Here is a 62,273-nt window from a genome sequence, read left to right as displayed (position 1 = left end):
GCTTCTGAAAGTACCTGTATGTTCACAAATGTCACACTGGAGACTTCAGCACCAGAGAAATGCAGAAACGCAGAGGCATTTTTCAACAGCTATTGAATTACAAGTGCATTTGAGGCAAAAAGCAATTTGAAAAGCAACAATGTGCCACACCTTATTTCCAGCAGAATTAGGACAACATGAAGAGAAATAGGATCTCCAGTTCAAATTACAGAGAAATGGCTTGCAGACTCCAATAAAAGATACCAGGATATAATGAAAAATTGCTGGTTCATTAAGTACATCAAAGAACAGCAGCTCTATTTTGGCAAAGAAGCCAACAGCTAATAACTTGAGCAATCTTTCTTTGAAGAAGTGGTTGAATCAGAAGTCACTTATCAAATATCGTAGCATTCTAGAATTCTCCAAGATACTATGTCTCTGCGTGTGTCCATTAAGAGTTCCACATACTGGGGTCCCCTACTTCCTGAACTTCGGCAAACCAACCAAGCAAGCAGCCCTGTGGCCTTCAAAGTTGCAGGCTTTAGTTCCCCCTACTGATTTTCTATTGAAACTGCAGCCAGTTCATCCATGAGCCCAATCACCGGAAGTACTCAGTTCATATCAATTATTTAAACATTAAAAATTAATGTTATCAGGCATATCCTAGGGGCCAGCATGAGTACTGCTCTCCAATTCCTTTTCCTTTGTGGAAAACTCTGCCTCTGAAGCATCTCATGTTTGAAATTTGGAGCAAGGGAAGACTCTTATCCCTCCCCATTCCTAACACTGGCTGCTAACTTGGATTGATTTCCCCCCCCCCTTTAGCTTGGCTGACTACCTAGGTTAGCTAAGAGATATTTGTTGTGTTGTGCACCATTTCCATTCCCCACGGAAGTGAGTTAATGGTTCCACAAGCAGTAGGAGAGGGAACATATTAGAAATGCCCTCAATACCTTTCAGCTCTTATGATTCTAAACCAGCATTTTCACAAGTGTGGACTTCAACTTCCAGAATTCCTAGCAATGACCATATTGGCCAGGGAATTCTGGGAGTTGAAGTCCATTCATCTCAAAGTTGCCCAGGTTGGGAAACACTGTTCTAAACAGAAGAGCATGCAGTTCTTTGATGTCAAAAGCAAAATGGGGAACACCTGGGGAGATGCACACAGCATCTGTCTGCAAATCTGTCTGGTGTATAGTAAACAGATTTCAGGAAAAGACATAGCAGCTGCTTTAAGGAAGTAAAAGCAGGTGCTACTCAAGTATCCTGCCTAGCCTTGAATTTGAAATATGGCACACATCTAATAAAGAACAGTGTTTTAATTGAATGATAATTGATATGTGAAAAAGTATAAACGGCTTCTTTTTCTTTTCTGTTAGTGTACCAAGAGAATGGAAACAACCCAAGAACATCTGTGGAGCTGGATATTAACTGTTAAAACAGCCCACTGAGCAAACCCAAAGGGTTGGCCTCCAATTTTCATATAAGAGAAAGAATAAGCTAACAAAGGGTTCCCAGAGATGAGACTGTTTTTCTTCACAAGGCATCATCATTTATCAAGCCTAAGAAAGGAAGGCAAAGCTTCAGCCCCTTCAGCAGCCAGTAGAGCTAACACAGCATGGATGTTTTATTGGCAAAAGCAAGAATTAACGCCAGTCCAGACTCTAGCTGTAGGGATAGGCTGGGAGAATCAGAAGCAAGGGTTTAGGCAGGCCCAGTCCCTTGCTGCATCCGCTTCATCAGCTCTTCATCCTGCATTGAAAGTTCTGTCAGTTTCTTGCCCATGCGCTCATGAATGTCCAAGTACTTGGAGACACAACGATCCAGGCACACAGATTCCCCCTTTGACAGTTCAGCTTCCTTGTAGTGAGGGGGAACACATTTACGATGGCAGGCATTGGTCATTCTGTGATTGTGCAAGAAGAAAAGAGTTTGAGAAAACAGTCATTTTTCAGAGTTCTACATCTGCTTTATGTTCAGATGACGTAAAACACCTAAAGACCCTCATGGCCACAACTCTAATGGTAACTAAAACATGATGTTTCCTCCAAGATTTTGACAACCTCTGGTGCAATTACCCTACAGCTTTGCTTTCTTTAGGACCAAAAGTACAGAATGGGCCCTTTAAGTCACTTCTTGAACTACAAATCGTCTAGGCTATACTTCTGGAGAGAAACTATCACTTCATATTGAACTGTGTATATTGGACGCTGCAGACTCAAAGCAGTAACTTAGTTTACCACATCTTAATGCTCTAATCCAGATGACACTGTGATGGAATGAGCAGCAGCATTTCGTTCAGAAATCCATATTTTGCCTTAGTAGCTGAATCCAGGCAGGCTACTTGTTCTATTAACAACTCTTCAGATGTTTCTCTGCCATCACTACCATTTTCTTTTAGCTGCCCTTCAGATGAAAAAGCGCAATCTGGTCCGTCAGACACTTCCAGCTGCAGGTTGTGGAACAGACCAAGAATTACTGCTATCCAAATGGGTTAAACTTAGAAAATCAAAGAAAATAGGCATTTCAGCAAAATATGACCTGGAGGCTATACGGTCAAGAGACAAGGTCAGTGCATGGTACAGATTTAGTACACTTAAATTATGCAAATTTAAACCTGACAAGGTATGGTAAGAAGTGACCCTATGGAAACCAAAGCAAAGACAAGCAAGCAAGCAAACCAAAAACCTCAACATTTACCCAGCAAAAGATCCAAGCGACTTTCAGAACTAGCTGTCATGATAGCCAGAGAAAGGTCAAAGAAGGGAAATAAGGATGTATGATGACTGGACCCAGACTTTCAATATCAAGCCAAAAACGACAAGGAAAGCTAAGCATGTCAACAAAGAGAGGAAAATATCAAGAAAAAGAAAATTAGCAACAAAAAGAGCTGAGAAATCAAGGGAAATTTTTCAGCTAAAGTAGAAATACTTAACAGAAATTACAGAAAATATCTGAATAGGCCAATGAGATTCAAGGAAGATGAAAAGACTACACTGGAATCCTTTACAAAAGGGACTGTAGATTGGCAAAGACATTTGAAGGGACAGAGAATATATCCAGGAACTAGCTCAACAAGAAAGTGATGCAACAGAACAGCTTCAAGCAGGAATACATCAAATGCAGATGAAATGCCCACTGAACCGTTTAAAGCTGCAGGAAAAGAGGTAGTTAGCGCTAACAGCTCCACATGAGGCTTAGACATTTGAAAACAAAGTGTTTCTACCTATACAGTACTGTACTGCAAACAGGGACATATAAAAGTCTGCAGAAATTACCAAACTCCCACAAGCAAATATTTACTTAACTTATACAAAAAATAGGGCCATACATGTAAAGAGAAATGCCAAATGAACAGGGATGTTTTTTTAAAAAATAGGGGAGTGCAAAACATTTCATTTTTAAGCATTTCAAGCATGAAATTTCATGAAACATCCAGCTTCAAGGGCAAAATTACTGTTTTGGATTTGAAATATTTCCAAAATGCTTGAACACTCCATTTTGTGCTCAAGACAGGGAGTACTGTAAAGTTTCAAGCATGAAAAAATTCAAAATGAAGTATTTTGCACATCCCTACAAAGACAGCAGAGGAAACAAGACCAGATAGCTAGCATAAGAAGGATAATGGAGATTATCATGCCAGAATGTGGAATATATTAATGAGTGAATCAGAATGCTTGATTATTCAGTTCAGTAATCTTTACAATGAATGAGAAGCTATTATAAGAATGTTTAAAATAGGAGAAGTGAGACAAGGAAGCATATTGTCCTCATATCTGTTTACCTTGTACTGTACAACAAATATATCACACAAACAGCAGAAATGGAAGAAATAACAGCTGAAATTAAAATTGGTGACCAAACAATAATAATTGGAAATATGCAGGTGTGCTTTGCTTTGGATTCTAAAGCAAAAAGGCGCTTTGGAACATGCAGCAACAGAAATATGCCTTTCTTTAATTCCTTAAATGCGGTGCCAAGGAAAAGCATCTTTTTGCTTTCAGATCCAAAGTGATGCACAGCCCTAACATAAGACAATGTCACTTTATTAGCTACAAGTAAGTGAGACTTAAATAGTTGGAAAACGCAAAATGAAAACTCTGGATGAATGTTGAGGGGGCCTAAATGCTTATAAAATTGGCAGAGGCACAAAAAGGGGAAGTTAGAAACCAAATAACTTTTTTTTTTTTTACTTTTTCTTTTTGCTGCTGTAGTTAATTTTGTTTTGTCTTTTTTTCTTTAGTACAAACAGCAATAAAAAACAGTACAGTGGAGCCCTTGGTATTAAATACTGTATTAAGCTTAAGACAGAAACCTTTATCATGTAACAAATAGTTTGATGTATTTTGCAGTTATTTATTAATGCCACATTTAGCTTTGGATGCAAAATTTAAACAACTTTATGCTTATCAATATTGACATTTTAGAAATCATAGTTAATATTGATATAAACTTCTTTTTTGTTATCTTTAAAGGTTTAAATTCTCTAACATTAGAGTGTTAATCTCTTGTCAATATTGTATAAATACCACCATACTCAAATAATATAACGTACTACTTATGTTTTACAATAATACAGTAAAAAAAATTATAAAAGAAAAAAAATTAAAATAAAAGTAATGCCAATCTTATGTTTAGTGAACCTACAGCTTGCAGCAAAAACGTGAATGCAATAGATGGTTTCATTTTTGGGGGGCTTGAGAACAGATAATGATGGATCGTGCACTCAAGAAGTATAAAATGAGATTAATCTTAGAAGGAAACAACAAACTTAGAAACCATCATGGAGGATTAAGGTATGTCAATAACAACAAATGTCAGCATAGTTCAAGCAATGATATTTCCAGTGATAGGGTACAGCTGTGAAAACTGGACATTAAGAAAAAATGAGAGAAAGAAGATAGATACCTTCAGATTATGGCTTTGAAGATGGTTACTAAAAACACCATGGCATGCAAGAATCACCAGTCAGTTGGTCCTGGACCAAATAATGGTTGGCTGTTCTTCTGAGTGATCAGCAGCAAGAGATATGGACGGCCCCAGTCCTACCAGTCTTTCAAAAAGCTGTGAAGACCTGGCTCTTGGGCCAGGCACTGGGGCCAAACTGTAGTTGCTGAAGCTCTGGCCTGAATGTTTGGCAAGGGTGTCTTCTGACAGCTTTAATGAGGGGCCTCAACTTGGAGTTTTTTATAATTGTTGATATTTTCTATTTTTTGATTGTTGCCCAGAGTTTCAATGGATAAATGGGTGGCCTTAGAAATTTGATTAATAAATAAAAATAAAGGAATAAATAAACAGATACATATTTTGGGTATATGATGCAAGTAGATGATAGATAATAAAAGTGAGTGTGTTTGGCAAGTTGAGGGAAAAAGACGTAATATAGATGGATGGGATTGAGGAGAGCCAGTATACCTCTCAGTGTTACCCCCAGACTTAGACTCCTCAATCATCCTTCCTTATCTGTTGCTTTACTGTGTAACTGTTACTACTAGTGTGTGCCAGTTACTGCCAGCACACATGGAATCATGAAAGACTGCTTCTTTTATTTTTATGTTTCCACAGGTTCATGAATGGCAACATAGTGCTTAGTCTGCAGATATAAATATACGTTTATACATTTCTCAGCAAATAAGAAGCCTATGTCAGCATATAAAAAGCCTATGCATATGAAAGGTCAAGGAAACCAGGAAATGAGAAATATGCAAGGACAAGCAAAACAGGAAAATCTCAAATGTCTTGCATTTTTATAGTTACTAACCAACGATAATACCTAGAGATAAGTTGTTCTGATTTTTTTAATTTAATGACCAATGGTATGAATAAAATTCAGGATCATGCCTTCTTTGGAGTACCAGAATGCGCTATCAAAAGGAAATGTCCTATGTCTGTTGATTCGATAAAATATACTTTGGGACACCCTCCTCAAGGGTGGCATGCCAGCTGTTGATTGCCCCCACAATTTTAATGGTATAGTTTGAAGGATGTGAAAAGTTGGTGAGCCTTCATGAATAACTAGACATTGGTGACGTTGGCTGCTTTTTTGCAACACTGTCTGCTCTACAGGGGTGTTCAACCCTTTCAGATCTGAAATAACCCACTCAAGTATGATAAAGGGAAGAAGGCCTCTGCAACAGAAGTCCCACAGGCACAGACTAGTTGACCAGATACAGATAAGTGTATCCATATTTGTTCCCTTATCCCATAGATGGGCGGTGACAAATTTAAAACATAAATAAATAAATAAATAAATAAATAAATAAATAAATAAATAAATTCTAGGTTGCCACACCAACAGTAGGGGAAACTGAGGTATATGTGAATGTTTGTGGCTGGGACAAGGATATACCAACCCAAGTGGAGATGGCTGACCCCCTATTGCAGTAGTAGGGAGGCTCTGTGTAAGGAGTCTGCCTGAGCTCAAGATGCTAACAGGCTGCAAGCAAGATGACAGCCATTACAGTATAATCCTATATGTTCTGAATGTAAAGTGTGGCTCGGACAGCAATGTTTCAATGAGAAAGGGTGACTTTGGCAGATTTGCTAGGCAGGTAAATCAGTTGGTCAAAGTATTCCTTAACCCTCTTCAGCAATGAAACAGATAGGATAGGACAAGATCAAAACGCTCTAAAGAAAATAGAACAATTACCAAAACCAACTCCAGTTAGGGTAATGTTAGAAAATCGGTCTCCAATAGTATTAAGAACATACCAAATTGGCATAAAATTGCAAAAGAAAACGCAGTGTCAATTTCCCTATTAGGTACTTTTGATGAAGCTTGTTTTGAAAACCTGCAGGAAAGGTTAAAGGACAATGCTAAGTTGAGATAAGGTTTTATGATGTGGCAGAAGGAAGCAAAGAGTAGAAACGATAAATCAAAGATTACCAGCTCAATTAATTCATTAGAGAAACTGAAGATGAAGGTAAATGAAGAAGAAAGACGTAAATTGTGCAAGGAGCCAGTTATTCCAAGGGAAGCCTAATAATAACGCACGAGCCTGTTCTACTGTAGAACAAGATGATTTATTGAATGACATTTTAGGTCATCTGCCTCTTTACAATCCACAGGCCATACCACCACTGAGTCCTCAACCAGCAGTATTGCAACTGGATCTTCCAAGGGGTTCATGCCCATTGCTCATTTTGCCCCAAAGGGCACAGCCTGACCCAGCCTGACTATAAAACTGCAGCTAGACTACAATTAGCCAACTGACCAAGATCCATCAATAACCACTCTACCAAGTACCAGACTCTAGGAGACAAGGTCTTATGATGGATATTCATGTCCCCTGGAGTTATACAGATCTACTTGGAAAAGAAGAACTTGGTCTCTTCTTTTCCTAAAAATCACCAAGACTTAGCCAAGTTTAAGAAACAGTTGACTCTTGTTTTTACCACATTTCAACCTACTTATGGAGACTTCCAGCAGATTTTAGGATTATTCATGCGACCAAATCAGCAAGCATGGTGGCTTAGGGCAGCTGAACAGCCTGCTACTTCACCACTGACTCCATTGGGATAGGAAGACTATGCTGCAGTAACCATTCTCAGAGCTATTCTAATGCTCTACCCTATCCAGGCAGATTACTTAAATGTAATCTGGCTCCACTGTTGTTAATATCTGTCACTCTCTCCTTGCCTTTTTTAATTGTAATATAAATTTTTCTAATTGCTGGTTGTTTTTTATATTATTTTTAATCTTTTATTGTGTGCCACCCAGAGTCACATGTTGTGAGATGGGCAGCTACTGTATATAAATAGATGAATAAATAAATAAATGTCCTTGGAAAAGCTGCAGGTTATAGCTCCTGGATGAGGATCTATGGTGGACTAGATGCCCCTGAAGGAGCTGGGACAGCATTGTGGTGCAGGTTGGCGACCAGACGGCGAATTCTGGCTGGTGCTTTCTTTCCAAACAAAGGAGATATTGTGAGATTGCCACTTGCATGCCAGAGAGCTGCTTCTTGTGAGTAGCCTGCAGGAACTGAGGTTTTTGCAGTCGACTCGTGAGTTCAGCAGCTGGGAATTGAGGGATTTCAACCAAGCTCATAGCCATAATGCAGCCTATATGGACACAAGGTTTGCATATGCCTCACTTTCTTAAATGCTTTCGGATATAATTAATTTACCGCTAAAGAGAGATTTTCTGAGCGGCAGGATAACAGAATTCCACTTGGTGAGTCAATATTCTTTCTGGACTAAAAAGAAAAAAAGGATTTTAAAGATTTTAAAACTTTTGGTAAAAAGCTTAACAAGGAGTGGATGTAAGGAAGTTTAAAACAGATAAAGGGGATAGTTATTTTGAAAGATTATTTTTTGGTGAAAGTGCTTTTGAATATATTGAAATTAAAATAGATAAATGAACCAGACCTTCCAATGGAGATATTTTTTTGGTTTACTATTAAAGAGTGCAGACAATTGGTGGATTTTACAAAACAAAAGATAAAGGTAATAAAAGCTAGAAAATTTTGGATTCAAATACATACACTGATTCAGAGGATTTTAAAGATTAATATACAATTGAGACTAGGGGCCTTTCTTTTGGGACTGATGGACAAGCAGTTGGAAAAAAGACATGGAACTTTGTTTTTGTATATGATAACTACAGCAAGATTATTGTATGCACAAGGATGGAAAGATTCGGCAATACCTACAATGGAGGGATGGTTGGTGAAGATAATGGAACTTGTTGAGATGGCCAAATTGACTTCTTTGTTTAGAGAAAAGATAGAATCTATATTTATTGCTGACTAGAAACCCCTTATGGACTTTTTGAGGAAAATAAAAAAATGAACTTTGATTTATGGTTTTGATGATTAGATAGGATAGATTATAGAAAAAAGGGAGACATGTTGTAACTTTAGAGAAAGAAGGAAATTTATAATTGTACTTATAACTGCTGTACAGAAGATTGGAAGCCACTTCTTTGTATCTTTCTTTCTTTTCTATTTTTCTTTTACTGTTTTTTTCCTTACTTGCACTTTTAGCTTTCTCTTTGTTTTCCTTCTTTTTCTTTCTTTTTCTTACTTTATATTAGTTTGCACTAGTTTTTATCTTCTTTTTTAAAACTTTTAATAAAGTTATATTTAAAACAAGAAAAAGGTACAAGTTACTATTAAGAGACAGGTTGAGACAGTGAAATTTTGCCCATTCATTCACCAGGAGTCAAATCCAACTTACGATGCTACCTTAGTATGCCATTTCAAATTCATCATGTCTATATCTCTCATCTAAGACTGAAGAACCCTAAACGTCCTGTTACTTCTTATTTAGATTATTTAAATGTTAGATGTTAAAAATTTGCTTTGACCATATTATTTTAAATTTTAAATATTTTAAATACAAGAAAAAGAACAAGTAAAAATACAGAACATCCAGCATTAACACACTCCTAAAGCTGCAATTCTACGTATGTATAATCTATTTAAGTATGTAATCTGACCTAGTTTAGAGGGGGTAGAGAGGTGTTAACCAACAGTCAACTCTCCCTTTTAGCCTCCAGCTATAAACCTACACTAGCATCTCCACCAATCTGTTCAGTTTTGCACCCCCAGCGGACTACAAAGTGGCTAGGGTCTTCCCCCAACCCCTGGATGTTGGCTATGACCCTAAGAAGGAACTATGTACCTATTTATGTTTGTTTTTCATCATAAAAACTAATGTAATGGCTAGGGACTCAAAACTGCTCCCACCAAACAGTTAATATGTCTGGGTTGTAGTGTGTAACTCTCTTACCCATATTATTGCTAAGCATAGCATAGCTTAGCATTTAATATGCCTATATTACTTACTACTAAACTGGTCTGTTAATCTCTCTCAGAAAAAAACACATTTTGGATTAAAACAGACATAGGCCATCTTTTCAGGCTGGCGCCATTCTGGCATTTCTAATTTATGAGATTTATCTCCACCTTAATCCTTAATGGACTCCAGGAGGTTGACAGATACTAGTACTAAATAAAACAATGATAATAAATAATACACAATTATACTAATACAAAAAATACTTTAAATCACATGTTATTTATCCCAGATTAAATTACCCGTTAAAACTGATCCATTCATTATTCAACTATCTTCACGAATTACAGGTTCAATTTTTAGCTGTTTATATAATTTTACCTCTAACCGTTTGAGCCTTAATAGCATTCTGTTAGAAATACCTAATCAATAGTTCCCAAACTGTGGGCCACAGACCATTGGGAAACGGCAGAGTCATTGCAAGGGGCCTACAATACACATCAAACATAAAAAAGCCCACTCACACGGCTCTGTGGCTGGGACAGGTACTGACCAAAAAGAAGTGCTTCACTGCCTGGGTTGAAGCAGAAGGGAGCAAGATACTGGGCTGGCCTAGGAGGAGACTAAAATAAATAGTAGCAGTCGGTTTGTCTGGTCCCTCCTTCTTTTCTCCTGGATGGTGCCAGTATTTCTCTTACTCCCAGCATACAAGTCTTCCTGCCATTGCCACACTCAGTGCATCATGCCTGGAAATTGCTCGTAAATGCTCTTGCCCCATACTAGCAGTATCACTGTACATATACTCCTCCTCTGCTTTCCTTGCCTCCCAGAGCTACCCAGCTATCTCAGCAGGGCTTCCTGTGTATTCCACCTGCCCCAGCTCCTTTTTATATTTTCCTTCTCTCATAAACTGACACTCCTTAGCCTCATTCTCTGGTCCTATGCCAACAGCTTCCCTCATTTGACTTACTAGCAGGGCTGCAGAAGTAGGGGAGCCCACGCCTTCTCAGTCATATCACAGCATCTCCACAGCTAAGAGCTCCTAAGCCTATCCACTCACCTGAGTGGCCAGCATGGAGGCTTCACTGAGCTCCAGCATTACCTGCACTGACCACCATCCCCTGGCAGCGAAACAGCTTCTTTTAGCCAATAAAAAGTAGCTTCTTTTATTTTTCCTTTTTGTCCTCATCCATTTGGACCATTTTAGCAGGTTGCCAAAATATTTCCAGAGACTGATAAATGCTCACACATATATGTAATATTATTTTTTTCAACTGTATATATAGTAGATGTTATTGTAATTTATAAAATACATATTCATTTAAAAGCATTACACATGATTTACTGAATGTACAGCTTTTTATCATGGTTTTATTTCAGTCAACAGATACTAAAAGTATAAATACTAATAATGTGGGGAACTGCAAAAAACTAAAACAAACAAAAAAACCATTAAAATGGATTCTCATACTCAAACAGTTTGTAAGCCACTACTTTAAGTCACTGATCTTTCTATTTTGAGATGGGAAACCTGTGGCTACAATCACAACTCCCATCAGCTTAGCTTCCATGATTAAAGATCAAAGATAATTGGAGTTTCCTTATGAGAATCTAAAATAAGTTTTGCCATTTTGGCATCAACTTGGCTAGCTGCAGATACCTATGATTATATTCCAATGGTGTTATGAGGAAAATATATCTTTGGGTGAATCTTTGGGTAAAAGAAGCAAGTTTTTAGAGGCCTCAGATGCATGGGATCGCCTTAATAAAATTGAAACATAAAGGAATGTGCAGCACCCTTGAAGCTGGTATGAACTAGGCTGATTGTAAACCCTTTATCACAAACATCCCCATAGCAACATAAGGGAGAATGCCTTCTTCCTGGCAGTTGGCATCTTGAACCAATTTGTTTCTTCCTCTCTGACACTACTGCTTTCCTTATAGATAGCAGTTGTTCTGTCCTTGGAGATAGCTGACAAGAACAGGGACAGACAGTAACTTGAGAAGTATTGCACATTTACGTATGCCTGCATCATCATATGAATATGTATACATATGCGTTCTTTTCCCGTCCTCTTTCTCGTAGAACTGTATAAATATCAGGGCATCCATTTTGCCTTCAGGGGAGTGTCTCCCACTAACCTTTGGTGGGGTCCCCCTCCAGTACGTACTGCCTAATAAACACTGCAGTGAAGCCTTGATTATTTTGCCTTTGTGTCCTGCATTTTGATTTCACAGTGTGATCCAAAATGAATGAGACAATAATGTTAGCTTTTTTATGTTTTTGCTGCTAAAAAGCTAACATAGCTATGCCTTAAAAATTTTGTACTTATAGGTGTTAATACCTGTTGTACATATCAGCCATCATTTCCACTTCCAGCTCAGCTGCCAGCTGCTGAGCCCGCAGAGGATCCATCACACCTTCAAGTAATTGACTTTTTTATAGCTGGAGAACACAAATATTGGAAGCCAGTAACTCCACCAACATAGAAACACATACATGCAAATTCACTATCAATAAAATTGTACATGGTATTTTAGAAGCCTGTTTTTGAAACCTAATCCTATTTGCAATTCAGCTAATAAAAGGTGAGAATGCATAAATCACTCCAAGCCCCATCTCCCACTCTAACCAATCAGTGTCATGGCAAGATAAAGCCACCGTATCAACCCTGAAGTAGAAAGAGATGGGGATTAAAAAGGGTCAAAAAGGAAGGGGAAAGAATAAGATGGCAATTACTCAATAGAAAGGAGGTCATAATTCTGTTTTCTTTCTTTTTCCATTTATTTTCTTTTTTCTTATTTTCGATATTTTTTTCTTTCTTAATCTTTTAAATTTTGTATACTTTTATTGTATAAAAAATTAATTAAAATTTAAAATTAAAAAAAAAAAACCCTGAAGTAGAAAGGGGGATGCCTGATCTCTAGACCTTCAACTTCAGAATGATCATCGTTTTGCGGCTGATGTTGGCGATGGTGGAGGGAATACGGAAAAGAGATCGGGAAGGGCCCTGAGTTATGGTCGTGTGCGCGTCTTTCTACCTGCTTCCATAATGAAAGTGAGCAAACCTATTGGTGTTGTCCATCCTATTTCCCCCCTTTTTCTGCGTGCAGCCTCGCCTCGGGATTAGATCCACGCAGAAAGCCCCCGCTCCATCCTTTTCTGCAGGCTGCCCTCTCGATAAACTCCCAGAAACACCTCAACAGCCTTCTCACTTCATCGCTACCAAAACTCACCTTCAACCCAGGTACCAACCGGAAGCACGAGGAAGCAGCACTTCCGCCAGCGTGCCTTTGGTTTCACTCCCTTCTTGGATACCATAGAGACTTCCTGGACGGAATCGTGCCTTCTCTAGGCAGCCGGAGCTCTCGAATTACCGCAGCCCAATAAGGCTCTTGATATCACGTGCTAGGCGCAGGGCTACTGCGTAGCTGCAGCGTGACGGGAGCGGGTATTTCTATTTCAAACCATAGAGAGGAGGGAGCCGTGGGGAGAAGTCTGAGACTTGGGGGCTAGAGCGCTGGATCGTGGCTGTCTGAATTCGCAGCCGGCATGGCAGCTGGCTGGGGAATTCTGGGGGTTGTAGTCCAAGAGGTCGAAGACGGCTGTCCTGATGTTCCGGAGGATCATGGAGAAGAGAGGAAGGCAGGAGCGAGCGAGTGCTTTTTACTGGGAGAAGGGCAAGTTGAGGCGGTGTTGCTGTTGTATCAGTGAACCTTTGCACGAGACTTGGGATGAGTTGTTGATCTTGTGGACGTATTTCCAGCAGGCACTGATGGTTCACCGCACCTAAGGCTTTCTCAACACCAGTTTTCTGAGCTTGAGCGACAAACGGAACTATAACTAACCAACCTGGGTCCGCACAGCATGTAGAGTAAAATGTAGTTTCCAATCACAGGAAATAATGATTGCACTTTATTCTGCTTTGATCAATTAACAAGCCTTGCTAAAGGAAAATAAGCATGTATTCTACAAAGATAAATTATTATTATTATTTTATCCCACCTTTTTATATAAATATATATTAAAGAGGTCAACTCAAGGTGGCAAATACCTTCTAGCATTTTTGGAGCATGTCGACAGGTACATATATGGATGAAGATGAGGCTGTCAACATCCTCAAAAGCTTTTTGAAAATCCCAATGTATCCAAATCCCTCAAGGCTCTTGAGTAAATTTAGAGGTCATGGGGTAAGAGGAGTTACCTCTTTACAGATTACTAACTGTATAAAAACAGAAAGCAATGTGTAAAAAATAAATGGGCAGTTCACTCAATGGAGAGAAATAAGAACTGGAGTCCATCAAGAATATATTTTGAGATCAGTGTTGTTTTTAACATAAATCACCTTGACTTAAGGATAAGCAGCAAGCTGGCCAAGTTTACAGTTGATACCAGTTGGTAGTTATTCAGGGAGATGTTTTCAAGCAGAGGTAAGACCACTATCTATCAGGGCTGCTTTAATTTGGATTCCTGTATCATCCAGATATTTGTAGTCCAGGCTGGGTAACTCTAAAAAAATCTTAGTTGTTACAGTAATAATGTTAGAAGTGCAGATGAATTCTTAACAATTGTTATTTTCTAAAAAGGAACTATACATTAGCTTACCTGAATATGGCAAAGCAACAAACTTTTTCTATTCCATGGGCTTTAAAAACTGTAGTTGAAAGAACTATTCAGCTTAATGGGACTTCCCTCTATGTAAACATGCACAGAATACCAGATTTCAATCTTCATATTTTTCACATATAGCTTTTGTTACTCTCTTCTCCTTGGGCAAGTTTGTTATCCAAAGATAACTGAATATTTAATATGATCAGAGACTGACAGTTGCACTGGATATATTTGTTGGTTTATAGAAAAAAACACATAAGCTGACAACTTTGGAAACTGAGAATCATCTAAAGCCTTTCCATCTGTCTCACCAAGTATAAAGCCAACATTTTGGTCTCCTACAGATTCTTGGCAGCATGCCCATCATTATGCCTGCCTAACAAAACCCCATGGTGCATGTATGTGATAGTCCCCTGAGAAGATATTTTACAGGAGAATGGCAGGTATTAGTAATTGAATATACAGTGAAATATAATCAAACGTTTGCTGGTATTGGGCCAAAAAGATTGAGATCCAGCACAGTCAGCAACCCTTCTTTGTCAAAATGTTACATATTTGCACTCACTACTGTTGAGACCTTGGTGGCATCCATTACACTACCCCTAAATCTTTTTTTAATACCTTCTCTGGTCCTCATAGAAGGGCATTCTCAGTGGCAAGATTTTGGAGGAAAAATTAAGAACATCCCTTACTAGGAATGCACATACAGGTAGCAGCCTGTGTTTTATGAAGTTACCCTTTATAACTTACCTGCATGCAAAACTAATTTCTCCCTTTTTATCAAATATGTGGGATGACCCCAATCAGAGATTTTAAATGGTTTACTGAAGGATCTATCTAGCAAAATCTCGGGGAAAATTGCGAAATTTTCCCTGTTGCAATCATTATTAGAAAGCATTAGTTCTGTGTATTGTCGAAGGCTTTCACGGCCAGCATACGATGGCTGGTGTGGGTCTTCCAGGCTGTGTGGCCGTGTTCTGGAAGTTTTGTTTCCTAACGTTTCGCCAGCACCTGGGCACAGAGAGAACTGCTCCTGTCTGTGCTCCTGCACTCTGAAGATGCCGGTCACAGGTGCTGGCGAAACGTTAGGAAACAAAACTTCCAGAACACGGCCACACAGCCCGGAAGACCCACACCAGCCATTAGTTCTGTGTTAAGCACAGCCAAGAGAAGCTTTTGATAAAAACATGCTACTTTTATTTTATGATTTTTGCCCTTGATAAATTGCTTTCAGGTACCTTGTTCTAATATTTATGTTAAATTGGTCTGTGACCATACAGCAAACAAACAAACAAATTGTACTGATATATTTAAAAAAAAGAGATGCAGGAAATTGTGTTCCTGTTGCTCTAATACACTACCTGCATTGACTATCCTGTCCAAATCCTCTCTTTGATTGACTTTTTCCTTAGGTCTAGTCTCAGCATAATGACTTCCCTGAATAAAAATGGAATCCAGGGTTTTAAGCCATAATGCCAGGGAAGGGTGGTTCCATTAGTTTTGGGACTTAAACCTGCACCCTAAACTTTTGTCTTTGTAAATTACACCCTGAGACAAGAATGAGCTGTGGCTTATTTTGTGAAGGGCTATCTCTGTCCCTTTTTTCTTTTTGATTGTGCAAGGAAGCAGCCTAGAGGGACAGATTGTCTGCATGATTATTTTCTGAGACTAGATGATTTTCTTCCTTCTGAGTTTACTGTAGGCCAATACTGAATGAAATTTGATTTGCCTTGTGCTTGATTAGCTTCTGTAGTGGGAACTGATGTAAGCAGACTCTGCATTGGTACTGTTCAAGATACAGAATCTTTAAAACATCAAATAGTCTCTTTTACCATGCCATAAGAAGTTTGGAGACAAAAACAATCAATTGGTCAGATAATTGATCATTCAGGTTGCCAATGTGGGCTGAGCCTGGGCAACCCTTAGGACTCGTTCTCTTTCTGTATTCTGTATTTTGGTTGGCACAAACAATGATACCGTAACAGGCAGGGCAGTAAGGGATGGAGCCATAGCTCCCTCCATAGCTCAAGAGAGGACCTGTTTTGCAGGGAGAAGATTCTAAGTTCAATTCCTGACACTGACAGTGAAAATGATCTTTAGGAACAGGTGTTGGTTAATGGCCCTTGGGCAGAGATGCTGCCATTTCTTGGCTGAGCTAGATTAACAACAAGTAGCCTGACCGGACATAAACATCTTATGTTTCTGTGAGTTGCAGCTGGATTTTAAGTTTCTTAAATCCAAATGAGTAAACCTACAAATAAGCATGTGCTAGTTTATTATGCTGGGAATATGCAATTATTTCCCATATTATAACATGTATTATATCTTAATTAGCACAGCAAGACGAAGATTACTATTATAGCCAAACTCTGCTTGTCTGTCTGTTTGTCAGTCAGTCAGATTTAGATCCTACTTTTCCTCCATGAGCTCAAAGCTTTTTACAGGGGGATCTCCCTCAATGTTATGCCTAAACCAGCAACCCTTGGAGGTGGGCTGAGAGAATGTAGGCCAGTCCAAAGTAATCCAGTAAATTTCCATGGCTGAGGGTGGATTTGAACTTGGATCTTCCTACCCTTGGTATGCCACCTTATCATTACATCATACCAACTCTTGGTATTGTGGTCACTGAGAGCAATTGCACATTTTCATACTTCAGTTGAGTATATTTAGCTCCTTTTTTCATTCTTCTCCTTTATATCCATTGTTTAGGAATGTATTTATCATCTGCTAATTGATAATAAACTGTAATGCATCTAACAAAGGGGACTCTAGTTTTGATGCTCATTCACTATAAAATTTGGAGTCTCTAATATTCTACAAGAATTATTTCTGGTTTTTGTCTTTCTCCTGAAGATTGAAATATTTTTCTATAGGACCTCTGCACATATACGCTTCCAAAACAGTGGGATCAACAACTTCGCTACATCTGAACACCAGGTAGGGTGGAGCGACCCTAAGAAACAGGGCAATTATTCCAAGGTTCAGATTTAAATTGTCTTGTTACCTATTTAATTTGAAATGTTACCATTTCATAAACCTACATGCTCAGCATGTAACAAAATATTGCAGCAATTGCTTTCATGGGAATATGTTTGCATCATAGGCATAAAATGGTTTAATTGTTGTTTATTTTGCCCATGGACAAACACATGAACTGTTTACACAGTTGTAGAACAGGAACTTGATTCACTGGACTGGACTGGTTGCTACAGGCCTTCTGGAGTCATTTTTTGCTGTGTTACAAGTAGTACCAATTCATAAAATCAAATGGCTCGCAAAGGGTCTTGACTAAGCATGGGTGCTAGCAAAAATTAATCATATGAAGCATGTCATTCAAACTATTTTATTCAAGGCTAAATTTGGACACCCAAGTGACAAATTGGCTCTGTTTTTTGCCCAGCTAAATGCAGTCGGTCTGCCTGTGGATCACTCAGCAACCTGAAAGAGAAATCAATGTTTCCTGAGTTTGACCACAACTTTGGGTGGAACTGACTCTTCACCATGTGCTTGTATTAGGAGAGTTAGAAAATACTTTTATCATGCAGCAGCTTTTACTGGCTGACTGTGCTTTTATATTTAGTAAGTAACATGAGCCCATCTTTGTCTATCTTGTTATATAAAGAACAATAAAGCCATTTCTCTCTGCTGCTCATGAATCAACACGGGTGTGATGAGAAGAAGCTCATCCCAAATAAACATGGTTTGTTTATTTCAGACAAAAACCTGCAGTGCAATGAAAAAAGAGGCTTCCCCTTGATCATACAAGTCAGATAGGATGTTGAAAACATGCCACTTCTCTAATTAGTGGAACATTGTGCCACTAGTTTTTTTAGATTTTTATTTACTAGGCTTATATGTCACTCCAGCCAACAACTGATTCTGAGTGGATGACAATCCTACCATAAGTAAACAAAATTAAAATATCAAAAATAGCCCAAAATAATAATAATAAAATAGTACATAATACACTATTCCTACGCTAAGGAATCATAAACCTGTAGAATCATATAGAAGGAATTCCTCTCGAATCATCTCCCCCTCAAAGGCCTTTTAAAAGAATCAGGTTTTAATTGGTTCTATAAATCCTAATAATGTTGGGGCAAGTCAACATGTCTGGAAGGCATCTGTAAGAAGAACAAAAGAAGTAGTAAATCAGTGCTTAGCAAGAAGATTATCAGAACCCCCTGCATGGTTTCAACTTCCAGGAAGTATAATTTTCCTTTGGAGACAAAGTACTAACTACAAGTGAGCCTTCTTCTGCTTGTAGATTGCTGATGTAATAAACACTCCCTATACGTCTGGGCACGGCTTCATAATGTATTACATATCTTTCTTCCAATTTTATTCTGGTGAGGAAGCTCATGTGTAATAAAGGTAAGATGGAATCTTGCCTCTGGATCACAATGCAATTCTTGCTATTATTCTCCATTCCTATATCTTGTCCTATATCATAGTCTCATTCTGGGAACTCAGTCCTGTTTGGCCACAAGGCGTCAGAGTGGCTTCAGAAATGAAAAGGTGGGGAAAACCGACTGGACTTGTGTGGGTGTCATACTGAAGAGGTTAATCCCATAGTTTTCACCAAGTTTTCACTGTCACCCCAGGAGCACATTGTAAACTAAGTCTACCAGAGTCCTTGGCAAATCGTTTATTCAAGCCATGAGTTCCTTCCAGCAGAGAGCTATCTCAGTTTTGTTCCCATAGCAGTGTTTACAGCAAATACTCTCAGCCAGGCTGTGAAAGATGCAAAAAAGAGTGTTGGCAATATTTGTGCAACTTGTGTTGCCAGCACAACATAACTCTATCATGGAAGATTTTTTTTACAAGGAAATGTGATTGAAGTGGTGCTGTTAGATAAGGTATTTGCCCAAATATGGATATGAACATGTTTTTTGACATTTGAACTTGTGCGTCTTTGGCAATTGCTATCTAAATACTAAAATATGATCTGCATAGTTAGCATGTCCCTTGGAATAAGGGTACAGATCTAACCATTCCTAATAGACATTAAGTTCCACTGAATCCAGTGGGAGTCTACGCTGGAGGGAGGTGGAATGAAGGGTTAGTCTCAGCCACAACATGCTTTTTTCTCACACTTCCTAGAATATGTTTCAAAATCCCCACATATCCTGGTTTTTTAACAGTTGATATGTAAGCTGAAATATTAAATTAAAATATTGTGACAGCCTAATTTTGCACCTATTCAGGCCTCATCCTGAGGACCAGCAAAGCCCTCTTTGCTTTATCTAGGATGGGTAAGATGCAGTTGTCTCATATTCAACGTCATTATGACTGATAAAATCTCAATATTCCTCCAGACATTCCCTATTTCTGTAGAAATGATTGCCTTTCAAGAATGGAGAGAGTCCCAGGGCTTCTGTGGGACTAAGACCATACCAAAGAGAGTACAGAAATGAAGTACAGTGAAGTCAGGTTCCAGACATTTGCCCAACTTTCTGCACTATATCATCCCTAATCCTAGACGGGGGGAAAAAAAGCAGTAGAGCCTGGTTTCCTGCTTTTATTTATTTAGACTTTGTTTCCCTTTTACTGAAACTCAAAACAGCTCTTGCATTAAATAACAGAAAGGAAGTAAATGGCAATTCTGCTCTAAACGGGGACATTTCATATACTTCTGTAGCTCTGTCAATCCTCTTAAGAATATGGTTTCTTTTTAAGGTTTTCTGGCAGCTTCTCTTGCTTTTTGTATAAGTGTTCTTTGAATCCCTGTAGGCAATCTTTCAAATTTCCTCTGAATGTCTCTTGTTTATCAGAAGTGACAAAAGGCTATGGAAACTGTCTATTATTAATAACTCTGGAATATTCTCCCATACAGCTAATGCCTCAAGAGACCAATTCACAGGCCAAGAAGTCTCTTACAGCCAGCTCACTAGACATCACTTTCCCCCTAAAGGGGAAAAATAGTTGTTTCCTATGATTCTCTTAAATATAGAGCAGAACTGCTGAGAGGCTGCTAGAAGCAATCTCTCTTTACCTTGTCCTGGCTCCATCTGGCCCTTCTGAGAAGTAGGGGCTATGATTGAAAGAGGCACCTGCTGGTTTCCTGATAAAAATAGGAGCGTTTAGTTATCTATCACAGAATGGAGGGTGTTTGTATCAACAGAGTAGTAAACAATGAGAGAAATGCTGCAGACAGGCATAGCGATAGGAGTGGGGATCAAGATACTGGCAGAAGAAGCCAGGGGAAAGAAGAGACGAAGAAAGTGAGCTACTCCCAGGGAAAGACCAGCCATTAGGTAGGTGAAGTCTGATTTCTTTCCCAGTGGTCCCCGGTGGGCTTTGGGCTCACTAAAGAACTGTTCCTAGGTGTGGCTCCAGGTAAGTGTTTATTCCCAAGGTATAAGGGGGTGGCCAATTGATGGCTCCTGAACCACGTTCAGGTCCCAGGGAGCTCAAGTAGAATTCCTGAACTCTGGTAAGAGAAATAGAGGTGGGAGGAAAACCTCACAGTGAAGTTATACTTAGAATATACCATGTTCTCCTATCTCCCAAGAAAATTTAGGAGACATAAGAAGAATGCTTATGTAGGGGAGTCAACCCTGATCAGCTATTCTTTAAAGTATCCCCTGAAGAACACTGAAAGCTAGAAAAGAAGAGAGGTAATGAAGTGTGTGATGCTAAAAGTTCTTCAGAAGAGCAAGGTTGGCCCACATCTCACTGTGGCAAGTAATGGCCAGGAATAGAGCCTTCTCATTGGTGGCACACTGGATGGGGAATTATTTCCTTAAAAAGGCACAACTAGCATTTATGCTGATGTGATTTCAGCACCAGGCACAGAGCTTTTGATTTCACCAGCTCTTTAAACCAAATATATATTATCCAATCTATTTTATCCCTGTTTATTTTCATACTGCTTTTCGTTTTAACTGCTGATTACTTTTATATTGCCCTTTTATATGTTTTATGCAATCCTTGTTCATACTTTCTTAAAAAGTGTTTTTACTATACATTTGAGGTTATTTTGGAATATTGAGCCTACATGTTCATTGAGGGCTAAGTTAGGCAACCCTTCTCCCAAATTAAAAATAAATGTGTTGTCTCTATTTCATTGAACCTATAACTTCCTGGTAGATTTTCAGCCGGTAAAATTGTTATTGGCAAAGCTGTATTTTGGAAGGTACACCACTTGAATTTCTGTTTATTGTGTAATGGTCAAAGGCCAAGAATCTGAATCCATTTTACAACGGTGACAACTCTGGGAAAATAGCAAATGCTCTATGATGGAGCTCTCAAGGAGCTTTGGTATGTATCTTTGATTTAAACATATTATTCTTAAAGCTCTAAATCATTTTAAATTTAAAATGCATGCAAATCAGCAAGGCATAGAATTTCTGCTACCCCTTTCTCTTTTTGGGGGGAGAGAAATAAGATACCAAAGTTGGTACAAATCTCATACAAATCAATTTCAGGAAAGTTACACAGGGCTACAGCCTGTAGGATCTGCCCATAGCTGCAGACTTCAGTCAGTTTGGTTTCAAGGAGTTTATGGCATTTCTGCATATTCAAAGACTGAAAAAGCATCAGCTGGCCTTGAGAGGGAAAAATTAAGGCAGGTGGTAATACTCAATCATCCCAGAGTTCACCACAATATCCAGCATCTAGCTCAAATAATGCCCCATATTCTGTGTGACTGGTACTTAACAGGTTTTAAGGATTTCTTTTTTCAATTAAATGTTGTTTTTAATCAAATTGCTTCTATCACTCAGTGAACGAACTTATAGCTACAACAGAGAAGTGACATTTGCATAATTATCACAGCAGATATACTCTGATACTTCCTTTGAATCGGATTCAATTCTTGGTGACCTCACGGAGGCCTCCGTGTAGTTTTTTATCAACAGTACAAGCATGATTTGCCATTGCCCTCCCAGGATGTTTTCTCAACTTCCCAGTCTAGGCTACAGCCCTGACTTTTCCCATCCTGATCTAATGAGCCCCATCTCTGTTTAGCTTTCTTAAATGAACTGAGGCCAGCTAGGTGCTACCTCTTAGCTGAACTAAAAACTCTATTTCTCCTAGATATGTTAGGGATATTCTCATACCTGAGTAGAGTCCTGTACCGAAGGGGCACCTAAGGATTTCTACAGATGCTGTAGTGTGAGGATTTACCATGCCACTGAATTATGATTACGCCACTGGAAATCCAAGGCGGAAATGTGGGGATGAAAGAGAAGATCATTAGCACAGTTCAGAAGGAATGACCCCTGAGTGGGGATTGACCGAAAACAGAGTGAAAAAAAATGTGCTTAGGACTAGTCAATGGACATATACAGTTGCCTGTCAATAATTGTTTGGATGATTTCATAGCATTCCCATCTTTAGACAAATTACACCCAGTTATCATTGTTCAGTGAGGGCCCGTTCTTCTCATTCTCTCTCTCGCTTTTTCAGGAAACAGTTTTCTTTCCTGGAAACAACAGGAAGCTTCCTTTACGATTCATACATGTATTGAGCAAACAGGATAGCAGAAGCATGAACATAAAGAAGAGAAAAACGGTGTGGGTTTTTTAATGGAAAGAGCAGTTTTACTGACAGTCCGATCCTATGTGTGTACTAATTAAAAACAAACAAACCCACTGCTTTCCATAGGATTTATTCCCAGGCAAGTGGATGTGGGACTGGAGCCCACAGAAGAATGGCAGGGTACCAAGTGAAAAGAGCTAAGAGCGTTCTGGGCATCCTGACCTCTCGACTGTATTTGCAAATGTCAGGAGAGTATTTTTAGCAGGTGTTACGGCAGCTCACCTGCCCCCTCTCCCCACAACTGCCTCTTGCACTTTCTGCATCTGAGTCACTGGCTGTTCCTGGACTTTGTTGGCAGGTTTTATTTAAAGATGATTTACTAAGTGATAAAAGAGGAGGAGGCGAGGAGTTCCCCAGCCTCAGAGGATCTATCTTGTGCTTCAGATAATTTGCTCCTTTGAAGGGTTCTCAGACAGGACCAGTCCTTACCATTAGGCAGAGAGAGGCAAGAATAGCAACTTTTAAAACTTCTTTGAATTATGGCTGTTGTGTTTTTACTGCCATAGGAGCAGGGGATTGTTCTTGGGATTGCTGCCTTACATGCCAAGAGAATTTGTATTTACTGTATTTACTTGGGATATCACCACGTATCTGTGCTGGGGATGGGAAATCTTTGCTAATCTGTCATAGACAGAAAAATGTACTGGACTAACCCTGATAGAGGTTGATGAGTTTAGCTGCATGCATAGTTCTGCCTGTTAACTCTGAAAGAAGGCTGGATTAAACCACATGTTACCAGGCTCTGTGTTAAGCCACGTTTTGTGACCTCACATATTCCTGACTGTAGGTCATGCTGTTTCCTTTGTTCAGAAGCACAGGGGGATGCAGGCTAATGCAACCCCACTTGCACTAGAATGTCTGATAAAGGAAGTTACCCAGCTGCTATTCTGAAAACTTTAATACAGTTCCAATGGCTTGTATTAAACACATGATCAAATTGTTCTGAGATGCAGAAGAAGTGCAGAGAACAGCAAGGTGTTCTTACTGCTTTGGGTGTGATTACTATAAAAGGTGATTTCCAGCACAGCAAGACCTCCAGTTTGGCAGCAATTCTGCTTAGAATTTTCTTAGCTTTTAAGAGCATGTCATGTATCTAGAAGAAAGGTTTTGTAAAACCAACCTCTCCCCCTACACTCCTTCTCCTTCTCCTTCTCCTTCCCCTTCTCCTTCTCCTTCAGAGATGGAGTCTGCAGTAGATCTCAAGGAATGAAATGTATTCAGTGCAGTTGACACATGCATGCCCATCCACTGATGACTTCTCTGGGTGAATAGTCCCTTATCACACTAAATGTCCCCAGCTTTTCAACAGAGTCAGATCACACATTTAACTGCAAATTAGAGATGCCAAGGATTGCCCAAGCAGTTGGGACAAATTAACAGTTACACTATATGAATTGGTGTGAAAAAGTGGAAACCTTTAACACTGAGGTTTCACTTTTATTCTTTCACTGTATATATTTCCAGAAGTGGAGCTTGTAGAGGCCACCTACTTTGCACTCCATTGAAAAAGCAGAGCAACTTGGTACTATGGAGGCTGGAAACACCAAAGAAGAAGAGAAGAACCAGCAGATCAATGGGCTACAGCAGAAGTCAGGAATGACTCAGACTGCATCTGAAGGGGAGAGTGAGGCAGGAAAAGCAGAAATTGCTGCGAAAGAAGCTAAGGAGGACAGAAAGGTCACAGAAAAAACTGAGAAAGAGGTGGATGAAGCAGAGAAAGCAAAGGTGGCTGCTGGGAATAAGGTGCATGGAGAGAAGGAGGCTGGGAAAACTGAGGCTGCTGGGATTGAGGCAAAGGGGAAGGAAGAGACCACAGAGATGGCTTCAGAACCTGAAAAGGGGCAGATGTCCAAGGCAAGCCAGAAGGAGAAGGTAGACAAAGGCAACAGCCAACCAGAAATTGAGGGTGTATCTGGAACAGAAGACGATATTTCTGGAAAACCAGAAGACCTACATGAAGAGGAAGGGGAAAAAACTGATGTTTTGAAAAAAAATGCCAAGGAACAGGTAAGAATAGAATGCATTTCAAATTGTAATAATCTACTTCTTTTCTTTTAAGAGTACTGTATTATCTCCTGATACTTCCCTTCTGTCAAACATCAAGGACAATTTTATCCTTCCTGCCCTTACATTTTTATGCCACATTCTTTTAGTCTAGGCAGCTTCATGTTGGTGGGCAAATTGACAAAACACACTTATCTGGACTTCTGTTATATATGTCTTGTCACTGATTTTAATTTGTCCACCTTTAGCTACTACGCCAGCTTCTTTTTCCTGTATACAATATGCAAGTACAAAACTCATTGTAAGACAAGTTTTATTATACTATTATTCAACCATTCACAAAGAATTTTAAAGAATTGTTAAATAACAGCACATTTATATGGTACCTTGCCCAGTTTTTCTCGCCATTGTTTCTATTTTTCTAACCATAATAAATCTGGTAAAGACAGAAAGAGCAGAGAAGCAGTGTTATTCTGCCATAGGTCCTCATAAAAAACTACAATTGAAGAAACTTTTCCTTGGGAAGTTGGTTGATAGAAAAAAAGATTCCTCCTTTTTTTATGGCCTGGGTAGATAGATGATCCATCATATACATAGTATTCCCAGCCACTGTTGTACAGCTCCTAAAGTTCTTGATTTTGTGCCACTGAAATTGGGTAGCAAATCATCAAAGAACAAAGGCTTGTGAAATAAGAAAACATAGGTCAATGAAGGCTATCTAACCTTCAAAGCCAAATGTCCCCATTGAAAGAATGTCACAACTTCTTCCTCCACTTTCTCCAGAATTATTTTAGTGTCATTACCATTCCCTTGTGGATCTCAGATGAAGGAAGGAAGGAAGGAAGGAAGGAAGGAAGGAAGGAAGGAAGGAAGGAAGGAAGGAAGGAAGGAAGGAAGGGAGGGAGGGAGGGAGGGGAGGGGAGGGGAGGGGAGGGGAGGGGAGGGGAAGGGAAGGGAAGGGAAGGGAAGGGAAGGGAAGGGAAGGGAAGGGAAGGGAAGGGAAGGGAAGGGAAGGGAAGGGAAGGGAAGGGAAGGGAAGGGAAGGGAAGGGAAGGGAAGGGAAGGGAAGGGAAGGGAAGGGAAGGGAAGGGAAGGGAAGGGAAGGGAAGGGAAGGGAAGGGAAGGGAAGGGAAGGAAAGGAAAGGAAAGGAAAGGAAAGGAAAGGAAAGGAAAGGAAAGGAAAGGAAAGGAAAGGAAAGGAAAGGAAAGGAAAGGAAAGGATCCCATCCTTGTTCTATAGTTTACTAGAGCTTTGTGAGCCAGCTGATTCATTGAGACACTGTAGTCGTCATAATATGAAGCTTTTCATTTTTATTTATTTATTTTTGCAGTACAGCATGATCCTGTATGTTACCTCACTTTGTATCCCTTCTCAGGCCTTCTTCAGCACTTCCAATAATGGAGGAGGTTCCAGAAGTGACACAGAATGAGGTAACATGGCAACTGCACACTTTAAAAATGGGTGAGGGACATTGCTTTGAAAAACAGCTTTAAAGCAATGCAGTTTTTAAAAAAGAAAGTTACATTATTGTTCTGTAGAAGAACTCTGAAATTATACAAGAACTGCCTATTATTATTTAAAATGAGATGAAGATGCAAAACTGACCTATATATCATTAGTGTTAACTGTTGCCTTCCTAACATCTTTTGAAATAATGACTCAACGGTGCCTGTTCTAGTAAGAAAGTCTACAGGAAATTTGATAAGTTTCTGCATTTATTTAGCCAGATAAGTTAATCAGAAGTATATTTGAAACTGCCTAGAAAAAGAAATGTGAATTCCCTGCTTACATCATGAAACTGATTAGAAAAAGTCAGGATTTCCAGCCCTGTAATAAGCATAATGGATAAACTGGATAAACTATTGCTCTTTAGGCTAGAAAGCAAAAGGGAAGAATAGTAAGGAAGATTTTCAATAGAAAGAGGAAATTCATATATGTAGAATTTTATAAACTATCATTTTCTGTCTGCTTTATTTGTCAAGGTATGATCACTGTAACAAGAACTTTATAAGGCTAAGTTGCAAACAAAAGAGCCAGAGTGTGCTGCAGTCCTTAAGGATTTAGACTGGAGAACGCTGGGGAGTCCCATATTGAAGTCCACCCTCAGCAATGGAAGTGTGTTGGGTGACTTTGGGCCAGTCACTCTTTCTCAGCCCAACCTAGCCACACTGGGGAGTTATTATGGCAGAAGGGAGTGCTATGCATGCTGCCTTGAGATGCTGAAGGAAAGGCAGAATACAAATCTAAAAAATCAAATAAATGAAGAAATAAATATGGTTGACCTTCTCCACCCTCCTCCCCTACTTACAGGGTCGAACTGGCAGCACTTCTGATGAGCCTCTTTCACCAGAAGCTGAGGAGGAAGAGGAGGAATTCTGGCCAGAATTCCCTCCCCGTTCTCCTGAAGCAAGTCCACAAAGCCCAACAGAGCTCAAAAGTTTGGAGACAGGTGAGGAAAACGTCATTCAGCACACTGAGAAGACAGAATACACTAAAGTTGGTCAGAATAGACTAAAGTTGGAAGTGACATACTGTGCTTTATTGCTTGAAATAATACATCCTACAAAGTCTGCCTGGAACTTAATCCTGAGTAAATCATTTTAATTTTTACCAATGAAGCAACAATAACAAAATCCTCCACAATCAGTGTTTCTAGACTTCATAACTTCCTGCATTACTGCACATTCCTTTTAAAGACATTTTCTTTCATGACCTTCACTGATATTACTCTTAAAACTCCAACAGCTATTGACAGAGTAAGCAGGAACCTGTTTTACCCCCTGTCCCCATGAGGCTGGTCTCTTCTCTATTTCCCCGCAATGATTTATGCAGCCTTCTGCTGCTATTTTCTACAGGTAGTCCCCAGTTTAAGAACAAGGTCTGTTCCCAAGCTCTGTCCTAAAGTCGAATTTGCATGTAAGCCGGAACAGTATTATTGTATAATACTGTATAAGTAGGATTGTCTAATGAACTCGAACCATTGTGTATTTAACTCGAATCATTGTATATTTAACTCAAATTTTGCTACAGTAGGCTCTGTTCTTAGCTATGGGTCATCCTTAAACTGAGTGTTCTTAACCCGAAGACTACCTGTACTGCAAAACATGGGCCAGTGCAATATACAGAGGAGATTGAAGAGATGACAGTTCAGATGATGGGACATGGGATAGAGGTTAATTCACAAGGTAAGAAAATAATAATAATAATAATAATACACTTGTCTGTAATTCACTCTAGGTGGCATTACTCCACCCTCTACTGCTCCAAAAGCTGCTGAGGATTTGGCCAGGTGAGACAATCTCTGGGAGCATTTCTAGTAGGGTGGGCTATATTTGGGGTGGGCAAGATCCAGGTTTCCAGGATATATTGGGGGGATGGCTACAAGCCTGAAAATTTCTAACCAGAACTTGGTGCAAAAGATATACACTTAAGAGTGGAAGAAGTGAGGAACAGATTAAGTTTCAGAGTTAAATATAACTCATACTGCTAAACACACAAACATTCTTATTCCTTCCTCAAGGTTTTTTTCACTTCAGCACTATCATTAGATGTGGAAGAAAGAAAGAAAGTGGGAGCGACTAGGTGCCTTCTTTTGTTAAACCATTGGGAGAAAAGGATCTTTGGCAATTGACTGCAAATCATGGAAAGGTCTACCAAGCAATTCTGGATCTTTTGCCCATTCGAAAGGCTGCATTACCACTTTCTACTCTGCAGGGGGCACTCAGAAATCAAAGTTCAGCAATGAGCAGGATGACCAAAATGGGACAAGTAGTAATAGTAAGGACAAAAGTTCCTTATGAACACTACCCCCAAAATGTTAAATCCTTGCCTTCAAGCCGCTATCAAGAACTTCAGATTTCTAGTACAAACCCTTCTGTGGCCATAAATTGGCTCCTCAACCTTTCCCTCTTGCCTTAAGCCTTGAAAGAAAGCAACGAGATGGACATATGATGTCAGGCCCCCAAAGCATTAACCAGTCTTCACCAAATGGATGCCTTCTGGGGATGCTGGGACTAGAGCTCCAGCTTCTGGCCCTTATATATGAAAGGTCAAATGAAGGGAGGATGCTAATAAAGATGTGAACATTCAGAAATTTGGGAGGGGCAGAGGGAAATGCTGGGGTGGTGAATGAGAAAAATTCAGAAGAAGCCAAAACTGAAGATAACAGTGGTTCAGTTTTTCCTCAGATCTTCACCTTGCTAGCTGCAAGATATGGCAGTTTTAGCCATGATTCTCCAGTGAGCCATGAGCCAAACTGTTGGTAGACTTTACTGAAGAGCCAGCAGAAAGGGATTCCCCCTTCCCTGAGCCACCATGCCCACCTCTCCTGAGAAGCTCTGGCTGAAGGCCCAGGATAGAGACCCACCCAGTGCCACCCCTTCTCCAATGCTTTAGGCTCAGGATGTACGGGTAGTCCCCAGTTTAAAAACAAGTTCTGTTCCCAAGGTCCATCCTTAAGTCGAATTGTATCTAAGCCAGAACAGTAGTATTGTATAATACTGTATACTGTAAGTAGGAGTGTGTAACGAACTTGAACCATTGTGTATTTAACTCGAGTCATTGTGTATTTAACTCAAATTTTGCTACAATAGACTCTGTACTTAACTATGGGTCATCCGTAAACTGGGCGTTCTTAACCCAAGGACTCTGGTTCTCAGCCCTGAAGCTGCCCTGAAGGGAGAGAAAGAGCCCCCACCTGCTGCACCAGAGGAAGCTGCTGCTGCCAAAGAGAAAAAGAAGAGGCCTGCCTTTGACCGGAGGGAGATAACCAGGCCAAGGATGCCACCCAGGGGACAGTCCCGCAAAGCCATTGTGGAGAAGTTTGGAGGGTAAGACTGTGTTTCGAGCTCCGCCATGGCTTGTTTCAACTATGCTTTGTTCAGCAAGCCCTACTGATTGATATACAGATAAACCTTTCTATACCTTAGCTTACAAATCCTAATTGCTAAATTCGTACCTCACAGTAAGCCAGAACCAAACAAATCGCATTATGTCTTAGCACTGGAATGGCTGTATGTCAGTGTTGTCCAAACTTGGCCACTTTAAGATGAGTGGATTTCAACTCCCAGAATTCCCCAGCCAGCCATGCTGGCTGGGGAATTCTGGGAGTTGAAGTCCACTCATCTTAAAGCGGCCAAGTTTGGACAACACTGCTGTATGTGGTCTGCCTGACTTACTGATGAAACTTTGCAGCATGGTTTCCAGATATTTTGAGACTGAAAGCAAATGAATGTTTTAAAGTAAGCCCTAAAATAGGCTATGCATTAAGCTTCACCAGCTGACAATTTGTTCCATTTTCAAATAATCCGTAACGTGCTTTATTGCTGCCACCATCACTTCTCTCTCACAGTAGGCAACTCCCAAGTATGTTTATCATACTGTCTAGTTTTGTGCCAATCACTGCTCAGCCAAGCCAGCCAGTATCTGAGTACAGAGACAAGCAGACCAACCTATGAATAGCAGTCAATAAGAGTCCAGTCTCCCTGCCTCAAAACTCCAGTCACCTAGTCCATAGCTCCCAGCTTCTAGCACTGCATGAATTCACAAAGAGCCAAAAGAAAAAGAAAGTTAAATGGACCCCCTCCTTTTTTTTTCTGGAATCCTTTCCCTTCATACATACAAATGTCATGCATTTGTCCAATACTTTACAAAGCATTAATCAAGGTAGCCTGCTATGTGGATAATTGCAGTGGAAGGATTGCTTTGGGGGAGCTATTGGCGCACGCTGAGAAGCCAAAAAAGGCTTCACCTTCCATGGTGCCAGATCAGCATTGCTGATGAATATATTATTCCAACAAATCCTGATAGGAATGTATGGTTGCTAACTTTCATACCAACATATCTGCACTTGAGGAGTTTTCTCCAGGTTTGACTGGCTGAAACATAAGCTACGAGACAAGGGGTATGACAGGCCATCTGTTCAGTGAGAAAGCAAAGAAAGAAACTGTGCTTCACACATAGCTGAAGTGAGAGATTAGCGAAAAGAAAAAAAAAATGATTTTCCAAAGCTCTTAAGGAAGTGGAGTATTTAGAACTTCACTATATGCTACTGCTGCTTTGCTGAAGGGCCATTCAGTACTGTAAAAGGAATGTATCATGCACCATAAGCAGACCATATTCTTCACACAGTGAAGAATATTTAAAAAACAATCCCCAACCCAAAAGAGAAAAAACAAAAATCCTAGTGACATCTATTTATGTGACACAATACTTACCTCACTGCCTCAGTCAATTCTGATCTTAACATACAAAAACTGTATAGTCCCTGGGCAGCTAATGGTTACTCACCCCTGGCTTAGCACAATATATAAACTCAGACTTCCCCAATCAGCACCCATCATCCCCCAGCCAGCACTGGTGACAATTATCATCCAAGACCATTTATAAGGTGTCATATTTAGGAAGTGTGGCTAGATCCAGCTACCGCAAGAAACTTCAGATGTTGGGGCAGTGAAAGCCCACCTCACTATACTTCAGATATGTCTGCACAGCCAAGTAAGCCCACCAGAACACAACCATTTGCAGCACCTCTAAAAGACAGATACTGGCCCTGACCAAGAGTTTCTCCTGCACAGATTATAAAATGCATAGGTATCTACACAACCAGAGTAGACAATAGATATGGATACAAATCAGGCAGATGTCTGTCCCAGCAGATGTTCAGCAGAAAATAATGGGGGGGAAAAAGAAATTACACCAACCAAAGCTCAGGATCTGTGTATGATTAAAAAACACATTTGTTTCCTTCCTCCCTTCCTCCCTTTCCTTTAATCATCCTCCAAAGGGCTGCAACTGGTCCTGCCCCCAACATCAAGAGGACTGGAGCTGCAAGCACTGTGAAGACCATGTTGCTGGAATGGTGCCGGGCCATGACCCGTGGCTATGAAGTAAGGTATCAAGTGTGAAATGAGAACTCCCCCAGTGCCCTTAAATGTTTCCCTGCAGTGAAGTAGGCAAATGTGTTTCCCTTGGAAGGCAAAGTGGAATGTAGGAGGCACCAGTAATGCAATAGCAGGAAGGCCTATGTGGATTGATCAGCATTTAGGAGATATGAAGACAATATTCCTCTAGTTCCAGCAAACTTAGTCAAACTTAGTCATATTCTTAAACACTCACAACTGTGCATATTTACTCAGAAATGAGTAAATATACACAGTGGTGAGTCTTTAAGAGTACAGTATTTGGGAAAGCACCACTACCCAGGGTTGAAGATTATGAACTTGTAACAACCCCCAACTCCCCTCCAAAAAAACCCTCTGCTGCCACCTCTTGCTTGTATTGTCTTTTTTGGCTATATATAATGTCTCAGGGACATTTCTAGATTCTGATGGTACTTCAAATCCCCCCCCCCCCATTTCTGATTAGAATTGGAGAACAAAGTCCTGGAGGGATCATAGTAGAATAATAGTAGAATAATTCTTCTGTGAACTAGGTCAGGAAATATCTCTTTGTGTGCTGTTGGTATGTCTTTGTTATTAACCAACACATAAAACAGTACTGCTATCATGTGAGTATGAAGATATACATGTGCGATTTTAGTCTGTACTGTTTTCCCATTATGCATTATATTCAGATGTTGAACTACACTCAAAGAGTTAAGAGAATGAGTTATGAACTACAAAATCTCAGTTGAAAGCCAGTATATCTCACATATTGAGACAGCAAAATAATTTGGAGTTACAACTGTTAAGGCACAGTGAAAATGGTGAAATACGTGTTGAGAATTCACGTATTACAAAACACAGGACCTGTCATAATAGCAGTGACCATCTGGCAGAACACATGAAACCATTGCTACATGCGATGCATGTTGTACTGTGTGTCAGAAATGGTCGGCTTCATAAATCATTATCTATAATGCAGGCATGCTTGAAGGATTACTGAGGGACAAATGATAGAAATATCATGTGAAGTTTTTGAAAATAAATTAAAAGGAAGGCAGAGTAAGGATGCTGAGCATATGGGGACAATAAGCATAATTCTCCATCATCCTTGCAATTTTGCTCTCCCACTTCCATGTTACAGTTAACAATGCTCATAAAGGGGAGGGTGTTAAACCTTCTCTTCTTTAACACAACAGTCTAGATTCAGAAGGCTCCCCCTTTATTGCCATACTTTTATAGATGACCTATTTAATGTTATATGTAAGTCCTGCTTGAGTTGAACTCGACTCCTGATTACTTCTGGGACATATTCATGTAGTTTTCCTTAAAACTGTGCAGCATTTCAGATTTAAAGGGAAAAAGAGGCGTCAGATCACTTAAGGGCATACAAATAGCGCCTCTTGGCAATTCCTTCAACCAAATGCTCCTTTTTGGGGATTGCACTGTAGCAGAAAAGGACAGCCACACAATCTAGAAAAAGATGTAGCTGCTCTAAGAAGTTGCCCATAGATGTTATGTCAGCAACCCCAAGGGCACCAAATCCCTTCTCCTCTTCAAATACAAAGCACTGCACAGCCCTGGTTCTCTTGGCAATAATACAAATGATTTGCCTTTGCCTTATTCCAGGATGTTTATTTGACTTCCCAGTCTGGCCAACTGCTCTGGGATTTCCTGATAATCTCCAGTTCAAGTACTGATCAGGCCCAACACTCTCAGCTTCTTAGCCCAAGCAGAACCAACCAGATGCTGCCATTTGCCAAAAAAGTATCATATATAGTAGACAGATGTTTCACTGAAGCGTCTTAAATATGTTACATGCTAAGTGTTATTTCTTTGCAACTACTTATACACATAATTATAGTGGGATATAGATAGGCTGTCCCTCACGCTAAAAGGATATTATGTACTTGTCTAGCATCCTCAGATACATTCTGTGATTCCTCAAAATAATAATGTGTGATATCATAATAGTACAGTCTCACTAGAGGTTGGCAGAGGGAAAATTAAAAACAAAACAAAAAACAATAAACCAAACTAGGAATCATCTGTAGGTGTCTGATTTCATGAAACTACCATCCATTTTTGTTGTGATGGTTTTAAAATCAACACAACTTGTTCTATTACAACATGTTCTACCAGAATGACAATTTTAGATTAAATAGATATGAATACATTTTTCAGTTGCTAGTGCAGTGTGTAGGACAACCTACGAAGGGGAGGTGGTTGAGTTTCTGGGCTAAATATCTCTTTTTCTCATTCTCAGCACGTGGACATCCAGAACTTTTCCACCAGTTGGAAAAGTGGCATGGCTTTTTGTGCCCTCATCCACAAGTTCTTTCCCGATGCCTTTGACTACGCAAGCCTTGACCCAGCAAATCGGAAAGAGAATTTTACCCTGGCCTTCTCTACCGCTGAGTGAGCACTCCCCTCCATTCTAGACCTCAAGACAAGACCACAGCTATAGGGCAGGTTAAGCACTAACCTCCAGAAAGTACATGCTGGTGTTGGTAAATGTGTAAAATTATTCACTGAAGTAATTTTGTCCTGACTTCCAGTTTTATTGTTATATAGCTGTAATGGAAGGCATAGGTGAGGAGGAGACTGGTCTGAGAGATCAAGGCTATCAGAAGGGAGGGAGTGCATTCCAGAGGAAGGGGCAAGGCAAGCACTTTCTCAGCCTCTTCTTCTCATGGTCCTGCTGTGGGCTGAGAAAGTGCTCGCCTTGCCCTTCCTCTGGAACGCACTCCCTTCCTCCTGATAGCCTTGATCTCTCAGACAGTCTCCTCCTCGCCTATGCCTTCCATTACAATAGCTCATATGAAATAACAGCATTAACAACAGATCAAATCCATGACCAACAATTAATCAGTTTAATTGGCAAATGTGCAAACATTGCCCACTTTAACAGGGATTAAAATCGTAGCATGATCAAAGGGCCTTCCACTTATATAGGCAGCAGCATGGGGAAACTCCCTACAAAGCAGGGAGGCATAGAACCTCCAAAAGCAGGGAAACTTAGAGAAAAGCATAAAGGATTATCTTAGCATGCAGGCACAATTGTGTAGATTTTATTCTGTTACTTGAGCTCCATACCACATGGGATGTACAATTTGAAGTCCTGCAGCTTACTTTTAAACTGGCTGGTAGCTAAAAGACTGGCATCATATACTTCTAACCACTAATCCCATCCATACTTAGCAACAATATTTTGGACAAATTTTAAAGTTTGTGAAAAAATCTCTCTAGACAGCCCTATATACAGCAGACTGCAGTAGTCTAATCTCATTGATATGAGAAAAACATGGATGACAATGGCCTAGTTATCCTTATTCAGGAGTTTCTGCAGCTGACAAATGGCTTTCTTTTTGGTCACACATGACAGTTAGACATCCCCAGCTAAAATTCACACAGATCCATCAAGCTGAGAACCTGAACTTTAAAAGGAGAATACAGCCTTTTACAAAGAGGCTGACCTCCATTTCTCCATTCCATAAAGCTATCTGCTACTAGTGTTACCATCTTCTTTGGGTTGACCTTCAACATAGGCTTTCATCCAGCTCGATTCCTCAACTGAATCTGATGAAGAGAAGAAGCAAATCTGAGTATCAATCACCTATTAATAACACTTCACCCTGATTCTCTTGAAATTCTCAGTGGCTTCATGTCAATTCTGATAAGCGCTGGAGACAAAACAAAGCTTTGCAGAGCTTTATAGTACAAGGGCTATGAGACAGAGCAATAATATCTCAGCACCACCTTCAGGAAACAGTTATTCAGATAAGAAAAAATAATCAACTGAGTACAATGTCCCATATTCCTTCTCAGATAGCCAGGATCAGGAATACAAGTATAGTCAGAAGTATTGAAGCATCCTGCTACAGAACATCCATGAGAATTAGCAATATCAAACAGAAATTCATAAAGTTATTTCAGCCCAAAGCTATACCTGAACCCAGTTTATAGAATTTAAAAAGCCTGGAGTTATTATCTAATACCAGTTAGCATCTCTTGTTTCAAAAATAAATAATTGTAACTGGCACATGATGAAGTTTGCTAAGGAGCTACTTCACAACTGCTTCCTTTAACATGGTAAGGACTGCTTTCCAAGGAGAAATTAGCTATGTCTTAGTTGATCAACCTTCAACTGTTCGGCATGATAAAATAGGAGAGTTCAAGAAAAGAGGTAACCAAATTCCTTCAAGTACATTATCATAACAACATAAGTGCCCTACTGGATCAGACTAAAGTCTTTTCTAGTCCAGAACTGTGTTCCCCAGTAGTTAAACAGAAATCTCGGGTAGCATCCTCCCACTTGTCCCTCAGCAGCTGGTATTGACATGCACACTATCTCTGAACTTGGAGGTAACATATAACCATCATAAATAGTAATCAGTAATCATTTATTCTTTTTGAAGAAAAGCAGCACATCTTCAAAACACAGCAGATCCAAACCAAGCAGCGATAGACAATAACTTAGAGGACACTCTTTATCAAATTGCTGGACAATTTGTAGACTGATGGTGCTGTATAAATGTCATGCTTCAAGATAACATTACGCTCTGAAGGAGAGAATTCAGAATCTTTGAACAGCCAGTGTAAGGACCCATTCTGGAAAAGAAGCAGGAGCCCTTGCCAGATAATTGGATAAACATGATAGTTAGATAATCAAAAGCAAGAGTAGGTTCTGCATCTGTATTATGTTCCCCAGAGTTTCAAAAGAATTAACTTCAGTGGCTTATAGTATCCTCAGTGTTACTGTTGAGCTACAATGCCATTGACTCAACTTGAAAAGGCAAGATGTTCCAGTTAACTGCCTCCTTGCGCCTCAGCTTGTTAGATGAGCCATGATTTTGGTAACCATCCCTTTCCATCCTGATCAGCTCTCTAGAATAGGGCTTTGGAGTTCTGGGGATGAAGGGCTATACTCAACTGCTTTGCCAAACCATTGAGGTGTGCAGCATACCTGACTATTTGTCAATCTCTTTCTAGGACATATGCTGACTGTGCTCAACTTCTGGAAGTGGATGATATGGTGCGCATGAGTGTTCCTGATAATAAATGCATCTACACCTACATCCAGGAACTTTATCGCAGCTTGGTGGAGAAAGGGCTAGTAAAGACCAAGAAGAAATAGAAATGCAAAGCAGGCTTAGGTTCGAGGCTAACTGGAAGCTATAGAAAAACTTGGTGGGACAGGTAAGAGGGTTACTGTAGTTCTCTTCTTCAAAGGGGAATATCTCCTTGAAATTCTAAAATCACACTAAATGCAGCAAGACAATAGCAAAAGAAATGGAAAGCGATAGAGGGATTGAGATCTTGTTCATTAGTAGCACATGGCAATGAAGAACTTTAGTCATAATTTGTTTTTAAATTATCCCCCATCTTTCAGGTCTAGTTGGAACACCTACAAGTATTTATGTATTAGGGCTAAAAAGTTCAAGGTTCCATATTTAACTTAGGATCTCTGACGCATTCCTTGGAAGTCTTATCATGTCTTTTGGCATAACCAGTATTACTGTCCCACCTTCAAGACTTGGGAATAATCCCCTTATTAGTGGGATATAGTATGTTCTCCTTTTGTGGGTCTCAAATTCCCTCACACCATATTACTTTATTAGCTGTCAAGAAATATAGTACTGTATCTGCACAAATGGAAATGTCTAATGATGATGTTGCTATTTTAGTCAGTGGGAAAGCATCAAAGGACAACACCTAAATGATTAAGAAATTAAGTATGTTAAATGATAGGTGTTTGATCAATAGAAAAGTCCATCTTGATGGCAGGGATCTCAACACTCTCACTACTGGGAAGATAGCCATTTTGGCTTCCAAGACCCGGGTACAGTGGGGATATGTTAGTTGTTTCCACTTCCTGAAGAATTTTAGAGGTCTAGCCACAGCATGCTGGGGTAGTAAAAATAGCAAATGAAGATAGTTACTTCTGAAGGGATAGTCCCAGGCAGAAGATGAAAAGCCAGCTTAGTATTCTGGCATTCGCTGACCAGGTGCCCTCTAGATGTGAGGCTTCAAGCATTAAGATCCCCAGTCAACATGCCCAACACATGTGGAGGGCTCCAGATTGGGAAAATAGCCTTATTCAATAGCTGGATCTTTTCCACAATAAAGCGGATAGGGTTTCAAAGAAAAATACAGGTGTGGCTCTTCTATACTGAACTGGTGGGTAGGTTGGCCTGTAGACCTGCTTAGAAACACTGTAGAAATCACAGCAACTGTTGAGAAGCTATGCTTGGGACCACCCCCTGTGCTTTGCTTCTGTTTTCTCCAAGGATCAAGAGGCCTCAAATTCAGAATTTCTTTTATTTTTCAGAGGGAATGCAACATGGGATGTACCCTGGCTAAAGAACATTATTCTGCAATTTCCTGAGTGTGACACTGGAATCAACCACTACTTAATCTTCGCTAGCACTAAAGTCTGCTATCTGTCGCCTTTCTGCCAACGTGCTTTTGAAAAGAGCAGGAAAGGAATGCTTACTGATGTCACGTCAGCACTTCAAAAATCTGATTTTTGTGGAAGCAGAACTGAGCCTGTCCCAAATAAACATGACTCAGAAAAAGTGTGTCCTTCCAGATGTTACCATCACCAACTCTGCATCCTGTTTTTGGATTGCAAAAGTCTTCCTGCAACCCATGCTGCAATCACCCTTTCCCTTACAAGGCACCGGTTCCATTAAAGCACAGTGTACCAAGTCAAAACCGTCACACTGTATTTTTATGCTGCATTCTGTTTTAGCAACGGCAGCTCAGGTGGCCTGCAGCATGGCTTCCAGGGGAGAATGCAAACAGCTCTGTTTGAAGCAGCCACCCAAGCGTATTAGAACGGTTTGAAGGACAGGGCATACATGGCCTAACCTCATGTTTGTTTACTAGGAAATAAGCTCCTCTGCATTCAGTTACTCCCCAAACCATTGAACTTTGAGCAGAGATCACACTGTGCAGAGAACAGGCTAAGAATAAATAAGCTGACTGGAGGGAGTGGGGGATCCCCTCCTTTGTTAGTTTACAGGAAAAAGTGCTGGGCAAACATCAAGCAGCAAAGCTTTCAATGTGTGGTAATGAAAACCTCTCTGGAGGCAGAGATTTGAATGTGGTGATTTTACTCTGTTCTCAGCAGCTTGGAACGACTCGGGGGAGGAATCAGTTGAAATTGTTCAGAGGACAGCTTATTTTATAAGATGGCAAACAAATTTAATTCAGTGTAAAAATCCCCTTTAACTTCCTCTTCTCACTTTTAAATATAAATACATCACATTTAGAAAGGGGGGGGGGCTTTAAGCCTGAACTGAGGAGGAAGGAGAGCTGCAAACTGTTTCTTATTTACCGAAATCAGAAGACAGGTGTGTACACGCTGGCATCCTACCCTGCAGAAATGCCTATTCTTGTTTCTTCCATGGCCAGGGCAAGTACATTCAGAGGAGCAACCTCCTTTAAAAAGCGGGGAGCTTGAAAAGAAATCAAGTCCTAGGAAAGCAAGTCCTAGTGGTTTAATCTGCTCTTTGGGGATATTGAACACCGGATAGTCTCAGTGCACATCATTGTGATCCATGAGACTGATTCTTGTATTGTTAACAGCTGTTAGAACAAATCATTGTACTTTGCTTAGGTGTAAAATCAAATTCACACACAGCAAGTTAAAAGAAAACAATACGACAGCAGAAGTCTGTAATGACAGTAAGGTAACATTATTTATAATAAATTATAGCCTACATTTATTACAGAACATAAAGCTAGGTTCAAAGTATAATTTAATCACCACCAAAAGGATGAATGGAGAAAGAGTTGGGAAGCCACACAGCCTATGCAATTACTAAGATCTAAGAAGACGTGAGAGAAACTCTACAATACATTGAATAAATTGAACTTGGAATAGAAAAGGAAAGATTTGGAAACAAAGCTAAAATGCTGAAGTAGGACTGACTATGAAAATGGAGACTCGCATGAGGAAGAATAAATGAGAAAGAATTAAGAACGTGTTTATTTTCTTCGTCTTAGGTAAGATAGAACTAGCAAGAAAATGGCAAGTTACAAAGCGAAAGTGCAATACCCTTTTTTCTCCCCAGAAGCATTCCTGTTGGTCTGTTCATTGTAAGTCATTCTTTGATTAGAAAGCAACCCTCTCAGCTTTTCCCCTCCTCTCATCAACCCAGTGTTTCCACATTTGGAAAACAGAAAACTTACTACTTTCTCTGTGGAATTCTAACTCTGATTCTCTGACGTACTCCTGAAACTTTGCAGATGTCCTAATTTGTTCTGTTCATTTTGGAGAAAATTGTTCTGTCTTAGAAAACCATGTCATCTCTTCAGTTTGACTTGAAAGTTATCGAAATCCAATGCTGCCTTTAAGGCCAGAACTACTCTTTTTGGGAACAGATTTTAGCTCCAGGATGGGGAGGTAACACAGGATTTCATTTATACCCTTGAACAGGCACAGATTTTAACTTAACTCAGATGAATCTGCACCTCAAGTTCGAATCTGTGCCTGTTCAAGAGTATGAATGTTCCCCAAATGGGTAGTTCTGGCCTTAAAGTCAGAACAATCCAGAATTTCATCATGTACATTATTTGTCTGATCCCCCTTCTCTACCATCCCATTAGTAGACAAGGTCTCCAGTCTTTAAAACATGCTGGCTGGGGAATTCTGGGAGTTGAAGTCCATACGTCTTAAAGTTGCCACGGTTGAGAAACACTGTTCTAAAGAATAGATAGGCAGCTACGTAGGGCAGACACTGATCCGGGGGCACAGGTCACTCGCATGGCCGCTGCTCACTGAAACTGCAGGTGTGATCTTCTGCCCGCAACAGGAATTTCTCGTAGTCCTGTTTGAACTCCTTAGCAACTTCTGGGCGCAATGGGTGGTCTATTTCAGGCTTATTCACCAGCACTATCAAGGCCTCAATTACTGCAGAAAAGATCAAAAGTGACACTTCCTTCAAACAGAGAAAAACACACACAAACTGGCAATTGAATGAAAGCCACCCAGCAGCCCCAGCTCTACCCATCCTGCCCCTTCATGTGATACCTTGGTTTATCCTTGTAGAAGGCTGCCAGTTATCTGCGCTGATGATTGGCAGGCACAGTTGACCCATCTCATCCACACTGGGGTGGTAGATCTTGGTTTTGAAAGTTATTGTGGGAGGCTTGAGTGGATACTCATGTGGAAAACTGATCTCAATCCAGAAGGCACCTTTATTGTATGGAGGATTATCCTGGATACAAAGACAGGAACAAGCATGATTCATAGCAGGAGCTAGTGAACTGGTTTTTCCTTGCAGGCCAATCTAAAATATAAATAGTTCCTTCCCATCTAGTGAACACGTAAGGCCTTTTAGCATCCCAAGTTGAAAATATAATCCTCTCTCACTTAAATAAAGACTCTGATACTTTGCAGTGTTTTCATGATTACAATCTCCTGCAGGCTCTCAGTCCCAATTGTTTTTAACCAGCTCCCTTAAGCTCACCGGCACTAAAAGTCCTTTCCAAAGGAGAATATTGGTCACGTCTGCTTGAATATTCCGGAGGTATCGTAACCCTAATTTCTTAATGGCATCAAGCTCCTGAAAAGACAAAAAAGAAAAAAGAAAAGAAAACCACACCCACACAACAAAGTAGCTCCAAGATCAATGCTGACAGCAGCCTGACAGATTTCAAGCAATCCAGGCGTATTTCTATGCTAGCCTTCCCCAACCTGGTGCTCTCACCCTGGATTTAGGCAGCTAGGAATTATGGGAGTTGAAGTCCAATGCATCCAAGGAGCATCAACTTTTCATTTTCAAGTCACTGTAAAATGCATTGGCTTATACCGTAGCAGCGTAAAGACCTGCTTTATGGCTTTTCTGAGTCACTGATCACTTGGCATTCTCCAAACAGCTTTTCAGTTTGGTTTAGTTTCCTCCTCCCTCCTTCCCACGCAAGCTCTCCAGCTAACCGTAATCGAAACCGAAAGCACCCAAGAGCTCCTTTCCTCCAGCGGCTCCGCTGGCAGCTCCTGAGCCTTCCCTTCAAGCGTTTTCCTTCAAAACGGGGCCACCCGCAGCCAGCGGGCTCCGATTGTCTTCCTGCGGCTCTGAAGGGCACCAAATTATTAGAGCACGCCCGGACCGCCAGGCAGATGCTCCCCTAGCCCACGGACTCGGAGGGCATCCCGTTAAGACCATCCTCTTCCCAGCAAAAGTTGAAGCTAAACATTTATTGCCGAAGGCTTTTAGCAAAAAGAGACGCCGTCAAAGGGACAGCTCGCCGCAGGCTGCTCCTGCCCTGCCTGCCCCACTCCAGCCACACGTCCCGGTTAAGCCTTCGGGGTCCAGAACTGCCTGCCTGCCTGGCGGACACAGGAGCTACTCCTTCATCTTGGAGATGCAGCGGGGCTCCCCAGCATCTGCCGGTTCGAGACTCCGTCGCCTCCGCCCCAAAGAGGCAGGCCTTACTTAGCAAAATGTCCATCGCTTGCGACGTTTCCTGAAGCACAGCCAGCCTCCCCTTTCCCGCCTCTCCAGCCTTCCTCGAGCTGCCTTCGAAGTCCTAAAAGGGTCTCCGCGTCACCCTGCCTACCTTCGCCACCCTCCGGCCGGCCGCCGCCATGTTCCCCGATCTGATCCGGTCCCGGACCGGGTCGCTCCGCCCACGATCCCTCCCGCGCCCTCCGCAGAGGCGGGGAGCAGCGCCGCGAGTGGATCCCCTGCCGCTCGTGCGCGGCGCGCTCCGAGTCGGAAGCCGGAGTTTTCCCGCAGCGATCACCTCTCCCCCTTTTCCTAAGCAAGACCAGATTCAGTTAAACCGCGGTGGCAGTCCTCATATTAAGAGTCTCTCGGCTGCGGAGGGTAACAAAATAAAACCTTAAACAAATAGATAAAATGGAAGACCGGGAAAACATTCTAGCGGAGCCCGGCGAGGTTATTTCCCATACAGCTTCTAACACTGTTTCTTCTGTACGGACTAAGCATGAGGAGCGTCCGGATCCCTTTCTTTTCCTTTTCCTTTTTTTTTTTTTTTACTTCCCAGAAAGCAAAAGCTAACCTCTCATGGTAAAAGTGAGATGTGGGTGAGTCAAAAGTAATTTCCGTTCTTGAATATGCATTTCCTTATCGGTTTGTGTTTCATTTTCATCAGCTCCCTCGAAGAACGCTTCGAGCCCATGAGGCTGAGGCAGTTTTGGGCCGAAGCAGGAGCAGTGCCCACATGCCAGCCTTCCATCACCCTGGTGGAAGAGGGCGGGAACTGTGGTTCAACATAGGAGGATGCCCAATGATTACAGCTAATGTATCTGAGCTGCAAAAAAAAGATAGGTGTCCACTAGATGGTAGCAAGGAGATTTTAAAAAAACAACAAACCTCTTAATTTGTTGCTACCATTTAATGAGCTTTGGGATTTTTGCAACCCTGGCAGTCATATATTGGGGGAAGCAAGTGGATGCACTCTGAAGCCAACAACTTTGGGTCCTTAAAAAATATTACCCATGGCTATAGATAAGGGGCGAGCAATTTCCATCAGCTTGAGAACTGTGTAAGGCATTGCACTGTATATTTTATTTTATTCATGAAATTATTCACCGCCTCAATCCAATTCGACTCTAGATGATTTATAATATGTACAGCATGTTAGCCAATAAACTGCTAATATTAAAAAAGTAATAACTCATATGGTTACACTAAAATAACATTAGAAGGACATGCCTCTATTCACAACTGTTAGCTGCAGAGGGGGGGGGGGAAAGCACCATTAATAAGGAAAACTCCAGATACAACAAATGTACAATTGGCAGCAACTATGTGAGCAGAAAGAATTTTCAACACCTCCGTCCTGTAAATTGGACTCTGAAAGTGCAAGATAGAGCATTAACACTTTTGAAATTCGGCATTGGAGAAAACTCATTGAGAATACCATGGGCAGCCAAGAAAACAAACAAATGGATCAACAAACAAATCAACCCAGAGTTCTCACTCAGGGCGCAATGACCAGGCTCAAATTATCCCACTTTGGACACATTATCTGAAGGTCTAGCTTTTGGAGGAGGTTCTGATGCTGGGAAAGGTGGAAGGAAAGAGAAGAGGATGACCAGCAGCAAAGTGGATAGACGCAGTTACAGTGGTGATGGGGGCACCATTGGGAGACCTGAAGGACCAGGTTAGGGACAGAGCATCATGGAGAAAATCTATGTGGTCACTAGGAGTCAACACCAACTTAGTGGCACATAATCAATCAAGCAATCATGTAAATAACTACATGTATACTTAAAAATTTACCCACCAAGTTCTAATTAGCTAAAATAAACAGTATGGTATGCCTAACACTCCGTATAATCCCTAGTCACCAAAACATGGCAGAACAGTCTAATTAGAGTAATGCAACAAAGTCACGACCTTCACTGAGACCTTTCAGGGCCAAACATTTCAGCTGACATCTAGCTTTTGTGTAAAGAAGATCTTTGTCTGCTCAAGGTGGTATTGTTCTAAGCTGAAAAGGAAAAATCCGAAAGGCTATAATGATAATGTAACCAATTTTTAACAAAAGGAGTTTCTCAGTTCTCATCAGTATTTGACAAATGTTCAATTCTCTTAAATTTTCTAGTGGTTTTACCTATATAAAATATATGACACAGACACTGAATAACATTAACTACCAATGTAGAACTGTATGTCACATAATGAAAAAGAGTGTATCTACCTTTTGATCTACAAGGCTGATACATTCCTTAAGTTTCAAAGCATAACAACAATGGGCACTACTGCCTGCAAGAAAAAATGTTATAAAGAGGATTTCACCCGCACAGAAATGGAGTGCTACCTAGAAAAGGAAATATCACTATTTACAAGCCAGTTAGGAATATTTTCAGTATGGCTGGAGGCAATCGTTGGTTTGAACTGGCACTCAGCAACCAAATCCCAGAATTGGTACTTGCAAATAACCTTATAATAACTCTATTTCGCTTTGCAGTATGCTACCTTCTTTTTTTTTAATGAACAGAAAAATAAAAAAAAATGGTTGTGTGATCAAAGAACCCTGTGAGCCCAAAAGAAATGTCTACAGATACGCCCTTAAGTATTTGGGGAACCAAAGACACGAAGAAATAAAATGACCCAGAAGCAGAAAATACTGTAGGTTTCTCGGCAGTGAAAATGAATAGAAAATAGAAATGAATAGAAAATGATGGGAAGATTGCTCCCCGTATACTATATATGTGTCCATGTGTGTGTGTCCATGTCTGTGTGCTGTGACAAACATGCATGAAAACCATTTTCACTTTGCAGAAGCAAAAAGACTGCATGAACAGAAGTATGGTTTAAATTATACTTCCACTTTATTCTGTGCTGGTCAGACCCATTGTCAAGTACAGTGCTGCGTCAGATTCTGGGCAACATATTGAGGAAGGACTCAAGCAAACTGGAAAGATTTAGAGAAGGGCAGTGTGGTGATCAAGGGACTGGAAACTAGCCTTACCAAGTACTGAGACTGAAAGGAATCAGAATGAGGAGACAAGGCTGACTGGGAAATATGTTTGCCCTCTCCAGCAATTGAAAGTTGTCTTACAGAAGGCCAAGCTCTGTTCTCTACCATCTCAGAGGGCAGAAAAGGAAATTATGGACTTAAGTTACACAAAGGGAGTTTCTGATTGATTGTTAGAAAAACTTGCTAACAATAATAACAGTTGACAGTGGAAGCAAGTACAGTGCTGGGAAAGGTGGTGGTCTCTCTTTCACTGAGTATGTTCAGGCAGAAGCTAGACTAATGCTTTAATTTGATTTCCTTCACCGAGCAGGGGATTGGACTTGATCTACATAGCCCCTTCCAACTCTGTGATTTCATGATTTAAGGATTTATGATTGTTACCATGAAAAAAAGAATATCAACTATTCCTCTTATAAGTCTGCTTCTGATGCTCAAATTTACCCAAAGTCTAGTTGAACAACAATAATAATATACATGTTTTAAGACCAAAAGATAAAATCATTATAAAAGATGCTAGCACAATAATCACAAACAACTGTAACCATCTTAGTGAACATTTCCATATGGTTCACTGACAGGGCATTTTATGGGGACCTTTTGTCTCTAAACATTGGTTTCCTGACAGGCACTATGATATGACCTAGTCAGCCACCTCTGAACAAGCAACCTCTCCTTTTTCTGCCTCCACTTCCTTCTTGGCTGGGGCCCCCTTATATTCTGTCTCTGTCCCATCTCTCTCCAGGACAGGTTGTCCCCCACCACAAGCTTCTGGGTGATGTCTCTTACGTTAAAGGTGCTTCTGTCTAACCTTAGTCATGGGACTTTTCTCATGATATTGGTTGCCCTTTGTTACAAAGCATGCCATGGAAGGCATTTATCATTCCAGTTGTCATTTGCCCTAAGGATAAGCCAGATATTTCACAGAAAGCAAACAGCATCTACAATCACAGCCTTACAGATCGTTGCTGTCCTAGGCAACAAAACATACAAATACGTACATGTCACATGTGTGCATATAGTACTGAATATTCTGTTCCATTCTTCCTTCATCTATCCTTAAATATACTAGTGGATTCATATATGCATTTTGCACCCCAAAAAAGCATTTGTAAAATTTGTCCATAGGTGTCTTGTTGGAGGGGAATTAGATTCACCCGATATAGCTCATTTCCACCTAGCAACATATAACTTCTAGAACCGTGCATCCATCGTTGTACTAAAATACCAGTAATGTTTTATATCCCTTCAATATAAGTGATATAAATAAATCACTAGTGTAAAAATAACGGGACTCAAAAATTATGCTCAAGCAGACCTTTGTTATTTGTTAACTGGAAAGATTTATATGTTCCTTTTTAGTGTGAACTCAATTCAGGCAAACCATTTTATTTTCTGATAAGGCCCAAGTATGGCTTTAAAGGGAATACCATATTTTTAAATGCTTTGGCCCAGGAATGTTTACTGATGTAAGTGCCACTATCAAATCGCTTAGTACCTACCAACATTCAAAAGTCCACATACCACACCAGAGAAAAAAACATCATGTCTTGATGGGAGAAAAGTGAATAAGAATATGTAATGTTATATAGAAGTAGGGCTTAGAAAAGAATACTTAAATCCTGCTCCTTAACTAGCTTAGCTTCATAATGGTAGTTGTTTAATTATGAAAGACAAAAATAAAATGGTTTACTTTCAATAATAACAAATTGTTTATATAAAAGGAGTCACTTTCTGCACCCCATATAAATAACTAAACTTAGAAATCTGGCTGCAAATCTAGTTCAATTATCTCTTTCAGAGCTTGCATAATATTTGAGATGTCATAATAGTGATACTCATGGACAAAGGGTGGGTCGCATGTTTGACATGTTTTTGCAAGAACAGAAGGTGAGTCAGAGAGACCACGTTTGCAGAAGATTCTGATTGGAAACATTCACTCTGGTTTGGTAGAGACAAATCCCAGACATAAGCTATGAGAAGCTAGATGCTGGTTTTCCAGTCAAAAATGTTTTTAATGATATGAAAAGCTTTACCTGTTAAATGTTGGACCATTGTGAAAAAGAAACAGTATACTTCAGCACAGTCATGATCAGAAGGAGAACAACTGAAATTAAACTGTAAATAACGCTTGAGGAGATTTATGAAAACATGCATCCCTGAATAGACATACACTCTGCACATATCTTGTGGGGTTTGCTGGAACTAACCAGGCGCATTATCAGAGACGAAAAAAATAACATCCTGAAGTGTAAGTTGCTAAAGAATGTGCTTATGCAGTTAAACTAAGATGTGTAGTTTTAGAAGCAGAGGTGTCTGTAGATCCCCATGTAGCATGCTATTTCAAGAACAACTCATGTCAGAGTACCACATGCAAGGGATACCCTAGATGATGAGGGAACCATCCAGCAAAGATGATTCTGGGCTTAGCCCTAAGTCACGTGCAGGACCTGGTGAGAGATGCAAATTGTTGAACTGACAGAACCCAGCTACAGGGTTGAAAACGTGAGTGGAAATACCTTTTAGCCACACTTCATTTCAAAAGAGGCAATTTTTCAAAAATGAGGAAATTGGCAGAAAGGAAGTAGAAAAGACAAGTCAACATAATATAATATGTTGTATAATGCAAATCAGGGAAGTCTAGGAGATCACCAGCATGGTTAACGAGCAATGCCAATAAAACTTTTACTTACACACACACACACACACACACACACAAAGATCATTTTAGAAAATGGAAGTTCTGTCAAATGCAGATAACAAAAATGAAGCACAAATATGTACAGAAGAAAGGCAAATAGGCGATAAGGATTTTTAAAAAAATATTTTGAAGAACTTGTTCACATACTCATGAATAATAATGACTCATTAAATAACTCATTAAATAACTCATTAAATAACTCATTAAATAAATAAATAAATGAGTTATTTAATGAAATTGATTCATTAGATAACTCAGAGACAGAAACAGTCTAATGAGGCATTTGGACTGCTGGATACCAATGGCTTACTAAAGGGGAAAAAAAGATAAGATGAATAAATTTTTTGTATTATATTGCAGAAAATGGAGGAGAAATACTTGTGGGAGTCTGAAAATGGAAGTTCTGTCAAAAACTTCCATTTTCTGAGAACCTGGGGCTGGAATCATGTCACACTAAACTATGGTTTATTTAAACCATGGCTGGATTAGCACAAAATACTAAGCCATAAACCATGGGGTACAACCAGAATGCTAAGTTCATACCACATATTTAGCTAAAATGAAACAAACCATACATCCACACATATATGCATTCTGAAGACAAATACTAGTGACAAGAGAAGAAAGTAATTTTATTAATACATTTAAAAACAAGCAAATAATGAAATCTATATTTGAGTTCACACTTAAGAATTCAAATGTGAAATTGCTGATTTTCTGATTAAAATCTTTAACAGGCCTTAAGGTTTAGCTTGCTGTGTGCTTGCTTGCTTTCTATCTTTGTTTTTCAAAGTCCTCTTTCCCAAAGTGATATAAGAAGATTAAAAAGTAACATAAAATTGGGAGCTTCATTCATTATGCCTTTCTAATTAATAATACATTGTGCAACCATACCTGGAATACCGTGCACAGTTCTGTTTAAAGTAAAAAGTTTCTCAAGTTGAACTTGACTTCTGATAACTCTATAGACATGTCATTTTCTTGACAACTATACAGAAATAATTTGCCATTGTCTTCTTCCCAACTTTCAGTTCCCCAACTTTGCCATTTCCTGTTAATCTTCTGTTCAGGTCTGACTCAGATTAGCCCAGATGGGCTAGGTTTAAAGCTGATTTCTGTTGACCACACTTCAAAAAGTATCAGGATGAAAAGCGTCCTAAATAGGCAAGGGAAATGATCAAGGATATGGAGCAATTTCCCAAAATGGAAACAGTACAACATGATACTTTTCAGAAAAAGGCAAGTAAGCAAGGGGAGAATACAATAAAATATATGTATTTAACTGACAAGAGATGACTGTGAATTTAAAACAATCCCCACACCCACAGTCAAAAGAAAAATATTAGATTTTTTAAAATCTTGTCTGCCTCCATAAACATATTTTCAGCAAGTCTAAGATGGTCCTCATCCTCCTATTTAAATTACTTTAAATTATGTTGAAAATCATTTAAAAAGAAAAAAAACTTCTCTCTCTTTTGGATAAATACTGTACAGTAATTCTGCATAGTGGGAGGGAAAGTAGCTAGGAAATCATTTTATTTCTCTCAATAATAGAACTCAGGGTTATGCAATGAAGCTTAATGAAGATCAGAGAAGACAACGTTTTCTTTTTCACCCCATCATATAGTTAAGCTGAGAAATTGGCTTAATTTGACAATATAAAGTGAGTTTTCATAATATGCAGCTTTAAAACCTAGTAAGACAAATTAATGGAAGATAAGACTATTAATTGCTGATGGCCTTATTCCCTCTGTTTTCAGAAGCTATGTACCTCTCAGTTGCTATAATTCTAATTTCAGTCTTTCCATGAGTGACCATGGTGGGAACAGAATGTTGGGCTATTTTATCCTGTTCTAATTGAGAATCATAGCTGATTTCTAGAGAATGCTGGTGAGGCTCAACTCATTTATTTTTTATTTATTTACTTTGGGAGCCACCTGATGGGGGATCGTTCTCTGGACTAGTTTTATCTTCAGACATAATTGTGCAATAGTCCACTGGCAGTTGCATCACTCTTATGCCCAGCTGACCTGCACAGCCTCTTCCCCCTATTCAGCTATTATGGTTTGTAACCCATGGTTTATGGGTGAACACAGGGTGATGTGATATGCAGGACAGCAGCACCAGTTACCTTCTAAAACCATTTGGCTTAATGGGAGAAGACTGCCAGAAGCCGGATAAGTTCATGAGGACAAGCAAGAGTGGTGCTGATCTAGGATAGGCACTGCCCTGGCATGTGGAAGAATCTCTTGCAGGAGAAACAAAAATGTTTCTTATGGCACCGTAAAGGCAGATACATTTAGTCTCATAACCTTTTGCAGATCACAGCCACTTAGTCTAACACAGCTGAGGTAGTGATCCTTTCATGATCTGGTGAGAATAATTTTGTTTAATTAAAGATGTCATATGATTATTGGTTGAAATATTTGGAAACCTTCCAAACAAATGGTAAACAAAGTGCTCTACTTATAATAAAATCAGTCTTTTTAAGGATGTTTGGGCTAAGTTCACACATTACAAAAGCCACCACTGTGTGCCCATGGTTTATTCCCTAATCCATAATTGAGTGGGTTTACACAACATGCTAAAACCAAACCCAGTTACATTATGACTCATGTCCCTGCAACTGATGCACCAAGGCAGCCTGCTAGCCATTTCTAGAGGATATGCCCTCCTAAATTCTCATCTTCATCTTATCCCTCACCCATTGTGGAGTAGCCACAATTCATCCTCAGCCATTCCAGTTTTAAAGTAGTATTTTCCATCTCCTCCTGGCACAAGACTGCCAAACAAATGATTTCTGACACCTCATTCACAATATTGGCACAGCCAGGGACTGACACCTATCAAGACTCTTTCAACTGCAAGTAGGAAGTAGGGCTTCAAGAAGTTAGAGGGAGTTATGTGAAAACACAGATCAAAGACAAGTCTGTGTAGTGAAATAAGAAAGGGAGGAACGTATGTTGGATTTGCTACATGGGATGAGATTTAATACCTATAACTGAATATGAATATTAATCACATATATATCATAGCATTTTGCTACATGTTTGCAACCAAAGATCATAAACTGCAAACTGGATATGCATGTAGTTGATTATGAGACGTGAAGTTTTTTTACCTGGGATTCATGTTGTTACTTCTCTTCATAGAAGTTATTTCCATGTTTAAAATCCATAACCTATAGGTTGCATTCACAGATTAAGTTTACAATTACAAAATATAATTACTAAATTAACTCATTTTCCGAGTTCATACTGGAACGATAAACTAGCCAAACCCGCTGGTTTCACACAGCCTTCTCAAAACAAACTAAGCTTAGTACTGACCAGTTCCTTACACTATGGAAAAGCATCTGCTTGATCTTAAGCAATCTTTTCAAAATAAGTTGTCAGAATCCAATCATCAAGCAGCTTGCAATTAGCTTGCTATTCTTTACCTATGTTATCTTTCTTGTTTGAGCATGATAGAGTATTCTACAGGCTGGCCCATGACTATTCTCTTTCCCCCTGCCCCCATGATTTACGGGAATTCTCATGGAAAGGGTAATCAATCATCCTTAATTTTTAACTGATCATTGTCTGAAGCCAACCAATGGATGGTTCATATTCCTCCAGTTTCACTCCGTCATGTTCCATTCTCTAAAGCCAAGATATGTCACAACAGTTTGGTTCTATTATTTAGAGAAATTTGCACAGAGAAAGTAGCTTTTTGCTCTCTTGTTTTTCTTCCATTCAGAGAATTTCCTCTGTTTCCCCTTTTTCTAATTATTTCTTTTCAGCAAGATCTGCTGGAGAAATGGAATTCCCCTGAAGAGAGTGAAACTAAGTTGGGCTTAGTCACATGATCAGAGATTGCGAAAAATGGGAGAGAGGAACCTGCCAACAGTCGGAGAAGAACAACAAGAAGTTATTTGAGACAGGGAGAAAGCAACTGGCTGTTCTTCAGAATTCCTTGAGCAAGAAACTGTTTTAATATTTTTCAAGGAAGAAGGTCAGAGAGGTAGGATAGGGGCATCCATCTTTGGTTGGGATTAAAAACGAGTGTCATTTATTTGGTAGTCTCTCTGCCATCATGAAGACTTGGCTGATCCTCCTGTATTTGGCCATTACGATCATATCAAGTTTTCCGCAGGTGAGTGCCAGTTATTTACCCGCTCCTTATTAAGGGCAGTGGAGAAGATTTAAACTTTTATTGGATTTCTGAGAGTATGCAGTGTCCTAATACTGGCTGGGACAAAATTAGAGAGATTACAATTCACAGGGGCAAACATCTGGGGACCAAGTATCACTTCACAGATGATGTGGTTGAGGATGCCATTGGAGGTTGGGATCTGCCCAGCCTTCTTTGGCCCCTTTAGGCTGTTGTAGGAATCCCCCCTCCAGTTACTGGACCCCACCATCTATACCCATTTTGACCAGGGCTACAAAAGAGACTGGACATCTGACTTTGTCAGAGGCATCTACCGACGTCATGCCCGGTCAGTGCTTTCATAGTGCTTGTTAGATTTTATGCATGCTTTTCATACATACAGCTTTAGTGTTGTTTTTAAAGAGCCCTAAACTAGGGCTTTAGACATGAGAGCTCTAGTCCTGTGGTGTACAGAAGAGTGTTTGAAACAGGAGAGAAAACTGGGTTCTGCCAGCTTATGTGTTGCTGGTTCTGTCACTGACACATGCTTGACAGGTTTTTTGAATGCTTCTGGCTAGGAGGGATTTCTCATGGCCAAACTTTTTCTTGGTTTTTATTTCTTGACAGGGGGAGGGTTAAGTGGCACCATTTTGCCTGATCCATTATCAATCACTGCCAGCGCTGCCATTCCTTTGCAGCACTAGTTCCCGCAACAATAGTTATTGATCTGTCCCTCTCCCTTCACCCCACCGTCCTCCTCTGCACCTCTTAGCCTGACTGACAAGTCACAGGCATGGGGGAGAGCACCCCAATGGTCCTCATGAGCCCATGTCCATGCCTGTTAGCTGTTCCATACACAGGTCTAGTTACTTTTGAAAAAGTACTAAACTCCTGTTCAAAAATAGTCTGGATGACAGGTTGCAAATATGAAGGACGGGCACAAAATGAAGCTGGAGGAGCACTTGCATATTTGTGAACTGTTAGGCAATTAGACAGCTAGCTAAACCCATTGTTCAAAGCATTCACCTTTATTTGCCCAGCCCATCCAACCATTCATTAGAGAGAGCAATTGCTGGTTAGTTCCCCACCAGTAGATTGCATTTAATTGGAGGGGAAATGAAGCCAGAGGACTCCACCAATCACTTTAATTAATTTGTCCTTATTAAAACTGTTAAGGACGGCAACACTCACTAGCCTTGCATTGCAGCTGACTAGGGCCCAGATGTCAGGACGGTGTCATTGATATCAGCACACTTTTCTGCCAACTCTTGGACTGGAGGAATGCACATTAGTGTGCCCACAAGAAACAGTCCCCAGTTAACTCCCTAGAGAGAAGCCAAGAAGCAGACAAGGTTCCTAGTTCAGGTGCTTTGTGACCTAACACTGCCACCTCCTGGTTCAAATCAGGTTTTGAATGTTTCCTAGGACAGTACAAGTTGCACGCACACAATGTCTTTGCCCCAAAGGAAGGCGTCTGAATTTAAGATAATCCTCTCCTCAAAGGAAGAATGAACAGGAAAACCGGCTGCCTCCCTCAGCCCATGTCAGCAAATCTAAGCCTCTCCTTTTAAGGGTAAATTACTGGGGTGGAGGACTATTCTTCCTTCAAATATTGAAGATTTGAGGGTTCACTGCTAACATTTATTGAATTATCTATTCGTTAAGCAAATCAGACAGCAGTTTGTGTTGATATAAGAAATGTATGTTACTATTTAGGATTTTAAAAAGAAGAGTATGCATTTAACTAACAGTGATTTATTTTGCAATCACACCTTGCATCAAGGCTGCATCCAGTACAGAAACAGTTGCTGAGTGGACTGAAGAACCTGAACTAGTCCAAAGCACCAGCAGCAAGGAGGAGAAGACCGTTTTGCAGATTATCTTGTCATGGTTCTGGCCAAAGCATAAGGTGTGACTTATAATTCAGATCACAATTGGGTTAACTCTGTCATTTTGTTAATTATCCAAAAGCATATCCTATAATTTTTCCTCCAGACTTTGAGCTAAAATTCAACCTAATCCAAGTAGCTTCTCTCTTAAATAAGAAAGAAAATGAATTGTTTATGATGAAAGCAGACAACACTGATTTATCTAATGAGGATTTATTTTTCTATGACATCCTGCATCAAGGAAGTGACAGGTAATAGAAATGATATAACACCACCTCCCTTTCAAGAAGCTGGGAGGACTGAAGAAACTGAGCAATCCCTGGATCCAGATACCAACAACAAGGATGACAGTCAATCATGGAGGCTTTTCAGGACCAACTTGAAGTTTCATTCTCAGGTGTGCTAGATAATGCAGATTAGAACAGTAATTCTTAGTTCAGCTTTCCCTTGCTTTGAAAGTAATATTTCATTTATTAATATATTTTAGTTATTTTACTATCTTAAATTTATTAAGGCATTACTGGCTAACAGCATTTTCATTCTGTTTTAGAGACTTCATTAGTGCATTTCAGAGAAGAAAATATTAACCATATGGTCATGAAGAAATAACAGAAAGCATTTATTTATACGCTCTGGTCAGCATGCAGGAGAAGAGATGTATTTTCCATGTGTCAGAATCAAAAACTTAGAGTCATTTAGGTTATAGCGTCTAATCTACTCATAGCTGTAATCAGTGTCCAGAATTATCTAATTCTGAATTGGAATAATGATTATTCTAATATAAATATAAATATTATTCTAATTCTGAAACTCCATTCTCTAGTGATTGTACCCAGAAGAAGCTCAGTAGTATAGATCAAATGAAAATAATGTAGCAGGCTGTTTGTGATCAGCCTTGTTGAAAAACATTACTTGTGCTGAACCCATACTTCTAATTTATTTTGTTTTGTTTTAAGGAACAAGATAATGAAGTTTAATCTTCTAGAGTACTTTTTATATGAAATGTTTTCCAAAAGTGATTATTTGTCAAACCCTAAACTGCAGAATGTCAAAACATTTAATTGTGATTAATATTCAGTATAGTACCTAAGATGCTTATTTTTTAAGTCAAAACCTAGATATTTGGAGTCAAAAAAAAGTGCCAAACATTCTTGCTTTTATTGATATATAAAAGCACAGATTCATAGTGGTATAAATGTAATCCACTATTACCTAATATCAATATTTTACAGGAGACTTCAGATAAGGATATGCAAGGACATTACAATGAAGAGAAAACTTCTAACCAGATAGTTACATCTACAAATGTACCAGTGGAAAATGGAGAAGATAGTACTATTACTATGGCAACCAAGCAGACAGTCTTTGATCATCAGTTTCCGGAACTTTTAAATGTCAAAGAACAATCTGCTGAAGTCCCAACAGAAGGATCAACCACAGCAAGTACTGCCCCCATTCCCACAGTGTCCGATACTAGTTGCCCACCTGAATCATGCTCACAACGCTGGGAACCATGGCCTGCATGTGCTGAGTCCACTCCAGAAGATGAACAGAAGCTGGCTGAGGCTCTATCCAAATTTGCACTTGAGTTCTATAAAATAGCAATTCAGAAAAAGGATGGTAACTTGGTTTTCTCACCCCTCAGCATCACAACAACCCTATCCAATCTCCTATTAGGTAAGAATACGCCGTTGGGTATCTACAGAAATGTTACAAACTTGAGGCTTCTGTGTCATTTTTTTTTTCTTACCTAGAGGTATCTGGGGTGTAGTGTGAGTGGGTCTCCTGCTGTGGGAAGTCAACAAATGTGTGAGCTGCTTGATTTATGTTGGCATGAAAGGTTTCCTTTTATATTATATTTCAGCAGTATAGTATTGCTTATATTCATATCTTTTCATAATTTCTTAGAGATTATGTTTCTCTAAAAAAACCTAAGTTATAAAACATCCCTCATATCTCTTATAGGCATCCCTGTTTCAAATAGGATTGCTGATACAGTACACACATTTCTACCTCCTAAAGTCATGTTTTGTTATAGGAAGGCTGTAATACTAAACTGTGGGCATCTTCATTCATTTAAATTAGGAGTAAAGTCCCTATCTTTCTAGAAACAAATCACATTTCATCTGGGAAGCATTGGCAGCCTAAACAGTCTTGGACAGGTTTGTCCAGCCTTTGTTCAGGATATATTTGTCTCTGTATTGTGTCAGGCTGCTAAGCACAATCCATTATTCTGATTATTATTGCTGAAAATCCCCGAGAGCACAATTCATTTTTCACCAAAAGGTTTTGCTCCAACAATCAAATTCCAACTTCCTTTGATCCAGTCTGTTTCACCATTTTTGCTTAGCTTCTTTTCCTCTATGAGATCTTGCCATCAAAACATGAGTCAACACTGCAAACTGAACCTCTTGTTCTATGGTCTAAGGAGTTTTCTACTCCTCAGAAAACAAAAAAATAATCCAGTATCTTCCAGATATCTTGGGCTACAGCTCCCACAATTTTTTGCCATTGGCCATACCAGCTGGAGCTGATAAGGTTAAGGTCCAAAATATCTGAAGGCACTAGAATGTCCTACGGTATCTTCGAAGAAACAATTGCTGTGATTTCAATAAACCACATCCCAAATCTGGCAACAACAAGCTGTCAAGGGGAGACAGGTCACACTGTCATACTAAATCATCCCATGGTTAGCCATAATGTCACGAGTTTAATATTCTCTGTTGCTGGGATTATGTGTTAATACGACAGGCAGCTGTATCAGCTACCTCATTAGCAAAAGGAAACACTGGTACTGGTGGTATCCATACAATGTGAACATTCAGATGTGACCTTTGCAACATGAAGGTCAGTTAAAGTGAAGGGTAAGGTCAACAGCACTTGTAGCACTTATCTAGGTCTCAGAATCAAGCCCATGAGTTACAGTTGGCAGGCTTGAAAAATAATCGTTGTAGCAAAGGCCACTGTTATAAAATCCAAGAACTTTGGGGTTGAAAGAATAAATAAACAGAGTTGCAGAAAAAAATCTGAACTTGCACAATGACATATAACCCCTCCATACCCATGTATCTGCCATTCAGGAGCCTGCGATGAAACCAAAGATCGTCTTGAGAAGTTGCTGTTCTATCCTAAAGAATTTGCATGTGTACATAGAGCCCTGAAAGCCTTTGGCAAATCTGAAGCCCTGACTTCAGCCAATGCGATTTTTTATCAACCAGGTGAGTAAACTCCCACAGATGGCCTTCTTTCAGCTAAGGTCTGATTCTTAGAGGTCAGCGTGTTTCAAAATGGAAAGGAAAAATCTCATTGGAATACAGCTGAAGTTTGGCTTGTACTGGAAATTATAGTTGAGACATTCTCCATGTACTCCATCAATGGATTAAGGCTGAAATTCCAAAATTATTTGCTTCAGATTGTATAATTAAATTTTGTAGAAGTAAGATATGTTCAGGCAGATGTTTGGTCTCATATAGTTACCACTAGGTTAAAATCTCATCCAATCTACCCTAAAGGAGATTCCAGGATAAAATTGCAAAAGGCCTTTTGTAGCCTACTTTCTGTCTGATGAGCAAATGCTACAGCAGCCTTCCCTAACCTGGCATCCTTTGGGACCACAGTTCCCAGAGTTTTTTTTTTCTTTTAAGGTTTGAAAAAACTAACTAGTTATAATTGGTTTCTTAGCTAATGGATTTTAGTGGTCATTGTTTCTTTTAATTGATCATTTATTCCTATGATTCTGCAAAAAGGTTTGTGTGTGTATGTGAGTTATATGCATTTTGGAATGTTGAACTTTTTAATGATATGACTGTAACTATATTTTTTGCCACTTTGGTAGACTCAATCCAAAAAGGCATTTTAGCATATTTAAAAAAACATACCAATGTAAAATACAGCAGCAGAACAAAAGTGAAAACAAAGTAATTTAAACCATTATGCTTCTCATTTCTTCTTCTAGTGATATTTTTGGACTATGATTGAGCATTTTTGTTGCTGTTTTTCCCTTTATGAACACCCATAAATATGAGATTAGTGGTACTTTGTACATGGATGCATAAGCAGGATTCTGTTTAGTTGCCGTTTATAAATTTGGACTATGGGAAGCTGATTATGCATATAACTTCCCATAGCCTAAATCTATAAATAGCATATTAATTCATTTTTTAAAGACCAGATGAGTACTTCCAAAGGAAATTCTACAATTTACAATTTTCCCTTATAATTACAAGGGAACTGATTATAATTCTCATATAAGAATTTCCTTAAAAAGTGCTCTTCTGATCTCTTAAGAAAATCAACTAATGACAGCACAAAATATCCTCTTTAAGTGAGCTACAGTTGGCAACCACCAATCTTTATCTTTTAAATGAATAGCTAAATTATAAAATCTTAGGGGAAAAAGAATGATCTGTACCATAAGTGGCACATGCCTTACGATGGCCTGCTATTCTCATTTTTTTTAATGTTTGAATTTTTGACACACAGCACTTAAGATGAGCAGTGAATTTCAAAATCTAACAAGTACATTCTATCAAACCAAGCTGAAGGTCCTTACTAACAACACCCAGCAGGCAGTAACTGATATCAACTCATGGGTGAGTAAACGTACTGGTAACAAGATCAAGAAACTCTTGGATGACCTAGATCCTGATGCCCAAATGGTGCTCCTCAACGCTGTCTACTTCCATTGTAAGTAAGATATTTCTGGGGGTTTCTGCACTTGACATCTGACTCAGAGAGATTTCCTGTAGAGGGAAAGTGCTACAGAAAGGGCTCCAATCAAATTTCCCTTTTAAACCCAGGACTCATTGCCACCATCATTTTCTCTGAAGAAGAGAAAGAAAAAAATGTGTTCTTTGTTCTCTGCATAATGTGTTGCTGGATCTGAGAGTAAGGATGGCAACCAGAGAAAGATGTTAAAGGATTTTTAAAATAACCCTTGATTGCTATTAAATCACAGAGAGAAATTAAAAGTTCAAATATTGGTGTGCATTGGTCAGCTTGTGCAAGGCAGTTGTGGTTAGCCTCACTATGCTGCTTCATGTCACAGAGGCAATATGATTGAATCAACTTCATGATACCAAAGGCCTCATCTGCCAATTCCAGTATCTGAAGAGGTTTCTTCACCAGTATGGCATAAGATTCATCTGGTGCTTCCAGTAGCTGAACTGCTGAATGAGATCTCAGAGCAATGTGAAGTGAAGCAAATGTCAGCTTTGCTTCCTGTTTAGAAGTGGAGAATGAATATTGCTTTGCAGAGCAGCTTTGGCAAAGTATGGTTTGCCTGAAGATTTCTCAAAGCCAAGAAAACTTTTGAAGCTTGGTATAATCCATTGTTTAGTTACAAGGGGAGAGAGACATGGGTGGAGGAGGAATTGTGACAATCCTACTTTTCACAGATTTAATTACCTTCCTTAACTCTTTAAGGAATTTCGTACTAAATTCCACCACCAAGCCAAGTTGTATCCTTGTAACCTAATTGCTACCTAGCTTATAATTGCATAAAACATGACGTTTCACACAGGCTTCTTGGCAGTTCAGATTCCTTCCTCACAGGAACACTAGAAATTTCCTCTCTGCCTCACAGATGCCACGTCAGATTCCCCTTCCTCAGGACTCTGACTCGGTCGTATGTGATAGAATGTCATTCGTCCCCAAACCATACTGTTTCCCACTGGTTTTCTGGTACAGGGAGTAGCTTTAGTCCTTTGTCCCTCAGGATATTCTTTCTGTCTTATGGCTTTTTCTTTCTTCCAAGCCTTTCTGATAATTATCCCTATTTTGCTGCCATATCTTTGACTATTACTACCTTTCATTCAGCATTCCTTGGATAACTAGTCCCAGCAGCCAATGTATAGCTGAGGTGTCATTGAGAGTTTCCTATGCACATTGAATTTCTAAGTTACATTATGGAGGCCCTTTGGATACAGTCCACTGACTTGCATTATTTTTTTCAAAAGACCTCTACAAATCATGCAACCTGTTTTGAAGCAGGGAACCTAGACAGTTAGATGCCATCAAGTATGGGCAAATGCCTACCATCCCGACTGCTTTCCAGTAATAATCCACAACTATCCCAAAGACAAACCAAGAAAATACCCTTCAAATTAGATTATCTCACAATCATTTGGGTCCCCAATATTGTTCCCAAGCTCTTTCCCAAGACAGTCATCAGCATCCTATGTTTATCATTTTGAGATCATTCTTAAAGTTGATTCATGCTGCACCTCTTCAGAATTATGAGAGTAGCGACTGTTGACTATTCTGTAGATACAGAAATGGAAAGAAATTATTAAGCTTCATCCCTCCAACTGTGAAACACCAAGGGATGCCTACTTTCCCCAACATGTGAAGGACAGCATCAACAAACAATTCTATTTAAATATTTGCATGTATATTTATGGATGCACCCCTATTTAAATGTTTGAAAACAAAAACAAACTGGAAGACGGCAATAGCAAACTGCTTCTGTATTTTCATTAAAACACAAACAAAAACATGGCTGTGTCCAACAAGTCAATATATGTTAATATATATACATAAAGAGGTTCCGTCTTATCCAAGTTCTTTAACTTTCCAGCCAAATGGAAAACTACATTTAAACAAACAAATACAAGGCTTGAAGTTTTCTACCGTCCTGGCCTCCCTCCCGTCAAGGTGTCCATGATGACCAGTAAGAAGTATCCAGTGGCCTCCTACTTTGACAACAATTTGCGGGCTAAGGTAATGTGCATGTGACAGGGACATTCTCCTTCAAGTCTCTTTCATCTGGTCCATACATTCTATGTAGTATTCACATTCCATGAATTCCTTGATAGGTGAGTCCCGTCTATCAAGGAATGTCATCTGATTGGACCTAGGAAGTAGGTCTTTTTTATCACAGCACCATACTCCCAAGATCTGGCTGGCCCCAACCTGTTGGCATATTGTGAAGCTTTTAAAAGGTGTCTGTTTTCACATCATGGGATTCAGGAAATTAATTGGTTCTGGGAAATGGACGTGTCATCTGCTGATGATTTATGTGGTTCTCAATTGCCATTATTTGTATATATCATTGTTTAGTTATATTTGAGTTTTTAACCTTATTTTAGCTGCCTGGAGTCACTGTTGCAAGATAGCTGGCCATATAAATTGATATGTATAAATAATAAACAAACAACGCAACAAAATTAGGGATGGGGTACAACAATGAAAGCAATAAATTAAAATGCAGATTCCATGAGATAAATAAAACACCATGAGAGTTATTGTTCTCTAGAGATATATGGTTCCTAAAACATTGAGGGTGTTCCACTGTCCACCTTGCTTGGACAGTTTTCAGGTCCAACATTTTTGCTCTTTTAAGTTAAAAACCATTATTGGACTGGACAAGGATTATATTGTCTATTTTTAATGAACAAGCAAGCTCCTTTTCTATTTTAGTATTTTAAAGCCCAGAATAGCAAATGCGGCACCAAAGGGTTGCAGAAAGCATTCTTCTTGTTCCTCTAGTAAAATAAAATAAAATAAAATAAAATAAAATAAAATAAAATAAAATAAAATAAAATAAAATAAAATAAAATGTAGAATTAATCCAGAGATCTCAAACAAGTCTATTGCCCAGGCCATGCCAGATAGATAGATAGATAGATAGATAGATAGATAGATAGATAGATAGATAGATAGATAGACAGACAGACAGACAGACAGACAGACAGACAGACAGACAAGAGCGAGAGAGAGAGAGAGAGAGAGAGAGAGAGAGAGATCATATCTTCTCACTCCCTTTGCATTAGCCACTCAGTTCATTTTGCTGGAACAGAGACGGACAATCTGAAGCCATGTAGTCCTTGAACCTTTATTTGCTGTCCTTGGAGCCACTCTGATTATGGCTGCTGAAAACTGATAACACGGGGAACAATAAAATGATAGTGTACTGAAACTCAACATAGTTTAAAATATAAATAAACTTTCCAATGCTCATAAAACCTCAAGAACCATTTGGAAAAGCATGGACCAATCTACTTTGCATTATTATCTGCCACTTCAGCCTTCCAAAAATATTAAGTGCAACCCCAATCATGAAAAAGTGAACACCCTGGGCTGTAAACTGCCTTGGGACAACAATCACAAATCCAATTTCAGACAAATTCCAGATGGAATTCTTGTGCCTTTCTTATATCAGCTAGGCTTATTGGTTAATACTAATGTCCAAGGACCCTTGGAAACTGTAATTATGTATTGGGGCACACAATTTTTAGGTTTCCAGGAGTCATACTTTTAAAATGTTACTGTCATTTTTTCACAGTCAGATGGGACAATGACACTTATGTCATGCAAGTGGTTGAGACCT

At 39.7% G+C, this 62,273-nt stretch overlaps 4 protein-coding genes across 8 annotated transcripts in view; 2 read left to right on the top strand and 2 right to left on the bottom strand.

Annotated features, from left to right (window-relative positions):
• Positions 1 to 1,588: 1,588 nt before the first annotated feature.
• Positions 1,589 to 13,095, bottom strand: TIMM10 (translocase of inner mitochondrial membrane 10). 2 transcript variants are annotated; one of them, XM_007423060.4, is made up of 3 exons: positions 12,958 to 13,095; positions 12,066 to 12,166; positions 1,589 to 1,885 (listed from the first exon to the last, which is right to left on the bottom strand). In XM_007423060.4, the coding sequence occupies exons 2-3, from the start codon at positions 12,134 to 12,136 to the stop codon at positions 1,684 to 1,686; spliced, it is 273 nt and encodes a 90-aa protein (XP_007423122.1). In that variant the 5' UTR covers positions 12,137 to 12,166; positions 12,958 to 13,095; the 3' UTR covers positions 1,589 to 1,683. The 2 variants fall into 2 exon arrangements, with proteins under 2 accessions (XP_007423122.1, XP_007423123.1); XM_007423061.4 differs by lacking the exon at positions 12,958 to 13,095 and adding an exon at positions 12,790 to 12,940.
• Positions 13,096 to 13,231: 136 nt separating this feature from the next.
• On the top strand, positions 13,232 to 38,461 carry SMTNL1 (smoothelin like 1). 4 transcript variants are annotated; one of them, XM_088146269.1, is made up of 9 exons: positions 13,232 to 13,401; positions 24,341 to 24,883; positions 27,192 to 27,330; positions 28,119 to 28,170; positions 29,540 to 29,710; positions 31,666 to 31,768; positions 34,029 to 34,180; positions 36,755 to 36,961; positions 38,094 to 38,461. In XM_088146269.1, the coding sequence occupies exons 2-8, from the start codon at positions 24,404 to 24,406 to the stop codon at positions 36,897 to 36,899; spliced, it is 1,242 nt and encodes a 413-aa protein (XP_088002395.1). In that variant the 5' UTR covers positions 13,232 to 13,401; positions 24,341 to 24,403; the 3' UTR covers positions 36,900 to 36,961; positions 38,094 to 38,461. The 4 variants fall into 4 exon arrangements, with proteins under 4 accessions (XP_088002395.1, XP_088002394.1, XP_088002393.1 ...); XM_088146268.1 differs by lacking the exon at positions 13,232 to 13,401 and adding an exon at positions 17,385 to 20,589; XM_088146267.1 differs by lacking the exon at positions 13,232 to 13,401 and adding an exon at positions 20,624 to 22,849.
• A 1,279-nt stretch (positions 38,462 to 39,740) lies between these two features.
• UBE2L6 (ubiquitin conjugating enzyme E2 L6) lies at positions 39,741 to 42,687 on the bottom strand. Its single transcript, XM_007423066.4, has 4 exons — positions 42,332 to 42,687; positions 41,242 to 41,337; positions 40,803 to 40,989; positions 39,741 to 40,682 (listed from the first exon to the last, which is right to left on the bottom strand). Exons 1-4 carry the CDS (start codon positions 42,359 to 42,361, stop codon positions 40,528 to 40,530), a joined length of 468 nt encoding a protein of 155 aa, XP_007423128.1. The 5' UTR covers positions 42,362 to 42,687; the 3' UTR covers positions 39,741 to 40,527.
• An 8,923-nt stretch (positions 42,688 to 51,610) lies between these two features.
• The window catches only part of SERPING1 (serpin family G member 1), a 13,290-nt gene continuing 2,627 nt past the window's right edge, over positions 51,611 to 62,273 (top strand). Inside the window, exons 1-7 of the mRNA XM_007423067.4 lie at positions 51,611 to 52,058; positions 53,839 to 53,964; positions 54,186 to 54,341; positions 55,177 to 55,621; positions 57,025 to 57,162; positions 58,427 to 58,630; positions 60,522 to 60,664. Of these exons, the coding sequence (XP_007423129.1) occupies positions 51,999 to 52,058; positions 53,839 to 53,964; positions 54,186 to 54,341; positions 55,177 to 55,621; positions 57,025 to 57,162; positions 58,427 to 58,630; positions 60,522 to 60,664 (1,272 nt within the window). The 5' untranslated portion in view covers positions 51,611 to 51,998. The remainder of the gene's footprint in view (positions 52,059 to 53,838; positions 53,965 to 54,185; positions 54,342 to 55,176; positions 55,622 to 57,024; positions 57,163 to 58,426; positions 58,631 to 60,521; positions 60,665 to 62,273) is intronic.

Source organism: Python bivittatus, unplaced genomic scaffold, assembly GCF_059951505.1.
Source record: "Python bivittatus isolate LINGU-HERP-01145 unplaced genomic scaffold, Pbiv_v1 ctg000480_np1212, whole genome shotgun sequence".
NCBI classification, from domain to species: Eukaryota; Metazoa; Chordata; class Lepidosauria; order Squamata; family Pythonidae; genus Python; species Python bivittatus.
This window is presented reverse-complemented; position numbering and strand designations above follow the sequence as displayed.

Bases quoted from the DNA above. Each gene is read 5' to 3' on its own strand.
- UBE2L6 (XM_007423066.4), bottom strand. From the start codon at position 42,361: ATGGCGGCGGCCGGCCGGAGGGTGGCGAAG. The intron at 41,338-42,331 runs GTAGGCAGGGTG...TTGTCTTTTCAG, and splicing joins CCGGCCGGAGGGTGGCGAAG to GAGCTTGATGCCATTAAGAA. The intron at 40,990-41,241 runs GTGAGCTTAAGG...CTTTGTATCCAG, and splicing joins GGAAAGGACTTTTAGTGCCG to GATAATCCTCCATACAATAA.
- SMTNL1 (XM_088146269.1), top strand. From the start codon at position 24,404: ATGGAGGCTGGAAACACCAAAGAAGAAGAGAAGAACCAGCAGATCAAT. The intron at 31,769-34,028 runs GTAAGGTATCAA...TCTCATTCTCAG, and splicing joins CCATGACCCGTGGCTATGAA to CACGTGGACATCCAGAACTT. The intron at 34,181-36,754 runs GTGAGCACTCCC...ATCTCTTTCTAG, and splicing joins CTGGCCTTCTCTACCGCTGA to GACATATGCTGACTGTGCTC.
- TIMM10 (XM_007423060.4), bottom strand. From the start codon at position 12,136: ATGGATCCTCTGCGGGCTCAGCAGCTGGCAGCTGAGCTGGAAGTGGAA. The intron at 1,886-12,065 runs GTATTAACACCT...GCACAATCACAG, and splicing joins ATGGCTGATATGTACAACAG to AATGACCAATGCCTGCCATC.